Raw genomic sequence first — 72,089 nt, 5'->3', positions numbered from 1 at the left:
TATTGTCAGTATAATCCCATTCCCCTTTGTTCTCCCTTATACATATATGAATATATAGGCAGATATAATATCGGGATATCTAGCAGGCAATATTATTTTATGTTGGTAATTTTGACGACATGAAGAACATTGTATACACACTAGCAGATCTCGATCGGAATCTCATGTTTGCCTAATCTTTACGATATTGAAAATTTCACACCACTATTAATATTATAATATTGAATATACGCAAAACATTTTTCTGCAACACGTAACTTCAAAATTAAATCCAATTTATACATACATATATGGTGTTATATTTTTAAAATTTTTCATGTCACATCCAATACCTTCAGGCAATGTTAGTGTTTCAGATTTTCTGAGAATTAACTCGGATGATTGCTCAAACTGTGGTGAAAACAAAAAAAAGCCTAATCAATATATAAGCTGAATGTATCCTCCGATAAACAAAAAGTACAAAAAAAACGAATGTTTGAAATCCTTTTTCCTAAAGAAAAGGAAAAATCAAAGATAACTTTCCTTATTACGAAGGAAATGCGATGTCTTGCGACCGACGAAATCAAGATCAAAGTCAGTGAGTGCTTTTCTATCGAAAAGAAAAGAGCTGCTTTTGCCTTCATCCACGACGACAACAACTAACTTATCAAGAATTCTCTTTCACAAATGAATTCTATAAATGTAGTGCATCTACATGCATCAAACAACTGAAACGCTTACGCGTATTCCAATTTTCGCAAAATGTTTCCTTACTGCTGGAGAAATTCTTCGACGCTCGACTTTCCCAAAAATTTGCTCATCGACTCTCATCCAAATTAATCACTTACGAAAAAAGCTGTTTTTTCTATCGTACCAGACAGAACTTTGGTTGATACGTATTTCTACGGAATTCTGAAATGTTACCGTCGTTCGGGAAAGTTAGATCATTAGAATAATGACCTCGGACAGCGAGAATGTTTGTGTGAGTAAGAGAAGAGAGAGAACTAAACATTTTCTATATATATTCTGAATTCTTTCATCCTAAATATTGATCTAAGAATGATTATGTGTCGAGTTATATAAAGTGTTTCGAAAAATTATCAAAACCCGCTTTGCTCTCAGTATCGAGATAGAGATAGTTATTTGTTCCAGTTAGTTTGCTATAAACATACAAAAACGCTGCATAGAATGTATCGTTGTAAAAGGATAGGTTAAGAGTGTTTATACATTTTTATGTATTTTTATCTCTCTCATATACTTGGTGAGTTGATCTATCAATATTTGATTTTTTTGGCCAAGCTCAGAGAACTCTATCAACGCTTAACTTAAAAATTATATCAAGTGAAAAATAATCAGTAAAATTGATTTCTATTCAGAGCAGTAGATTATCCACAATACAAAAATTCGAAGTCTTAAATTAATCTCATAACTTAACATATGAAATGAGTACAGATCAAGAAACCCCTAACCTCTTGATTTTTTTCTAGCCCTGCATTGTAAGCTGTGTCATATGTTTCATTCATTTTTCAGAAGTCATTGGTAATTTTTTATAATGTTGAAAAAACTTCGCTGTTATAATATACTATGCTGAAAACTTCAAAGTCAAATATCACCGTTAATAGTAAATTTATGTAAAATTATGTAATTTTTTGTAAATGACTTCTCAGAGCCACATTTACATTCCACTAATTGAAAGTTTTAGCACACACGGTCATATAAAAATTAGTTTTTCTATTTTTTTTTTTTTTTATTTATATGAATCCTTAGGAAATTTAAGATATTTGGAGTAACCGGCCGTCATTTAAAAGCTTTTTGTAATTGAAAGTATGCTTCTAATGTCAACGGTTACAGTGATATCCGCTGTGCAAACAATTTGGAACGCCCTGTATAGTCCTAGAAATGACGCTTGTGACCTATACAATGTAGTAATGTAATCTAATCTAGAAGTTTCCAATGTTTTTGTTACTTGCGGAACCCTTGATTGGTGAGAGATTGCTCCACGGAACCCACACAGAAATGAATATTTCTTTAACCCTTTCACAGACCCTGCATACACAAACAAATGTGGTGGTTGCTTTTGCTCACTGAAGAAATTTTTTTAATCTATGGGAGTTATAAGCCCTTACTTGAAGAATTGTGTAAGTTTTGAGTTAGAAAAATTAAAGTTGAACTTTCAGGGGTTTTTTAAGATGGCTTCCAGAAGAAAATGTCTTCGAAAAAAGTGTGATTTATTACATAAAATTTAGCAATAAAATTCCAGCAAAAAAAATCAATTTTTTTCCAGAATTATATTATTAAATTTTATGTGTATTGTGTATATACTCTGCATCATCTTGGCTGAAAAAATGAACGAAGTGAATTATTTCTTCACAAGAAAAAATTTAGAATTTGAAAAAAAAAAAGATTTACTCTGTTGTTAATGTATTTTTTGAGTACCAAAAAAATACAAAAACATCTTGAAAATTCCAAAAAATCAATGCTCAGGATCGAAAGGGATAATATAGATATTTTTATTGCAACACCAATTTATTCGGCATCCATATTTTTTATGGGCATCTTTTTTAGCCACCTCATTGGAAATTTTGTCTGTTGTGGTCTTTGTATTTGTATTTGTGTAAAATTTCACAGCCCTCGGAAATCGTAAAAAAAGCTTTCCCCAAACATACTTTTAAAAGTTGTTAAGACATTTCAAACACACAGACAACCATATGTAATAAATATATGCTCTAAAAATATGCACTTAAAAATGCCAAAATATGCACTTAAAAATGCCAAAATATGCACTTAAAAATGCCAAAATATGCACTTAAAAATGCCAAAATATGCACTTAAAAAACCCAAAATATACATTAAAAAGTCCTGAAAAGTTAAAAATTCCAAAATACCTACCAAAAATGAGAAAATATGCATAAAAAAAAGCTGATGTGTTTTAAAAATGGATATTTTCCATTTCTTATAGTGCATATTCATTTACAAAAATATATTACCACTTATGTCCACTGTATACACTGAATATAGAGAAACAACTTTTACATATTTTTATTTACGCATTTTTAATTTCTAGTCTGTAGCTGCTCAGTAGCGAAATACCAGTAACAAAAGAATTTCGACACCATTTCTAAAAAGAATTAACACTTTTGACACATCTCTAGGAATAGGGTTATTAATAAAACGGTTGATATTTTTAGAATACAGTATTACAAACATCTCCATTAACTAAGTAAATACCACTTGCGGAAAAAAACCGATGTTATGAAAATATTATGAGCAATATACATTTGAAAAATTATAAGGAAAGTAATTGAGCTTAAAAATAAACCTTCAGATATATGCACTTATGCTGAAAATTCTTTGATTTCGTGCATAATATGCATTAATGCTAAAAACGAATATGCAACTGCATATGCACATATGCATTTGTAGAAAGCAAAAATATCCAACGATGTTCGCTAAAAATATACCAAATTAAACGCCAGACAGCTGTTTCGGGGCTGTCCCATTCGTCGGTGGAAAAAATGAAATGAAATGACCGGTTATAGCGCAGGTGACTCACTTAAATGAAAGCACGTGGTCGTATCAAGGCCGACGCGTGATGTGATGATGGCAGAAGGAAAGATAGAACAAGAGAGAGAAGAGTCACCTGCGCTATAACACATCATTTCATTTTTCCACTAACGAAGGGGCTATAGTAACCCCGAAATATCTATCTGGCGTTCAATTTGGTGCATCGTTGGAGATTTTCGCTTTCTACATTGTGCTAAAAAAGGTAATTCCATTACATATGCATTTACATATATTCTGGGCTCTGATAATAACTTTTTGATTCAAGGAATCGCGAAAAAACAACTATTAGCAGCTAGTTTGGATCCATCATGTTAAAAATTGTTCACAGCTTTCACTCAGGAAAGAGATAAAAGAGACAATCTTACAGATGCATAGACTCGATATATACGCACTTTATCTGATTGTCCACCTTCAAGACAAGACATCCGAATGACAAGCAAGAAAGGATACTTTATTCTTTTTTTTTTTCCAAGTACCACATTCACATTTTTTTTTTTTTTTTTTCGTTCGCCACTACACTCTCTCTGTCTGTTTTAGGAGTAGTACCTTAGCCAATGCTTACAACATCGCTTCTGTCCCAGAGGTAATCTGCTCCGGAAAGCCGTTTCCTTACCTGTCTTATTCTTTTTCCCATGAGAGATACAGGTTTTCGATTTTGTAAGGGAAAATAAAACTCCCCCTTTCCCTTGCTAGAAGAGTTTTCTATGTACGGGGTCGAATATTCAGTGCTCAAGCTTTACTTTAGCTGTTGTTTTACTTAGAGAGAAAACATGCGGAGATGCTAAGGTGAGTCTGCAAAAAATAAAATAAAATAAATAAGCTAAAAAGAATAGGATACTGTAGAATGTAGACATAAGAAATACGAGAAGAGGTTATAGCCTTCATCGGAAATCTCATTCCGTCGAAGAGAAATCAATTTCACTCTCTACAAACATTTCATTTTGTTCAGCATTCATAGCATAAAAATATATCGCGGATGTTCATACGGACGAGATAATGATGAATGTAATCAACTTCCATCAATGTCTGACGTATACAGTATAGTGTACTGCATATATGTTACTGCCAAAGAACGAAGGGCGGCGAATTCGCGACGGGGCCGGCCACTTCTCGAATTGGCCAAGAGTTTTGGCCAAAGTCAGAACTGAAGAAATGATTCGGACTTTAACCGGCCATTTCGCGAAGTTGCCGCAGATCCCTGGCCAGAGCTCGATGTGCTGATGTAAGACGGCCCGCTCGCCAACGTGTGATATATACTTATATAGTAGCTGGATCAGCTCCATGTGACGAGAGAAAGAAAAATGAAATTTGAGAGGAAAAAAATATAAAAGTAATTGTGTAAATATAGTTTTTTCTGCCAAATTTTGGATTACCGCATCGTGACTGCCGTTTGATGAGTTGCCATAACTTCGACATGATTACCACGAAAAAATACGCCAACTTGACTATGATCCCGAATCATGTCTTTTGTTGTCGGACATTGGCCAGGGAGGGATCACCGGCCACTTCGCGAACAGGCCAGCCAATGTCCGGGTCAATATATAACGAAATTGGCCAATTCGCGAAGTGGCCGGCCCCGTCGCGAATTGTTAAATTTCGAGCTTTGGCAGTAACATATATATCAGCGTTTCTCAACCTTTCTCGAACCAAGGACCACTAATATGTCTGAAACAATGAGATGGACCACTTGTGTTCCGTATTTTTGGACATGCCTATAATTTTGTTGTTCCAATTTTCTTAATGCATTTGTCCCGTTTTTTCAATGATACTTATTTGAATTTGTAATATTTACTTAAGTCATGAATACACACACACAGCGTTTTAAAAATATGAATTATATTATGATAATTCTGTCAAAAATTACATGCATCTCACATATTTGTCGGTTTTAACGTTTTGTCCTCGTTTTTTTGGAATTTTAATTACGATTGGTGATTATTCTGGTTTCTGACAAGGTTTTTGATGGAAATCAGTGGTGTCCCGTAGTGTACGATCTCGGTTTATATACACTGAATTTTATTTTTCTCTATGAAATATAGTCATCAGATCATTTGAATTATTTTTCCGTGAAATACATTTTTGTTTACTGCAATTTGTAACAACCCTTTATTTCCACACCCTCCAGTAATTTTAGCAGTAATTAGCAAATTGCATTTAAAACAATAAATTTCAATTTTTGGCTAAGTTTAGTGATATCGCGTAGTTAGGATCGCAATTTCCTGCATCCTCCTCGATGATGTACGGTCAACCTGAGTATGAAGGCATAATATTATTTGAAGTCATATGGATATTACTAATATCAATCACAACGGGGTGAATAATTTTATCAAGTCTGCCTACGGACCACCTATGCCATCGTCCGAGGACCACAGGTTGAGAAACACTGCTGTATATTCTGTAATAGCATACTGTAGGGTTTCATACCGGTGTGTCGTGAGAGGATTGTATATAGGTGTGGCAAGAAAAATTTTTTAAAGAAATTAGCTGAACTGTGTGTTTTCTAAAGAAGTCCAAAAAAATAAGTGTACAAACCAAAATTGAGGTCCTTATACAGTGAAAAGCGGTTTTACATCTACAAAAAAGCTACATCTACTATAAAAGCAGCATCGAAGATTTCGCGAAATTTTTTCGTTATAACCGAGGTGTCAATACAACCAAGGTTGACGTTTACAAGACCTTCAAGTATAAAAAATATAATCAGATGTAATAAAGTAGTGTGCATGAAGTTTTTGTTTTATTTATAATTAGGATGATCATATTTGATCCGGAAAAATACGGTAAATTGAGATCATAAATACGTGACATTACCCCATTCTCGCTAAAATGTTGCCAATTCTCCAGCAAATCGTCAATTTCTTATAACCAATTTCTTTATAACCATTGGCGAGAAATGCATTGCTTCAGCAAGTCTGCAGTGATTTAAAATGTATTTCACAGAAAAAGAAAAGGTAGAACATGGCCGGGTCGTCTTAACGGCATCACAGTCCCACGGTCAAAGTGATTTTTTGGGGGGGTTCCCTACTTGGCTAGAAATATCTACTACCCAATTTACATACTCACTGTCGAAAATTTGACCATATCTCATTTTCACGAGGCTCTTTCTGCAATTAACCCCCCCCCCCCGATTCATCGCCGATTTTAATAAAGGTGATGAATTAAAGTCAGCTTCGTTGAAAAGAAGAGGTCATTTTAATAAAGAAAAGTCAAGAAGTGTGAAATTACGAAATTTTCCGTAAACGTATCATATTATCACCCTAATTATGATAAATAATACGGAATAACGACAAAAAATGTGTCATATCCGAGGTCGTGCGTTTTAATTGACGTTGCAAGCAAGGTTCGTTAACATTTTCATGGGAATTAATCAGAACCACCAAATATTGACGTTATAACCGAAGTGTTGTTATAACCAATTTCAACTGTATAATAACATGCGTGTCATAATAATAAGCTGGTGGTATACTTCAAACGACTTACACTCAGTAATACGTACCAAACAAATATATTTGGGCAAAATATGCAACGAGGTCATCAGAAGTCAAGAAACGAGTATAGCATTTGCTAAAAAAAATAAAACCCACACTAATACAGAATCCATTATTTTTTATATATATATAAAAAATATAAAAATTTTCTATATATATATATATATACGAAATTTTGAAAAATTTGCTCTTTTATAATGAGGATAGTGCTGAGATAATCTCGACGTATTAAATATTTATCTAAAAAAATATAGTATTCCCAGTTATATTTCACTTAACCCTCTGATATACATGACAAAAATACAAGTAAAAAAAATTTTTTTGGTACTTTAGAAATTGCGTCTTAAAGTGTCATTGCAGTTCAAAATACGGCTATGTAAATACAATATATTCTTTTACCTAGAAAAAGGTGATTCTTTGTTGGTATCAATTTTTTGAGAGCTACTGAAATTTTACATGTTCAGAGATTTATAAAATCGCACAAAATTGAGGAGATTCAAAATAAAATTTTCATCGTTAAAAACTATTCACCTTTGCACAAAGCAAGATTTTAGCTGTTTATAAATAACATTAAAATCAAGGCAAACCGTAAATTACTACTATTTAACCCTAGTTAACTACTATTTAACCCTAGTTAACTACTATTTAACCCTAGTTAACTACTATTTTAGCGAATTAAAAAAATTCACTCTAATTAATCAAATTCCTGTGCTGATATATTGCCTCAGGGCGCGGTAGCCCAGGTCGATAAGATACTCTCCTAAAGTACCAAAGGATGTTTAGAGGTGTCGCGAGTTCGATACCCGGTTCGCCCTTGTCCGAAACCTTTCCTGACACAAAACTTTGTCGTCATTGTCACAAAACTTTCCTTGTTTTTAGGCTTTAATTAAAATTGCCTACCAAAAAATTATATGATGATCATTTCATCTTTTCATAACGTGGTAGATGGATGTGTTAGTGATGGGAAAAGTATGGCCCGCTTATAAGTTCTATCCGGCCCATCAAAGATTTCAAAATAATAGTATAGAAAATTTTAATTTCAGTGTCTTCAAAAAATTCATTTAAGATTGTGTTCTTTTTTTTTATATGGAAAATATATGATTGTGATAATTTAAATGAAAGATTAATAGAGGAAGATGAATTTATAAAAACTTTTGCATATGCAAAAATCTGGAACGCATATGCATAAATTAATTAAACATTGATTGAGTTAATTCAATTAATGTTTAAAATTTTCAACGGGATGAACAAAATGGGCCATGAGTTATTAATACATCGTCAATCAACTGCTTCGACAAGGGGACACCAGTATCGATTGGTAAGGAACAATTCTAGCTTGTGGTGGCGCATGGAGTTTTTCCTCTAGCAGGGTTGTTAATAAATGGAACAGCTTACCTGCGGAGGTCGTGAGTTATAACACAATTGACACGTTTAAAAAGAAATACGATAAACATAGTGGGATAAATGGAAAAGCTATCCATACCTAAATGAGACAGCCATAATTTTTTTTGGGCAGTATATTTATATTTTATCATAATTATTGGTTTTAATGCTCTTATTAGGTTGCTGAATTTTTGATATAGTTTAGATATGCATTCGACATCCATATGTTTTATGGAAATCTTTTTTCAGTCACCTCGTTGGACATTTTGTCTATTGTGTGGCCTTTGTATTTATATTTAAAATATACTTTTTTTTTCACAGTTCCAAAGGATAAACCATTGTCTCTCATTTGCAATCGAAACGTGGCAGTCTTCAAAGTATACAACATATTTCTAAGCATAAAAACTCCAATTATGAAAATCAATGTCCGAATATGCCCAGCCCGCCATAATTTTTTCTTTTGGTTTTTTCGCCCGCTCCTAAAAACTTTGAGGTAGAAGAAGGATGTGGTAGATAAAGATATAAACATGTAAGAATTCAGTTGGGTGAATCTACTGATATCGTTGATAAAACTTGATTTTTAACATTCAGCAAAATTGTTTCCAATGATATCGTAAAGCGTTTTCTTATTTTATCATCTAATTCTTAGCAACAACAAAGCGTGACAAGATATTATATATTTCAGTGATAAGACTTCGATTTCGATAACTCGTCTACGATCCGAAGTATTTTTTAAAACAAGCACAATATACTTCTTCCGTTCTTTAAGTTATTTGAATGCAGTTCTTCTGTAATGAACAATATTAAAATAAATACCGGTCACACACACGCGCACAGCTGGGTACTTGAAAAAAAGCTTAAGCGTATGCCTGTCCGAAATTCGACCTTGCACAGAAGTAAACGTTCTAAAAACATGTAAAACTCAGATATCTATCGGACTGAGTTTTGTTTCATCACTTTTAATTCATTTTAAATTACAAATGCAGCAGACTCTGGATTATCCGGCCTGGTGTGGTGGAAGGGCGGGCCGGATTGGCAGAGCTCTATAAATACTCACTTCCTACCCCTCCCCATGCAATCAAACGAATCCTTTTTATACCAAAACCCACTTTTATTCATATTTTCTGACCTCTAAGTACAGGCGAGTACTTAATAAATGGTTGTTATGCACTTCTGAACTGAACTGTTTGAAAAATGTACTACAGAAAAAGGAAGTTTAAGAATAAAAATATTGCACATATTTCAAGATAAACATACTTGATAATGTCTAACTTAATTGCAGGTAACATAAAATCATGTACACTGTATAGCAGTGTTTTTCAACGGATCCCCGTGGAATCATTTTCATTTACCATTATTACATGAAGGACACATTTAGTGCTGTGAAAATGTAATTAATTACTTCAATTTTTTATATGCAAATTATAAAAAACACTACAAATATGGATTTCACGGGGAGGCAGCGTGGAAATTTACATTCGCTACAGGGAACCCGTGGAGCCTTGATCTTCACCAAAGGGAATTCAATACATCAAAAAGGTTGGGAAACACTGCTGTATAGTACAACATGCATACACTCAAAAATGAACAATACATAAACGTAAAACGTAGTCTATATTCTCACAAAACTTATTTAACCTTATTACACTGTTCATTGATAAAAATGATTACACAAATGTGGTAATTCATTAATGCATTATTGTTTCTAACCACTTCACGATCAAAGGACGTAATATTGCGTCCAAACGCCAGTGGAATGAATTCTAACAAGTTCGCTCTATTTTTTTCCTCTCTCCGGATCATCCCGAAGCTTTGTTGCAACCTTACAATTTTAACTTTTTTTTTATTTTTGGCTTTTTGTATACCCTGATAGTGATTTTTTCCCCTCACATATGATGTATCTTTCTTATAAGAGTGAAAGAGAACAGCTAGGGTGAGGGTGGGAAGAAATCGAACTCTCTACTACTTATCACTATCTTTTATACTGTCTTACTCTTTTATTTTTGTGTTTTTTTTCTTCCGTTTTTCTAACGTGCGGTTAGGTTAGGACAAGGTTACTATATTTATTGCCGATTTCGTCAAATAGAGAGCATCCGAATTTCTTGCCTTGTAAGCGAAGGGGTTAAACTAAGCCGGATAGCACGGAGGCTGGATAGTCGAGAGTCTACTGTAGCAATAAATTATTTGCATTTTTTAATAATTAAATAAATCGTTAAAAAGCTACTTTAAAAAAGTAATTTAAGTGTGCCACAAGATAATAATAATAAAAAATTTGAAAAAACTGACATACTGGTATGGTAGACATTTCGTGGATTTGGTACCAGCCGAAAAAAATATAATAAAAAACATTAAACAAACGCATATGAAAATTAGTAAATATAAAATTAATCCATAATAATAAAACTGGTTTTTTTTCCTCTCTTTAAAGAAGCAGATGGAAACAATCGTAATAATAGTCTAAGAAATATCCAAAAAGCTTTCACTTTTTGAATAATTTGGTTCTAAAGCCTTGATATTTTCGAACGCTATCTCAGGGAAAAGCATCAGTGATTTTGGAGTAGAAAAAGCAATGAATATTTAACATCTTCAACTTCTCTCTCTTGACGTGGACGAGTTAGCTCGTATTAATCTAGTTAGGGGTAAAATTCATTGTAGATTCCCTTTTGTTGGTTATCATAGAGTGAAGTTGGGAAAAAATTATTTTTTCATTCGATTCAATAATCATTTTTTCCTTCTTCTAGAATAAAGAGGAAAGATTTTAGAGAGAAAATTGGCTTCAATGTAATTAAATTAGTTAGAAGCGCAAAAGAGAGATAAACCAAAGGATGGTGGATGCTTTTGGGGGGGGGGGGCAATTGCGAAAGAACAATCAATACTACTCCTTTCCCTCACCCCTTTCCAAGATGTAAACGGAAGATACCAGTTTGGGAGATTTATCTCGCTGGAACCTAAAAAATTATACTTCTTCTAAACTTTGTCAAAAATTCATTAGGGAAGGGGGTTAATCCCTTCCCCGACAAGTTTTTTTTCTTTTTCATCTAATTGGGACAATTTATAGTTTTAGTTGCAGCTAAAAAAAGAATAACAGTAGAATCTTTTCTGAAGAAATAGAGAGAGTCGAATGTCTTTTCGTCATGGAACACAACCATCCATCACTCCCTATCAGGGCCGGAACTAGAAGGGGCAGGAGAGCAATTGCCCCGGGCGGAAAAATTTAGTGTGGCGGCAGTTTTAGGTGAGAAAAAAAGAACACCTAAAACTGCCGGTACATCATCCGCTCTTACATTATAAAATTATCGAATTTTAAAGTTGTAAGGGCAGCAAAATCATATTTGCCCCGGGTGGCAAAAATTCTAGTTACGGTCCTGCTCTTTATAGCGTTCGTATTTATTACTAGTATGCAGTACCGTATTAACGCATTGGCCCACCCGGCGGGGGCCTCAAGAGAAGAAGGGGACTCAGAAAAATCACTTGGTCTGGGCCCATGATGTTCTCAAGTCGGCTCTGCTAGTATGACCAGGCTTCCTATTCTCTCGTATGACTGAAATAATTGAGATTAAAAAAACAAAAATCTTTATTTCCCTACTCTAACTGCCATCATCAAATGTTCCGGAAATATACGCATTTTTTCCAACTAGACTAGGAAAAGATACTTCATCTATAACAGTGAAATGGTTAATTTTTTTCTCAATAGTAACCACAAATGCACTGAAGTGCGATCTGATTCAACCGGTCCGATCAATAAATTTATTTCATCTTTAAAATCTAATTCTATCCATCTCTATTTCTAACTTACATCTGCTCCGTGCATTCAAATATTCTGAGTTAGAAACAGATTCACACACACACACATAGTTATAAACTATACAGATTGAATTTTGAATAAAAGCAGCGTCGTAATACTGAAATTGCTCTTGAAAAAATGCAGTCTGTAAACACCAGTTCTACTTTTTCTAAAATGCAGTGGTCACGTTAACACGAATTTGGAGAAGACTTAAAAAGTAGATCAAAAATGGGAAACCAAAGCACGTAAAATTAAATTCGGTAATAAGTTTTTCACCAAGATTGTCTTTGTGTGAGAAAACGGTATATCCTTAGGTGATATTTTTGAATTGCTATGTTGCACTAAAGTTCTTTATTACTTTATCTCGAGAACGTTAGACCGTGGGAAGTCTGACGGGAAACCTTCAATCGCAGATCACAGGATTTCAGAGGAATTTCCAAGAACTTCTGTATTTGTTGATATTAAGTCCGCCTAATCTTTCTTCGTGATATTTGTCAGACAGAGATCGGATTCTGTCTGACTCAACGCCGGCTGTTTAAATCCGCCTTTCGTTCAAAAAAGTAATTTCAAACGGCGAGCAAATTTGTCACCTTGTCAGAGATGTCGCTCACTTAATCCTTTGAGAATTTTTCGTTGTTTTTCTTTGAACTTCTTAAAGCTGTTGATTTTTGTGTTTCTTCTCCTTTCTTTCCTCTTAAAAGAAATATACTACAGTACACAGACAGAAATTCTTACTTTCAGAAAAGAAAGGGAAACTCTCAGTCAAAAGAAAATTTACAAGGGTATAGTTGGATGTATTTTATTTCCCCGTTACTTTATGTGCTACGTACCTTATACTTGAACCAGGAGCAGTGACTTTTCTTTGGAAAAAAACTTAAAATAGTTGGAGTTTCTCAACACATCACTATCTTTCCTCGCTTTGAAACACAAGCTTTAAAACAGTTGCATATACTCGGTATCAAACACTGATGTATCTAGCAGGCAGGTACTTGCTGTACAACTTTCTCGTCTTTGCATAGTAAAAAAAAAATACATAGAAACAAAGATTGTTGGTGCGGATAAAAATACAAGTTGCTTTTCAGAAAATACTGAGACTGCAAGGCAAAGGCAACAGTTTACTACCATGGGAATAAATCATGTTGAAGAAAAAAATATATATATATCTGTACTTTTCTGGAAGTGATGCTGAATAAAAAAAAATGAAATCTTAAGAATAATGCTTTTAAGAAGAAAAATTCTGCCTATCCGTGTGCGTTGCAGTTTTTTCATTGGGTACATTATTTTATGTACTATACATTTTTTTTTTCTTTTTGTGTTCTGTCTTTTTCATATCACACTATCACTATTCATAGATTGATTCAGTGTTTTAATACTAGCACAACAAAAATAGATCTAGAGTAGATGGCGTTCCAAGTTTTGTCAGAAATATTTGCATAAATATATGATTATTGTCTAAAGGAAAATGAATTAACAACTTGGCTGTTTTTTTTTATATTTGGCTTGTTATTGCTTAAATGAAAGGCTTTTTTAAGAAGGCGAAATATCTCGTCAATGCCGGTGAGATGGTTAACGCATGAACTCACTCCGGGGGGGGGGCATGAGTGTATCGGAGCCAGGCGTGGATCCATGTGTCGGGAGGGATGATTTATTGTGCTGATTCATTAGATAGTCCCGTACTTTATGGGGCAGATCAATTTTTCCTATATTATTCGGCTTTTGGGGAAGGCGATCGTCCCTTTCTTGCCCCCCGCCTCTGGATTTGAGCCTGATTGAAAGCGCTATGATAATAATAATTGGCGCTGTAAAACTTCGGATGGGGTAACTTAGTTTATGAGTGCTGCAATACGAGAAGAAATTTTAAGCAAACTTTCACTTGATAAACGAGCAATGTCTTGCACGACGAGCCAAATTTTGAAAGTTTTCAAATAATTTTCATTTGATAAACGAAATATTTCTCGTAATACGAGTGGTACCTATGCATACCAAAGACTTCTAGATGCGCACTACTCTATATGAGGCTTTACGTGTGCGGTTCGTCTGACGAGCGCCACGTGATCACAACTAAAAGACCGACGGTTTACTTTCTTTCACTGCAGGCTCAAGCTTTTTTCGGGGCTCTTTTTAATTACTTTAATGAAAGACTAAATTGAAAAATATTTTGTACTCGTGTGTTTTAACGAAACCCTTCCATAGGCATAGGAACCTGAGGGCTGACGCTGTTTGAGCTCCCCAATAATTAATTTATATACGATACACCGCACCATTTCCCCTCTTACATAAGGGCTTGAGTCCCATATATACGAGACATCTGGCGATTTTCAGCCCCCCTCAATTTTTTCTTCATTTCGGTGCCTCTGAAACCGATCAATTTTTTAAGGATTTTATTTTTAATTCAGCAGTCGTTAAAACGTCACTGACAACGAAAGTGGCATTCATTTCACAAGCCCATGCAGAGCCGAATTACCCATAAAGCAAAATAAGCACGTGTTTAGGACATCAGAAAAAAAATGGGGCACCACATAAAGTTTTCAAAAAAAAAAATGTAGGCACAATTGTTTTCCAGCATCAAGCATCCGGCAAAAATCCTGGAATTTTTTTAGTGATTGTATAGTTGAAGACCTTCACCAAACGAATGGCATAGATGCAGAAAACTAATAATATTGCAAAATAGAGATCACGTTAATGCTGAGTTTTTGGAATGAGATTTCGTGCAGTTTCCATAAAGTAAGCGTGGGGCTTCTTAACATCATCATAGGGCCCTTGGGAAAACTGATTTTTCTGAGGCCTCCCTACCTAGCTAAAAATAGCCGCCTACCAATTTGCATGCTAACACTCGTAAATTGTAAACAGATCTAATTGTGATAAAGTCCTCGGGCTGTGTCCGTGTGAGACCCACGCATCAAGAGTAAGACCGGGATTACACTATAAAAGTTTGATAAAAGTTCTTTTATAGAACTTGAAAAATGCAACCAATAGGCCGATCAGTTAAGTTCGCTCGAATGTAACAGATGTGCGTATTGGTTACATTTTTCAAGTTTTATAAAATAATTTTTATCAAACTTCTACAGTGTAACACCGGCCTAAGCCAAGTTCTACAGAAAAAGGACGTGAAGTTAAAAATGTGCAAATCTTTCTGAGTCAATAGCGGATCAACTGCATGATTTCAAGGAAGATCCGATGAATGAGGTGCGAATGGGCGATGATGAATTCAGGAGCGTTATCTTATCGTTAATTATTATAACCAGTGTGGAACAGTTTCGGCGCCCCTCTATCTTATAAGCCGCACCAGTAAAATAATCCCGAAAACTCGCTGCAGTGTTCCCACCCTGATGAAATACATCAAAAATCACGGTTTTCATTGCGAATCATCGAGCCCAGTGCGCTCATAGTTTAAAATTTTGCAGAACTTTTTTTCCTAATTTTTTTTGCAATGTTTGTAATTATTTTTCTCTTTCACCCCTGATTCGGCGCTCCGTGCGTCCGCATAGGTTACACAGCCTAGAGCCACACTTTTGGGGTTTGATCTAGATTCCCTAGGTTCTAGGTACTCAATGACTGTGGTTCACCAACAAGACCAGAGGTACCTGTGAATACTATAATATCGGACATGTTAAGATTCAATTTGGTTGCTTTTGAAGCCGGTTTACGAAATCCCAACAAGCAGTCAATGGGAGAAAATATCTTAAAATGTTTTCAAAACATTTTGAAAACAAAAAAATCTAAAAATCTAAGGTCTGTCTTTTTCAAAAATATGAAAAAAAAAATCCAAAATCTTCCAAAGATGTTGCAAAAAAATAAAGACTCCAGGGGAGATATTACCAACTACTTTGCAAGTAGGGAAAAAAAGGTGGGGGGGGGTGTTCGATGTCCTACTTAAAAATATTCACATCATAATTCTCCCTTAAATTAATTACTTCTGAAATTTTAAATTTCATTTCTTTTATTTATCGATTCAATATCGAGTAAAATATACTTATAGGGACCAGGGAGAGGGAGAGGCACCAAAACCATTAAGGTGCTTAGGGCCTTCAAACGCCTTAATCCGGCCTTTGCCCATGAAAAACTGACTTTTACTCATCCTGTTGTGGTAACGAGAACGGGGATTCCCAAATGTGAAAGCCCTATTTTCTCTCTTATGTATCTTTCTGGGAATACTCGTACCGCCAATATTAAATAAGTGAAAATACAATTAGTTTAAAAAATCAACTTGAACTACATCATTTGACTTTCCATTACAGTATTTCCTATGGGGAAGTTTGATTCGATAATACGAATGTTTTTTTCTGATTATGAGTACACTCACGGAACGAATTACGCTCGTAAACAGAACCGAGGATTTTTCGAGAATGAGTATGTTAAGGAAATTGGTTGTTGTTGGGTGAAAGAAACCCCTCAGAACATCACTTTGCGTGGGGGGATCATGCAGGGCCGTCTTAAGAGCATCATGGGCCCCCGGGCCAAGTGATATCTGTGAGGCCCTACTAGGCAAATTCTCGAAATTTTCAACCAGATCTAATTTTTGTGAGGCCCCCCTCCCTCTTCTCTTGAGGCCCCCAGGCCGTGCACTTAAGACTGTGGGCCCATGCCTTAACACGGCACTGGGATCATGCCATGGTCCCCATAATGTTCCTGAGACGTCCTTGCATGACTAGACCTGATCTTGTTCTTTCTCCCTTAACGTTTAATTTCATCAGTGGTGGCCCTGGAACTTCCGAGGTACCAGGCTTTTGTTTTTTTATGACGCCCTAAATGATCATTAATAATACTCTAATAATGTCCATGTTGCGCATTTGTTTGAACTCTTCTCGTTGACTGCTCATTTGTAGCGATTTTCGTTGACTATTCCGTCATTAGCTGAGTTCAAATTTGCAGCGTTTCATACCAATTCAACGGGTATGAGGACTCTGATGAACAGATACAACAATCACAAAAAACTCCAACTATGACGCCCATAAAAAGAAAAAAAAGTATTTACGTGGCTTGAAATTGAGAAAGAATTTTTATTAATTACATATCTGACGAAGCATAAGTCGGCGCTTTGTTCACCACAGTACAGGACCATTTCTGGATGTACCCTTTGGCTGCATAAATAGTCGGAGGTATGTTTTTCTCATCTCTGTGAAAGCGAAAAACATTTCACTTTTCTCAGTTTGTATGTGTGAAAGTTAGATGGCGAACAAACTCAGACGTTGTATTGACTGAATCGAAAAAAGGGGTAATACAGTACAAGCAAACCTGTTAGAGAATAGAAAAATAAGAAAGAAAGTGAAAAACCCCCCATTACATATGTTCGTCCACCATCAAAACGTCATTTCAAGAGTTTCGTGTAAAAAAAGCATTTGAAATCCTCGGGGAGGGGGGCGGGCGGGTTGAGCAAGCAAGTAAGGCCATCATCCAAAAGCGATGGGAGCAGTTTAAGGGTTAATTGCGATGCAGCAACATGGTCCCCCACAAGGGTGGGGCTGAAGGGGTTCTAGCCCGGGAGCCCCAGACAATTCTCAATTTTTTTCACACTATAAATTCACTTTACCAGTGAAAAATATGGCATGGGGCCCGCCAAAGATTGCAGTCTACAGGGGCCGCGTTGCAGAATGCGGGGGCCATGTGTAGCGAACAACCAACGAGCACGAAATCAGGCAAAAACGGAGGGGGTATTTACAAGGTAGCTAAACGAATTATAGCCCGGGGGGGGGGCATTTAAGAGGGATAGCAAACATTTTAGTAATTGTTGGTCAAGAACATCAAATTACATTGGGAGAAGGCATTACCTCCTAGAGATACAATCTGGTGCCCCGGATCAAACGGGGTGCTAATTTCACCCTCTGACTTCTTTTTCAACGTTATAAGGGGGCATCAAGTGCACGTTTGCCCCCGGCTGATCAAGCATCCAGTCACGCCCTTGCCGTAGGTGAGAAAAAACCATAAATCCGCCTCTGAGCACAAATACGGTACTCTTGAATAGCTTCAGTTAGCAATGCACGGTACTCGAGAGCACTCTTTTCTGCTTGAAGATGCCCATCCGAACGAATAACCCATTGACTACAATTTTTTTTTTTTCAAACGAAACTATTTATTTTCTCACAATCACAAATTATTCAAAAAAGTATGTTTTAACCTAAAAAACATTTGACAAAAAAACTAGTACAGTATCCTCAAAAAACTCGCTCTTTACCGATGTATATATATATTTTTTAAATGGTGAGGTCGACAGCCGGACTTTTTCGATTGAAACTTGTCTAGGCTGATTCCAGACAAAAATTGGCGAGTAGTGGCTTGTGTCATATACGTAATAAAAATTATTACAAAACGAGAAGAAATAAAAAAAAATTCTAGGTCATTGCTCAAGAAGAAGTCTCTCGTTTCTTTTTTTCTTGTTTTTTTTCTTCTTCTTTATTATTTTATTTCCATTCAAGTGGCCAAAGAAACACGGATGACCTCACGAACACGGCCATCGGTAGGTTTTTTTTTGCTCTTTGTTCTCTATCAAAACATAACAGTTCGTCGTCATCAAATGCCTCCAAGCTATTTTGCTTGGTTGTTACCGGAAGTCTAGTTTCCTTTCCTTTCCGGACTGACGCGAGTAGGCAATTTGATAACCAATAAAAAAACACGTATTAACACACAACTTTAATCTTTATAAATAAAACAGTATGTTTGATTGGTTAAGAGACAAGAAAACAGTAAAATAACTCGCACGCGCGCTAGTCCAAACAGCGATACCGTGATCATCGGTCAGATCAGTACTACATACGGTAGCTAACGTAAGGATGTGAGTGAACCTTGGCTGTTGATGTTTTTATGTAATTTTATTTAAAACATAATAGTAAAGGAAAGTCTCCAAGCGATTTGAGATTCAAAGATTGTACGAAGCAATAAAAGTAAGTATAAACTTTTATTTGAAATTCTCAAAGTCGTTTTTACAGGTAATGTTGATAAGTTCAAAATTCTCACATTCATGTTTATCAATTTCAGATTCAATTTCAAAGCTCTAAAACGTGGTTATGAAGAAAGTTTTGTTTTGTGTATTAGTTTCCAAAATTTTAGACACAGATCTTGAAGAATTAAATTCTAAACCAATCCGAAATTACATATATTCCACCTATGGATGTATTGTAAGGGACTAGAGTGTTTTAAAATTGTGAAAAACTAGTTCTTTCATAATAATTGTTGATTATGATTTATAATTATTATAAATTATCGGGACATGAAATTCTTATTTGGTTACAGATCTCAAATGTGCAAAGTTGTTTGTGTTTTGGCGATTCATATATGTAATGTGTTTGAAAACTAATTTCCACGAGTAGTTGCCCCTTTTTTAATGATTAATCTAATTTTTTAAAATATATATAATTAGGATTCTGTTGAATTGCGGAAACCAATTGCTCATGGATTACTTTCGGATAATGGCCACAATTGGGGGAAGCAGGCTGGTCTGGTGCCCTGGGCATGAGACCAGAGGGGATGTAAATTTCACTCTTTTCCCATTCACAATACAAGGGGGGTGTCAAAATGTTTGCTTGCCCCAGGCTGGCCAAGCTTCTAATTGCTGCCCTGATCATTTGCTATAAATACAGTGAAACCTGGGTATAACGATACTCGGTTGACCAAAAAAATATCGTTGTAGAGCAGCTGTTCTCAACAGGTGCTCCGCAGAGCCCTTGGGGCTCCTTGTGCACTCTCCAGGGGCTCCGTGGCCGCTCGAAGAAAATAAAAAAAAACCAGTAAAATTTAAAAAAAATTATTACAAATATTTTAAATAGTAAAAATCAATCGATAACTTTGATGAATAATTACAAAATTGGCCTACAGGGCTCCGCGAGTTGATAAAGGTTGAGAACCGCTGTTGTAGAGAAATTATCATTATATTGAGGCAGTAATTAAACATTTCCAAACAAGACTTGAAAAAATATTGCTGTTGAGAGATTTATCATTAGATTATCATTGTAGCAAGATTTCACTGTAAATTTTTATTGTATTATCTGGTTTATTGTAATGTGCATAAGCACTGAAATCCTAGGGCTTGAGCTAGCTCCCCAATAATTAATGAATATAAAATACAATGCTCCCTTTTCTTACTCTTGCATATGCGTTTGGGTCCCATATATTCAGGGTAACTATCAACTTTCAGCGCTCTTGATTCTTTCTTTTCATGTTGCGCCTCTGATAGTGTGTAGAATTTTTTAACTTTGGTTGGCAAACATAATGTGTTCTTTAAAATATGCTTGTAATGATAGGCATACACAGATTTTTCTCAAGGGGGGGGGGGGTTTCAATTTCTTCTTCTCGAGAGGGGTTTTTACATTTTTTACTGCAAAATAACACTATAATCTCGGCTTGGGGGGGGGGAATAGAACTTCAACCCCCCTGCGTATGCCAATGCTTGTAATCCAAAACACTCACAAATCAAAGGGAACATAGTATATCTCAGAGTTCTTAGAAATATTTGTTCAAATTAATATTTAATGCAGGGCTCGACAAATCCTGGTTGCCATGATCATTAAAATATCGCTGTTGGCTCCTGAAATTTTCTATGCATGATGGCTAACTTGGAGTTTGAGGATAGCGTACAATTTTCTGGACAAGGTGGCATTTCCACCCCTAAAGCAGAATGTTTTGCGTTCTGCAACAAGGGCTCGGCTGCAGGCCCGTAGCCAGGATCACTTTCATTTTTTGGGGGGGGGGCATAGTTATAGAACGATAGATTTGGCCATTTTCTCATATTTCGGGGGAACCAGACCCCCGGCTACGAACTTGCTCAGTTGACTCAAAATGTTCTGCAGTAAAAATTCCCATAATGTTTTCTACATTTTTCTCAAAATTCTTCCAGATTGTTTTGTGATTTTTGTCACAGATATCGGCATGTTCTGTGTTGGGGGATTTCACCAATGTGTGAAAAGATGCCTGCACGAAGGCCCAGAAAAACATGAAAAAAGTTATTTTAACCATTTTTTTTTTTTCACATAAAAAAAATTTCTTGGCTTCCCTGGGTAATTTGACTGGCGCTTAAATTTTTCTTTGACTTGTCAAGTCCTGATTTAAGGTATTTGTATGTGAAATTAAACTCCAACTTTGTATACTCATTGTTGGTCCTGCCTATTGCGTAACTTTGAAGTATTACCGTATATTAGTCCAATCAGATAAAAAAATAAAGTAGTGGTGGTAGAATAAATATATCTTGTAGTATAAAGCACACAGATATTTTTTTATATTTCAAGCTATTTTGAATACGATTTATTTATTTTTTACTTGTTTGATGTAATGCGAGTTAATAGATATAGCAAGGGTTCTCATATTTTGCTTAAAATTTGTGGTATCCCAGCAATATTTCATAAAAGTATTATTCTAGAATATTTAAATTGACTCCATTAATAAATGTCAGTTGCATGTAGGCTTTTTGATTTTTTATAAATTAAAAATTTCAATAATGTTTTGAACATAGAAGGATTTGTGCTTAATGCCATTGTATGCTAAATGAGACTTTTTAAAGCAAGATTTTTAGATGCTAATATTGCTTATAAGTTAAAATGAGAACTATAACTGTTTTGAAAAGTATTCATTACCCCTAATAAGTTAAACTTGGAATTAAAGATGAGTAAATATTGAGAATTGATTTTGATTAAAATAATGTGATTTTATCAATTCTGGTACCTCGTCAGTTACAAGTTAACACTAGAACGACGGGAACTTTTAAAACTTACATATATTCAGTTTCTTTGTCATATTTATGGGATTAACTTTTTTTTTACTCACCATTTTTTTTAATTCAGGACAAAATGGCTTGTTGTAGTGGAAACACTAATCCTGTGTTTTGACACCTCTACAGGGGTTTTGATTTTAATTCTTTCAGCACCCATGATTTGTTGCTTAATTTTCACTTGAGAGTCTACTGACAAGGTTTGAAGTATAACACTGCCAAAAAATTTGAAGAGATTGCATGTGCCAAATTAAAAATCGTGAATTGCCCTGAAATCCTAGATGTTAAAAAGTACATACTTATAGCAGCTTTTCAATGCTGATCTCACTGTCCACTGAATGAATTAATTTCCTGAAAAAATGGCTGATTCATTAGCTAAGCCAGTGGTTCTCAACCTTTTTTGACTTGCAGAGTCCTTTTCAGTATATAATTTCTATGGCGGATCCCTGTTTGACTAGAGGAGCCCCTTTTTGTGTATAATTTTTATGGAGGACCCCTGTAGACCTTTTTTTTCATCTCAAATTTACTGATTTATTTTATTTTCCTCGAGTCGCGGGAAGCCTCGGGGGAGGCTCTGGGAAGTGCACACGGAGCACCGGTTGAGAACTGCTGAGCTAAGCAATAATTTTTTTTTATGACTTGCAAACGGTTTCCGGGTTATTAGGCCATGGTCTAGGAGATTTTCTTCCTGACGTTTTGCCCACATCTGTGGCAGGCATCATCTGAGGTTAATTCGACGTAAGTCTCCGCGGCAAGCGAGAAAGGCTTCGTACATCTACTGTCATCGACTTGTTCTCTATATGCATTTCTGAGACTTGATCGGCCACAGAAGAACCGCATTGGTTGGCTCACCATTTTTTTTAATTTCCGACAAATGTCTTTTTCCCAGGGCGGGATTTAGACATTTTTCAAGTGTAAGCAAATAATATTTTGGTGCCCCCCACCTCAATGATAATAAATGTGTAGGATATTGTCAATGGATAAATATTCCGCAAAGAATCATAATAATTTAAAAAAAATTTCAATATCTGTAGGTTCCCCAATAATATTAACGGCCAATGGCAAAACTTACTATCGATGAATGTAGAACGAAATTCTAATTTTAATAATTATGTGAAAATTTTTTATTAAATACACACCACTGATAAGGAAGGTCTCCTGACGCTGAATTTAATGGAAATTAATAAGGTGAATGCATAAGGTTAACGCTCCCAGGGGGGCGCAAGAAGCTAAGGGTATAACATAGGATCCTATGGGTTGGATTGCGTTGGGGGGGCGATGGGACAAAAATTGGGAAACTATGATATAGATCTTTGCGTGGTCTTTAAACGGTTACAGCAGTACGGTTTGGTGGTCCATGTGGATGAATTCAAGTGAATTTTTTGTGCAAGTGAACTACCACTTTTTGGGTTATTTGGTTACACCTTCGGGTATATCCCCCTTGTCCGAAAAGATTTCTTCCATTGCTGACTACCAGAGACCGTGAAAGATTTCCGTTGATTTCTCGTGGTGTTAAATTTCTAACATAGATTCATTCCAAATGCAGGAAATCCAGGTACCACTTTATGAATTCATTAAATCTGAAAAGAAAAATGATAAATCTTCAATAGAATGGACAAATAAATCTTGATTCTTTTGATCAATGAAAAAAATGATTGGTGAAAAACACTATTGGTACATCTGGCAGCGGATGCAGAAGTTTCATTAATGGTAGATGCTTCTTCCTTCTCTGTTGGTGCGCTTTTGCAGCAAGCAGTTGTGGATAATTTCCAGCCACTCGCATATTTTTCTTGCAGCTGCAGTTAAAATATAGTGCCTGTGATAGGGAATTGCTTGCTGCTTATTCCGCGGCACGCCACTCCAATATTTTTTGGAAGGCAGGAATTTTGCAATTTTCAGTGACCATAAGCCGCTCTGTTTTGCATTCCACCAAAGACTGGAGAAGGCTTCTCCTTGACGACAAAGGCAGCTTGAATACTTAGCCCAGTTCACCACTAACATACATTACATACTGGGTAACGAAAATGTTGTGGCTGATTCACTTTCTAGGATATCTATATTTTCCTAATAAAATTAGTTATAAAGAATTAGCTAATAAACAAATTGATGATAAAGAACTGGAGTTGTTATGTAGTACAGAATATGTGATCTCAAAATAAAGGATGTGCTTCATCATCCGGAAAATATTTCGGTTGCACATGATGTCTCCACAGGAACGCCAAGACCTTGTGTTCCAGCAGAGCTTCGACATCAAGCATTTGATTTTGTACATGGACTGACACATCCTGTTGTTTGCGCCATGGTGAATCTGATGAAACAGAGTTTGCTTGGAAAGATCTCAAAAAGAACTGTGCAGAGACTCTACGCCATACTCGTGCCTCTTTAGGAAAATTCCCTCCAGCAGATGATTGTTTCCCAATGATATATATTGACATTGTTGGACCACTGCCAACTTCTCAAGGTCGTTGATATTGTCTAACTTGTGTTGACAGATTGACTCGATGGCCAGAGGTGATTCAGATTTGTGCTTCCGCCTGCTCAACTGAGGGGGGAAGTACTGTGGCAGCGCTGTATTCCCTATGCAAAGCAATTGCAATCGTTTCTAGTCATCTATTGCCAGGCCCACATCCACTATATAAGAAAGCTGCACCCTTCAATCAACGCTATAATATTTTACTGCAGTATATTTTAACATTGTTTCGTTAACTAATAATTTTAAGTTTCAATAAATCATGTTAAGTTAAAACGTTCTCCGAGATTGACGTCTTTGGATATGCCTCTCAATCGAACACAAGCGGTCAGGTTGAGACCTTTAAATCAAACCACACTGGAAGCTTTCTTTTAGTGATGTGATAGCTTTGTCAAACACAACATTAAATAACGTTTTTTTGAAAGGTCTTTTCCCAGCCCCAATAAGTTCCTCTTTTTCATAAGGGAATTGCACTTTTATGTTCCTTGAGAGCAGAGGTGCCGACATGAAGAAAACATTGGGGGGCTGAAAGTTTCTGGCCATCGTGTATAATGTTGGACTAAAGTGCATACACAGGAGAAGGAGGGTGCATTGTCTTTCCAGAAGTTATTGGGTGGGAGGCTCAAATTACCTCAGCTCCTAGGTTCCGCGCCTATGCTTGAGCTCACTTTGTCTGCAAGCATTGTTGCATCTGTAATAACACCATTGACCGTGGCCCCCACATCCTAGAGCAGGATCCCTAGGCTGAGATCTTTTGCGGGGGCCCCCAGACCAGACTTTTACGGGCCCCTTTATTAGGCTATGAATTTATAGCGTGAAAAAACGAAAAATGATGAGAATCATCCCAGGCGTGGAGCCCTGTCAGCCCTACCCTTGTGGGGGCCATTCTATTGACTCCATCATCAGACCATGTTTTCAAGAAACCCTTGGATACTTTAAACCATGTTTATTTTAAACAGTATCTCATCCTAGGTGACTAAATAGCAAAGGAACTTGAAACTCTGCAGTTTTCGAGCAATACCCAAAGCAGTGTTTTTGCTAAAAGCATCTATTTTATGATCATGGGAGGCTTCATACACAGCATCATAGATTTGTTCAGAATAGTGAGGCCTGACTGTCTTTCTTCAACTATATTTCTACCTCTTTATTATCGGAAATCTACAGAAGAATTTCTCATATACAGATGTTTCTCTGTCTGTATTGTTTGCTCTTTTGTCAAAAGTGTATTTAGAGTAAGTTTTTAGCCGTTCTATCCATCTTTCTTTCTCTGATCCTTTCAGTCATCCATTGTTTTCTTCCCTGTATTTTCCTGAAAAAAAAACCCCAGTCTAGTCGCCAGGGTTGTTCGGTTTAAACCACTTGGTTTTTTTCAAAAAATCAAATAAAAGTGGCCTAAATATCATTTTTTCCTTGAGAAATATCATATTGGTTCATTATTAGCCAAAATGTTTTATTTTTACCACATTTTATATTCTTGGTGTACATTCTGATGGTATATCTTTAAATGGCATAAGATGGTATAAGTGTTTTTTTTCAAAAAGTCTCATCAAAGTGGCCTGAATATTCTTTTTTTCATAGGAAGTATCTTAGTTATTTAAAGTTATATACAGAAGCCAAAATTTCTCATTCTTACCACATTTTCTAACCTTTGGCTACATTCTGATGCTCTATCTTTAGCAAATTCATGAATAAGGATAGTATCGCACATCTAAATGTAGTGGTGTATTATCTCACAGGGTTTCTTTTTCCCTTCACAAAGAAGCAGCAACAGTAGTGACACCATCATGCTAGGGGCAGGTGGTCCTATAATCCAATAAAGACACCAGCTCTCCTTAAAGGACAAAGACTAGTGTACTAGTAGTTACATTACCTCAGACATTTTCATTTTCTTTCCCATAAGAAGTAGCACATCTCCTACCGTATGTCTTCCCAGTCTTAATATTCAATAGTTTTTTTTATACTTTCATTCTTAAGCCCAGTTAATCAGAGTTCTACTGTATAGTAGTAGTAATAGATTTATGAAAAATAATCAGCTATATGCAGGGTGATTATAAGTAAAGTTTTGATTACAAAACTACAATAAGTACTGGTCAGAATGACTTGAAAATTTGCATGGATACTCCTGAAGCAATGAAAATTTCTTTCGCAAAAGAAAAAAAGTGCAAGTAGTGCGCAAAATGTGCAAGTAGATGATGCTGTACTTGGCCAGCATTATAATCTATTTTGTGCAACCCTATCATTTCGGAACTACCACAGCATCAGTGTGTGGATAGAACAACTTCTATTAAGATGCACATTGCAATACCAGCAAAGCAGCGGCTGAAGACCCATTTTGATAATAACAGGATGCAACTTCTGGCTGTGGGGGTACCTCAAAATGTTATGAACAGTGGTCAGATTGCAAACGTTGGTGAATTGCAATCTCCAGCACATCCCATATATGTTAGAAGTTCCTCAGGAATATTAACATGGGGGCACGTTTGGTTTAATAAAATTGAATTGAAAGTGTATCCACATCATGACCATGGCATACTCTGATCTGTTGTTGAACAAGAATTTTTGTGCTTTCACCTCATAGCCAGAACAGGGTGGACAATATATTTAACATTTCTTGAGTAAGTTGTGGTTGTTCAATTACTTCGTTTTTTTGTGACGTTTCCATGAATTATGTAATCGTGCAATGCTATAATTAAGTTATCATTTTACTATGACTGGCTATCGTTTCCATTGTGCAAGCAAATTTCCCACGTATTGGATGATGTCATTAATTTTAAATTTTTAAGTATTTTTTCCCTTTTACCAAATGAAATTGCATTTTTTCAGGAATATTTGTCAATTTTCAAGTCATTCTGACATTTTTTTTTTAGTGTTTTGAAATCAGAATCTTAGTTATAATCCTCCTGTATATCGTAAATCATTGCTAATTAATCTGCATTATCCATGCTTCATTAAATACATTATATTCACTTAATTTTTATTATAGTTTTTGCAAAATATCTTCCTAATTAAGCATACTGAAAGTAACTGGAGAAAACATCTTTATATTATACGATTAATAATAACATTAAAAGAATTTTCAAACATAAAGTAATCTATTGAGTTAAGCAAAAAGTAATTAAATTGCAAAAGTTGGTTTTTGTTAAAATGTGAGAAATATTTATTGATTAATTAATATAGGAATAGTGTTAATTACATTAATAAACATTTTATTTCAATTACTTATTAGAAGTTTGAATGATTTTCAGAAATTTTATTGTTTTTAATGTTAATACTATTTAGAACAAAAAAAACCGATTTAAAACAAAAAACCTGGTTTTTGGTTTTTTTCACCAACCCTGCTAGGCGCCATAGAAATGTAACACCTCCTGGAGTAACAATACACCCCAAGGATGCAACAATAATCAACGAGTAACCTGCATATGTTCATGAATGTCTGTTTCTTTCAAAGATGACAGCAGTATCAATAGCCTGAAAATGTACCTGGTACGCCTTAAAATAACAAACATCAGAAAATTATTTTCAGTTAAAATAACTGTTCAGCTAGCAATAATTGGCTAGTTTGCTACGGGATCCAGGAGAGGAAACCCTATCGGGAAGGAATTGTGGTCATGGCATTAGTGCCAGTTGATGGATGAGTATTTTTGTGGGAGAAGGGGGTGTTCAATGTTCTACCGCTCTCTGCTCAGTTCACATTTGGCACCAAATGAACCGCCATGCTGCCATTGGCAATTGGCATGCATATGTTAGCGCGCCGATCTTCCAACGTACGACCCCCCTGCAGCAGTTCTAATCCATTCGTTGGTGCACAAGCTTCTTTTGTGTTCATTGAAAAAAAAACTATTTCGGGTGAGTCCAATTAAAACAGCTTAAGAACTGTTCATAACACCATACAAATTACTGAACAACCGATTGTGAATGCTTTCGTGGCATGATTCATGCGCTAATGTATACTCGCCTTTAGATTCGACCTTGTTGTGGTTATTGCTGTATTGTATAGTAATATTTTTTCTAAAAATATCCACCTTTGAAACAAAACCTAAAAAAATTGCCCCACTTCAGTTTGCGCCCCCGCGACAGCGTAGTTCGCAGGATTCAAGATCCTGCCCTGCTTTTCTTGTGATTTAAATGTGTCTGTGCATGGTACTCAAGACCTAGATTTTTTTGCCACCAACTTCCTTCAATGAGATGAGCTTATTACTGTTGTTATTCTGTGGAGGCTGTCTGTGATTTGATAACAAACGTAAATATTCCTTCATCACTGAGGAATTCCATATCAATAGTAATTTTGAATTGTGCTGTAACTTCTAATACGAGATCTGATATGGTTTTAAGAGTAGCAAACAATAATTTCCAAACGTTTTATTCTAGACTTTTTCACCATATACTCAATGAAAGATACGCGTCTTCTAACATGGCAATACTGTGAATCATTTTTGATGTTCTCATCAGTTGTCACGAATCATGTCGACATATTATAATAAAAAACAAAAAATTATACAATTAAATAGTCAAGATGCATTGTCGTTGTGCTGCATATTAACTTTTAATTTAATTTCTTGAACTCACACATGTTACGTTTATGATTCAATATTGTATTCACTTATATATATAACCAAAGAATAATAAAATAACTTCATCACTCACACCTACTTTCCCTTCGTTATGCAGTCACTATCATTGACTCAGATTCGCCCACAAATTAATTAAAAGCATTTCATTGAGCCCACCAGCATTGCCCTTTGTAGAAAATCTTGAAGCACCTCAGCATTTTCCACTATATTTACTGGAGCATGTTCACCAGGAGAGTATCTGTGTTCTCTCCTTTATAAAAAGGATGAGATACTTTTGGTTTTTGTTTTGTTTGGCTTCCTACACCTGATTGGTTGAGGCAGGCACCTGATTTTAATGTGACTTTACAATTGGTCCAAAAGTTAAAAACAAACAAAGGGTGTTTCGGATCCAAATGTGAGAATGTCTAGATTTTGGCGGCAGCGATTGAATAAAGTTTAAATGTCTGTCTTATTGATGGCAGAGATATTTTGAAAAACAAGGCATGTTATGGCATGGCGATTTTATGTCATGTAAGCGAGGGTTGAGACCACATAGAATTCATAGTATGAGAAAGTATATGTTTGAAGTGACTATATGATCAGTGTTTTACTTTCAATATACTTGTATTAAATATTTTAAAGTGGGAATTGCGATCTTGACACGATTGAACTGATGATTTTCAAAAAAGAGGGTATTACCTTGGGAATGAGTATTTTATTCCTCACTGGTGAGAATAATGTTGCAACTCAAAAATTCACTAATTTGAGTTAATTCCATATTAAAAACTTTTTTTTTCCATAAGCCAGTAATATTGACATTAAAAATAATGTCAATATTACTGACAGCAAAAGTTTCATTCTAGCAAACAACCTTTTGTATTAAAAAAGTTTATTTCATTTTTCTGTAATTTCAGGTTTTTGAGTTGTGACGTTATTCTTTCCGGTGTGCAATATGTATTATTTGCTTATTCAGTTAAAAGTATATGTAGTAATTTCATAGCTCCATACATCCCACAGCATGGCTCTTCTCCTAGGCTAGGACCTTTTTTAACCTGGGGAAAGCCCTCTATAGTGAATTTATATTTTGAAACAAAAAATAATAAAATCATTCTGTACCTGTGGTTGAAGCCATGGGTAAAATCTTGAGAAATGAAGATGTCTATCTTCATGCAATGTTGCTCCAGCAAATTCGATACAGTAACAAACGTCAAGATCCATAAAAATGCTAAATGAATCAAATGTTCAACAATGAGTTTCTTCAAAAGTGTAACCTCTGAATGGTACAAAAATGGGTTCCAGAAAAAAGTAAACACCATGATAGAACATGTGTTCTTTCACTATTTATGTTCACATAAGAAAAAAATTTACATTTCAGGAAGTTTTGTAACCATATTAATGCAATATCTCTATTGCGGTTAAAATGACTGCTATGTCATTCTAGGTAGAACTTTGTTTTATCTCTAAACTAAAAAACCTAAGAAGTTTATATTCTAGGAGTTTAAATGCCTCAACAAGATGAGAGGTCCTGAAATTTCAATAACCTGAGATTAACTGGTTAGGAGTAATCGCATGTGAAAGTAGCTTTGCGGTCAAAATGACTGCATCCATTGTTCTAGTGTTAAATAATAGTTTTAATGTAGCCAAATAGTTTGCTCAAGTTTGTATTTATGAAATGTCTCAAAGTTAGAAATGATTTTATTTTTGTTCTAGTTTTTACCAATCAAATTTTGTGATGAAGCAGTGAAAATGCCTTGGAACAACCACTTGAATATGCAAAACTTTTTTGAGTTTGGCGAAGGGCCAGGTGGAGAAGACCGCTTCAACAATCAAAGTCCGCTATTGAACATGCGTGAAAGGCTGTTTTTGTCATTATTTGAGAGAATTTCATCTGCTTATTCTGCTGCGGTTCCTCAAGAATGTAGGAAAAGTATCGAAATGATATTTTTATCATTCGTAAGTAGTTTTATTCTTACACAGTAAATTAAATTTTTTTACAAAGATCTTTGTTTCTTCCAGTTAAAAAAAATCTTTAAAAATCACAACTGATAAAACTTTGGGAATAGTTAAGCAAGTAGAATTTTTTATTCAGCCCTGAAACTTAGATCTTGTGTAAAATTTACTTTGACTCAAGTAATGATGAAATTCATAATTGTCAAATAACATTCATGTTTATGTCACTTAAATTTCTGAATGTCTTGGTGCCAGAACCCAGGGCTTTTTTTAAAAATACATGTGTGAGCATTACCTCAATCATGAACATCCAAATTTAGGACAAAAAAAATTATGACAACCTTGTAAAATCGTAGATAGATATGACTTAGCTAAAATGGTTTGAATCTACTGGAGAAAGCGTGATGATCTGTCATGTCACATTTAGATAAATGAAATTTTTGTCAAATTTATTGGCATCAGCAAATTTATTCACATTTTTAAGATAGGATTATTCTGGGGGTCTGCGAACTGTAAGAATTTAAAATATAGGAGACAGTTCACTCCATCTTTATTGTGCTTTGCTGAATTCATGTGGCAGGTGTATAACTGACGTCAGTACAAATAGTTCAGTGATAGCATGCTCAGCTACCACCACAAAGGCAAGCATTATGTTTGCCGGTCCAAATCCAGAGATTGATGAAAAAAATCTTTTCTTGGTCCTGAAGCAGTCACCGTTGGATAGTTGTCTTCACAATATATTATTTTCCAAGTCCTCTCCTCAAAGAAAGGATGAAAGTACCCCAGTCCAAATTGAATGGGCTAAAAACATTCTAATACTAAGGTTCCTATACTCTAGAAGTACTTCCTCTAGAGTGAAAGAATTCAGACCCCCCCCCCTCCCAATTCAATCAGTATTTGCTCTACTATTCCATGACCTGAGCTGGTGTACGGTATGAAAAGAACTTTATTTCCCACATCAGCCAGCATGCCAGGAAATTTGAGTCACAGATTCCTGAAAATTAATAAATATTTGGACTCAAAGAATCAATTAAATTAACCAATTTCCACCTTGTCTGCTCTCTGCATTTTAGGATTCTTTCTGTTGTACGAAACACATTGGAGAGAGTTTGATTATTTTGTGGAACCAATTAATCATGTAAAGCAAGGGATACCTGTATACAGTCAACACTCGATTTTATGAACACACTCTTTTTTACAAACTGGTCTTTTGTCCTGAACAGTATGTCGTAGAAATAATGTGAACCCTTAACTGGCGTTGTGAAAATTCTGCGCATAACCGGCATAGTGGTACCATTTTGACCTCGGCAAGTATTAATACATTTAAAAAATCAACGAAAACGAAATTTTTCAATTTTCTTTGATTATTTCCTGAAAATGATTTTTTATTAAGATGCACATTCAAAAAAAGTAGAGGGATACATGACTTGTATTTTTTAAATTATATATTAAATTTTATTAACACAATTTTCATGATTAAAAATGAACAGGTATGATTAAAAATACTCAGAAAATGAAATTTACAAATTCAAATATTATTTAGCATATTTTCACAATAACCAAATTTAGTCTTGTGTTAATGTTCCATGATTAATTTGAAACCTGTAACATATCACCCTTTAGGCACATGTTTCATTCATTGCCTTTGTCATGTCACTACTAACCCCCTAGTAACTAAACACTAGTTAATTGCCCGGGCGAAAACGTGGTTGTGTTATAGGATTTATGAGCACATATTTTAATTAATTTAGGTATAATGATATATTATATTTAAATACCTTGTCTCATGGGCAGAGAGCATCCGCAGACTGTTAATATCCCCATGATTTCAAATTACAATAATCTTGTGCCTGGCAGTTGTAAAATCTGCCGCCTGGCAGTGGAGTGGTTAGGGAACTAGCTTCTCACTGTGCAGGTCTGGGTTTGAATCCTGGTTCAGGCATGGATGTTTACTAACGCTAACAAATTCCCTGGACGGATCATGCTGATCCCTTGGGAATACGTGTGGATCACGTTATTATTATTATTATTATTGTTTTTGACATCATGGCGAAGCCTCATCAACTTCCTTCATCTTGTCTAGATTGTTGCCACCCACAAATACAATAGTTTCAAAATATTCAATGCTACATATCTATATGCAAAATACAAATACATTGATGGTGTCATAAGTTTCTTCATGCGCAGGAGGTCAACCATGTGCTGATTGGTGCGAGATCGAACCAGTTGTCAGCTTCTATAAATATTCCGGGAAGGCAACAATTATCGCATTCATTTGTCTTCCTGCTCATTCTACTGGTGTTGGCAGCTTCATGTGTTGAGTGGTAGATGCTCTTCACTTAACGTACTAACAAGTTGTGATTCTTTAACTATGTGATATTAATTTCAACTACATAAAATCCAAGAGTCACTACTCCAGCTGGTCCAGGGAGTTTCTTCTTAGTAATAATGTTTTCAGTGATCAATTCATCAATGTTCTCATGAATATTCTAGTTAAGGAAAAGTGGTGCAACCTGGATAAGTGACAATCCTATAGAAATGAATTACCTTTTGGGTGAGACAATACTAGGGAAAGATCAATGTGTGTAGACCCAAAATTGCAAAAAGGAAGCCACTGCTAACAACAGCGAGTAACACCCGCTATAAGGAGTATTTTCACTATTCTTTCTTTGCTACTGATGAAGGAACTTGATATAGTTCCAGAACGCACTTAGCCATGGTTCCTTTTTGCAATTTTGGGTCTACACACACTAAACTAGTCTTTCCCTATACTAGCATAATCCTATGTCCAGGAATACAGGAATATGTCTAGCTGTTGATAAGTTGGTCTTCCACGACTCTCATTGGATCTGATTACGAGTAACAATGACCATCAGCTGGCGAGATCTTTCAGAATGATCTAATATGAATTCATCTTGTTGGATTACTAATTCTTCATTGCCTGTGTCTCCAACATAGTGTTGCTGGACTGATCCGGTATATGTGAACATGAATTCTCATCTTCCAGAATGATGATTCTTCTATCGTCTTCAGGTCGTCCCGCAGTAAAGTTACTGCGACTTGTTAGCGGATTGTCATTGTCGTAATTGGGTGAGATTGTTCTTTGAAACATATTGAGATCATGGCTAACATGCTTTAATGTTAAAATTAAGTTAATAAAAATTAATATAAACTTATTACTTGTAATTAATAACTGAATAAAATGACTTGATATGAAACCATTTTCATTGAAATTTCCTGAGAATTTACTAGATGAATGTAAGAATCACGGAAAGAATAAGGAAAGTAGCTGAGTAGTATGCTACAAACTGTTATCAAGAAGATGTTCTGAGACGCCATTTCGATCTGAACACTCCGGCCATCAGACAAAAAAGGCCTTGCACAAAAGGTAGTGGTGGGGTCATTTTGACTCCACAGAAACTTTGATCAGTAATATAGACCTAGAGGGAGGAAAAAGTAGAACATGATAAATTTTTGTCAAGCACGTGTAAACAACCATCTTGAAAGGTACTACTACTATACCAAACACTAACTCTGGCCATATCGCTATATTTCAATTTACTGCCATTAGTGAGATGGGCTGGAAGCGAAGGTGCTGTCTATCGGTGGTCGCCTTGAGTTCGTTAGGGAAAATATCTTTTCGATATCCTCCCTTGGGTTCGAACCCGGGACCCTGACAACAACCTTCACGATGGTAGATGAGCATTTCTTTCTCAAGAGGTGTCAACATGTACAATGCGTGGGGTCAAGATGACCCCACCATGCCAGTTAAGGGTTAAGATCCGCTCTATTTTATGAACTATGAGTTCACAAAATAGAGTTAATGGAAATTATTCTTCTATTTTTTTTTCTGTTATTTTATTCTTCCAGCCATCTCTGAGTTTGTTGTAATCAAAAGCAAAATTCAATTCAGATGTTCCACATGTCTTGAGGGAAAACAGAGAAAGGTGGGAGGTATAGAGTCCACCAATTTGTCATCAACATGAAAATCTACATTCGATTGTTGGCGGAGTTAACTATGAAGTGAAGATGCATTGACACCGTAATTCGCCCTTTGTATATTATGATTTGATAAACTGGTAATTTGAGAAATGGTATGATGCATTAGTTATTGAAAAGGCAATTTCTGAGTCTGGAATTGATTGTACTCCACTTTGACTAACTTCTGTTCGTCTACTTTTCACTTTGCAATTTCAACAAAACTGAAAAGATTTTGTTTGACTGTAGATGAAAAAAATATTTTAAAAGAAATTAATGTGTGAACTCTTAGTAAGACAAATTGTCAAAACATGGGGTTTTCCAAAAAGTGTGAGTACTCCAAACATCAGTGCTGATCTTTGAAACAATCTCAAAATATCATTTCTGCAACAAGTGGATCCAGGAGCTTTCTACCATCTCAAAATTTCAAAACAATTGACATTTCTGGAGCTCGAAAAGGCACTTGTGTGTGTTACTTGGCTCGGGAAAATAAGAGGTAAAAATTCCAATAGATGGAAACTTTTTGGCACAACAAGCAAAATTATTTGCCTCAAAGTTAAACTTGTGGGATTTCAAAGAATCAGCTGGGTGGCTGCAGAAATTCAAGACATAGCCTGACTTTTTGGATACTATACTGAGAAAATGCAGCTATGGATACAACTGTCACCAGTGAATGGAAAGAAGGGAAGCTAAATTCATTGATTACTCAAATCACTGCAAAATGTTACGATGAAACAAACAAAAGTATGTTGTTTTTTAAAAAAAAGTAAAATAATAGATAGTGACCAACTAATTTTTTATTTGTCTCATTTTTTCATTGTCTCTCCCATTTATGAACTTTTGATTTCACAAAGTAATTATCAAGCCCATAAAGGTTTATAAAAATGAGCATCAACTGTATTACTGTATACATATCAACGTATATTGTATTTTTAGATCATGTGTTTAAGATTTGAAGAAGCAGAGCAAAAACTTGAAGGATTGCACTGCAAAGCACAATATTATTATAGAAAAGCGACAAAATATTTATTCAATCTTCGAACATGCAGAACACAGTATCTGCATTTCGTATCAGGCTGGCTATAATTAGGTTACAGCGATAAGTAAATTCGTGATTTTCAGTATTGTTGTCAAATTCGTGTACAAAACATGTTTGCTACAGTGAAAACTCTTATATTTCAATTCGTACGCACGTTTGTTCTACTCTTAATATATATCGATATCGTCTTTCAAATGTACCATGTGATCCTCATTGAACCTCGCTTCTCCCGGCAGGCTGGGAATGGACCAGCACAAGACTCCAACATGCAGAAAGCTGGTTTCTCCCGATTTTTATGGTATGCTATAGTATATTGGGACTATAGTATATTGGACATGATAAAATGCTTTTGATCAGGACTTGACAATTTCTAAACGCCAGGTTACCTTGGTGAACAAAAAATTGGAACTGGCGCCTAAATATTTTCTATGTGTTATCATTAAATTTATATGTCTGAGGACAACATAAAATTTTTGGAATTTATTTCGGCATATCTCCCAACATAGAAAGGGACACCAAGTCCTAGAAAAGTTGAAAAAATATATGTTAGACAGTTTTGCTTGGGGGGAAAAATATTCTTGACGTTTCTATAAAATTTTGACTGGTGACTTTTTTCAATGAATTTGAATCACAGTACTTTTCTAAGTAACATCTGAAATCACTCATTGCTATGCAGTTGATTTATGTTGCATTTCATGTAGATGTTCTTACTTATAGATATTTAGAATAAAATATATGCTTGTAAGTCTGGGAGTGGTAGTAAAAAAAAAAGAATTAATAAAATTAAAACTAGTTGTTTTTGGCCTTCAAATTGTTTTAGTTTGAAAGTTAGCTCAGCTTTTTGTTTAATTTTATTGTTTTTCTTCACAGGCTGTTGTTCCACTTTTTGTTTTAATTTACATCCATATCAACTTCATCCAAACACCTGTGAATTGCCTTGCTCATATTTCAAATCGTTGGCCTCAAGATGGTGTACTTAGAATTGAACTTGATTTCAAAGAACAAACTTATCCAGATAGCTCACTTTTTCCTTGTGAACAGAATAGCTGGTCATCAAATGATAAGAACAATGATAAACGTTCTGCTTCTGAGATCCATAACGAAAGCTATTTTAATAAAACTGGAGTTGGATGTGATGTTTCGCAAAACGATTCAAATCTTTCATTTTATTTAAACCAAGTGGCTACCAAGGCTGATTATTCACCTGTAGGCAGCTCTCAATTATCATTACCAGCTCTGCCAAGTTATTTAAAACTTAGAAGTCACTCAGATATAGATGTTTCAACTAATGTTGGTGAGTTATGTGTGATTATCTTACTTTTCAATCTAAATTGTTTGTTTCTCTGAATTAAACTTTTATATGTACAATCAATATTCCCTCTAAGCAGGGCTTGAACTAGGAGTGCAAGGTGTATATATCTTTTGGGTGACAAATTTTAAAAATAAAAAGTGAGAAAAATCATTTTTACTTGAAAAACATAACTTGTAAAATTTTATAAAGTGATTTTTGCATTATTGACTTTTACAGGGAAAGACTGCAAAATCTAATTTTCCCCTTTATGATAAAAATTTTGGGATTAATTATCACATTGCTTTCAAGCTGTGTGGCCACACACAGCAAAAATGCTTCAGCACCTATAAGATCATTGAATGCACCATTGGTGTATATGTTACGATAAATGTGATAAGTCAGGTAAATATACATAATCGCCTATCGTTTTTATGAGTTAGTCACACTTCAGTCTAAGACAATCAATTCAATCTGTAATGTTTGCATATGTTGATACATATGAAGAAAGCCAACATTGACAAGACTAAAATTTTAAAAAAAGTGATTAAAAATTTATTTTCTATCTCTTTTTTTAGTTTAGGTTTTGTAGAAAAATATGTGTATTACATACATCGTGTACAGGCAAAACTGGATTTCATTTAAATGACATTTCCCATATGATTTTCTTCAATGTTTATCAAACTTGCAACTTCATTTGGAAATTATGCATAATCACCAATAGAAGTAAGGAATGCAATGAAATTATCACTCAAACTTACCAAGATAATTGGTGATTATACATAATAACTGTTGATTATGTATAATTACTGATTTATCATATTTACTGTAACATATACCATTCTTCAACTTGACCTCAACTCTATTGCCGACTGGTGCTCCTCATGGCATATGCCTCTCAGCACATCAAAAACAGTTCTTATGAGAGTTACTCGCAAAAAGTCCCCCATAGAATCATCCTATTTTATCAATAACTTAAATATAACCCAAGTTATACAATATGAATATCTGTCTCATCTCTGCTGAAACCTTTGTCAATTACATCTTCGATAAATGTCTGAAAGCTATTTTTTCCTATGCTGTAATCACAAACATTTAACTCGCGATGTCCGACTCTTCTGTTACCAAACTTACATCCTTCCCATACTCTCTTTTTCATCAGAAAACTGGGACCTCCTACACTTCCTCTAATACAGATAAATTAGAATCTATCCAAAATAAATCTACTCATGTCATCTACGACTGTTGGTCCTCATCCGCTTCTATTTCTGCACTTCAATGCCAACTTGACCTTCAACCCCTCTCTATTCATCGACTAGTTAAGTTTCACCTTCCATGAAATAGCCTAAAAATAGGTAAATCAGTTATGCAATAAAATATTTCTTTGATATTAGTGTAATTTTTAAAACATGTTAAATTCAATCAAAATTGAATTTGCATTGATTTGATACAGGATGTGATTTTTACCTTGTTACTATATAGAATTTCTCAAATTTGTTACTCTTTTTTTTTTTTTTTTTTAGTTTGGCCTCCGCAGCAATATATTATTGAATACACACTTGAGTATGGTTTCTTAAAGTTGTCTGAAGCTAGTCGAAAGAAGTTGAAAGTGCCTGTTCTTGTTGTTTCATTAGGTTGGTATTTGTTTTTCATGATTTTGAGGTATACATTTTAGAATAACATTAATCATTACTAAAACTTATTTTACTTAATGAAAGTTATTCTTTTTTATTAGATTTTCTGAGCATGAAATGTATTTTACAAATATAGCACTAAGTTATATAAACCCTTTAATGCATTAATTTTTACCTAATTTGAAATTTACCATGGTAAGTTGCCTATTTTTTTACTACATTTTTATAATTTATCATTTTTTATACAAACTAAAACACATGAAAATAACTTACTTTGTCAGTTTCATTGGTTTTTTGATTATAGATTGTATTTTATCAGCTACACAACTCATCGAAGAGTTAGGTAATGTTTAATAATTTCAGGTGTTTACAGAAAAGAGTAACAAAACTTTCCCTATAAAACAAAGATATGTTTTGAAATAAAATTTAAAAGATAAACTAACTAGTAGCAAATTTTGATATTTTTTCTCAATTTTAACTGATATTGTTTTGATGAGCTCTAACCATTCATAGCTTTAGGAATTTTCAATTTCACACATGCATATATAGTTGGACTTGGATGTAAAATCAAAAAGTGGTGATCCTGGTTGATTCTGGCTATTTGACAGAAGCTGAAAGCCACAAGTAAGTCATAGCACCCTTACCATAACCATCACTTACCTGTGGCTCTCTTATCCTGGTGATCTTTTACCTGCAGCTTCTCAACTGTGGTCATCACTTGCCTATGGTTCCCTTGCCCTAGTAATAATTTTTCTGCAGCTCCCTAACCCTGTAACTATCATGCCTGTACAGCTTTCGTGGCAGTAAATGTTTTACATAGAGAACTAAAAAAGGGAGTTATAACAGTTATAATGCTAAAACATATGCTTATTGAATTGCCATTCTAAAATTTATAAATTGTTCACTAGTTTGAATTTTTGCCTTAATAATAAAATATTAATCTTTTTAAAATTCTAATCAAAATTTACAGATGTTTTCAAAGAAAACTTTTCCCCATGTTTCAGATCCATATGACGAAAAATGTTTTGGAAATTCTTTTAGCCAGTTCTTGCTAAGATATGTAGTAGGATATTCTGATGTGCTGATGAGTAGCCTAAAACATTTGGTTGATAAAGATGAAACTAAAGGTGAGTCAGCATAATATCTGAAAAGGTTTAAAAGCATCAATTATTATGCACCATGAATTTATCACCTCAATCATATTTTTTTTTAAATTTCGTATGAAAAATAATTGCATGACGCCAACAAATTCTACCACATAAATATTAAAATACAGTAGTATGAACAAAGCACTTGATTGCCATAATTTCATATATATATTTAATACAGTAGTGTGTGTGTGTGTGCGCACGCACATAATTAAAATACAGTAAAACCTGCTAAAGTTGATCGCCTCCAAATTAAACTATTTTCAAGGAACCTATAATAGCTTATGTACACTGATGGATTAAAAGGGGGGGGGGCAGAAAACCTTCAGGTTTCGCCAATTGGCAGTGACATTAAATTTTTAGAGCATAAAAATACTAGCCTTTCAAGGACACTGAAGAAATTCAGTTTTTGAATATGGGGGGAAGAAATGTTCTGTACAGATGAAACTATATTGTTTCGCAAACTATGCGATACTAAAGTTGCTGCAGAAAAAAATCAGCATTGGCACATCAAAACCGAAAAGCAAACAAGGTCTTCAATGACTATAGGACAAGAAAAAATCTTTTTTTTAATCCTGTTTTTACATTAAGAACTTTTTGTGTCTGTCTGGTACATTAACTGTAAAAAAAGATATAAAAAATTGAAAGCTGTGTTATTGATTCACTAATACTCCTAGTGGTAAGTAAAATATAAATTTTTTGTTCATATAATAAGTAATGGTTTAAAATAGTTTAGACTGTGCATCGACACTTCTCATTATCATATTATTTTGCTGAAACTAATGTCATCTATAGTGGGAATAAAAAAATTTTTAGAACATATTTTTCGGCATATTTACAGTTTTTTAATGGCATATATGTATTTTCTATGGATCTTTTTTAGAAGTTTTTAGGGCATAAAAATCCTAGCCCTGCTGATCACCTTACATATGCTTTACTTTATTCTATATTCATAAGGTTTTACTTTTCTCGGCAGGTTTTGTTAGAAATGTAATTTCTGGTGATCAGTACAGATTTGTCAATAAAACTTTGACATGGACATCATATGTGATAGCTGGTTTGACCATGGTTGCATTTGTAAGTTTTAATTCTAACATGCAAATGCTAGTAAGAATTGTATGATTTACAAATTTTTAGTGAACATGGTAATTTTCTTTCTCTTTGTTCAAATTCTCAATCAATTTATGAGAACTAAAAAATGGTTGTCTGCAATATCAATGTAAATACTTAATTCAACATCAAGTCTTGACAATAAAGGCAAAGAAAAATTTGATATCATTTGAGTTTTAAAGTACCTTCAAGACATATCTTGTTAGAATTTTTTTGTTTTGTGTTTAATGTCTATACGTTTCCTGATTGGTTTTTCTTTTTCATCGCATAAGCCAAATCGCTTTCTAAAACTGTGAACACACATTTTGCTAGCTTGAAACTTGCAGAATTGGTCACTTCACTAGCCTTTTTCCCTTTAATGATTTAATTTTAACCCTTCAGCCATTGGCAATGCAAATATTGTGTTTCCTGTATTCGATAAAATTCCACAGTATGTTATTATCACATTGTATGTAGATAATGGATAAAAATACCCATCGGTTTTATAAAAAGAATTCTAAATCTGCCTGTTGCTGGAGGATTAATAGTAGGAAAACAAATAAAATTAGTGAATGCTAGACCTGAACTGTATATACTTGTAAATTATATATGAGGATCTAAAGCATGGGGGTATAAGTGCACTACTAAGAATGTGTTGTATACCCCTGATATGTCATACTTTAAAAAAAAGCCCATACAACAGTTAAAATCTAAGCATCTGCAAGCTGATTTCTCCCTCACCCCACTTTTAGTGCTTTGTATAACTATATAAGTGGCTATATTTATGAATATAAGTATACGAATATTCAAAACAAAAATTTAAGAAACAGTGACTCCGCAAGAATGCCAAATTATGTAAAGTGATGTCAGAACCTATACTTATAGCCCATCAGATGTAGATGTAAGTACCTATACGTAAGTAGCATTTTATCAAAAGGGTGGAGCAAACAAAGTGGGGTTTCATGCAATTTTTGTTTATCTGTATTCTCTCTGCTTATAATAAGAAAGTAATGAAATTTTATTTACAAGATGCTTTTTTTTATAGACTCTGTCAATATCGATGCTGTTACGATATTCACATTATCAGATCTTTCTGTTTATTGGTGAGTTCTGTTATTTGTATATTACCTAATCATAAGTTGCATTTTTTGCTTTATGCTGTGAAAAAAAGGTGTATTTATATGTGAGAAAACTCATTAAAATTTGAAATTGGTAATTTTTGTCACCATAATAAATAAAATATGTGGGACAAAAATGTGTCACACATTTTCTACACACAGGACTAACTACGTGTGGACCTTTGGTTTATAGCCAATTCTGAACAGCTGTGTTTGTCCATTTTTTGAAATTAATTGGGGTGGCGGACACTTCCTGCAGCAAAAATGTATTTTTTTATAGTCATCTTCTCACAGTTTTTGTTATATCCATGTCAATTCAATCATTTGAACTAGGTCTGAGCATGTATTAAACTCACAACACTTCTGAACATCTTTTATACTATAGGTGAGTGTCTTAAACCTGGGCTACTGCACCCCCTCGTGTTCACTGATGCTTTTTCTATGTTAGTTTCATTTTGAATGGTTGAGATTCATGCATTTTACGAGTTTCATGATTATAGTATTCTATCAAGTAGTTCATCAATATACGAAATTTAATATTGCATTTTATATACAATGAAACCTAAGGCACTGTATGAGATGGAAACCTGTCTTGAACAGAATCAAAAGATAGTTCCATCAATGTTAGTGCTTACATATGTACCTTTATGAAACAAAAACTGTTTAAAGTGGAATAATATTTCAGCATCTCAATGTTCTGTTTCATACAGGTTTCACTATATAGATATGCGTGCAAATAATAGAGTTTATACTTAACTCTTAAATGTGTTGTTTTGCACATGTACAAAGGGTTTTTAAATATTCATTACTGCAGTCAGTTTGAAGATAAAAATTCAGAATCACCTTTGCACATAAAGTGGTCATATTTTTTCCGTCTTTCATTTTTAATTTGCTGGTAGGTGTCCCAATTAACGACAACAACTCTTTGTTGCAGAGCATGTGGGGCTGTAATTTTGCTTATTTGTTAAAATGTTTGTATTCTTTTTTTTACCTTAAAATTTGCAATCCGAATTTTTTCCTTATTATAGTTTTTTTTTAATCGCATAGATACAATGGATTTTTTAAATGATTTTCCCAGCTTTCAAAACATGTTATTAACTGTGAAAAATATTATCAGCTCAAAACTAATTGAACATTTAAGGGTTAAAACTGTTTTTAAAAATTCACTGAAAATGAGACAAACAGTGACATGGAACAAGTTTGTCTTAAAATATGCTGTTCTTTTATTTTCAGCTATTTTTAAATTCAATGTCTCAACTAATATTGCCCTTGGAAACCTGGAACTTTTTCTTTTTGTTGGGCTCAGGAAAGATGGAACAAACAGTTTTCTAATTGAAAGTTGGTGGTCAGGAAGACAATACAAAAAGCTGAATTTTGTAATTCAGTACATATGCGGTCCTTAGTAAAATAAATATCTGATATGGGCATTTTATTTGAATACTTTTTATAATTGAAAGTATATTTTTCTATAACCAACAGTCCGCGACTTCTTTACAATGTCTCCATACTAGAGATGTGAGGTGAGAATATTTTCCTGGATGTAAAAATTGGAGAATAATCAAGAATATTTATTTTTCTTTTAAATAATTTAAATTTTTTTACTAATTTTGTTTATATTGTGAAATATAAATCAGTTTTCATAGCCTGAAACATTTACAACAAAACAATTTTTGGTATAATCACCCCCAATGACAACTTTTAGTTCGAGAATTCTCCAGGTCATGATGAGAGGTTTTAAAAGTATGGTTATAAAGATTTTAGAAACCTTTAGATTAAAACCTTAAAAAGTTATTTTAAAATTAGATAAATTTTCGGAAATAAGTTCACAACAAAAGAAATTAAACCAATGTTGATTATAGTACATGTTATTACATATATTCTTGATAATACTCTCTGGAAAGATTTCGGTAACTGAAGTCGAATATTCAAGAATATTCTCTGGAAGGACTAGTATTAATAACTTCAGAATAATTCTTATTATTTTCTATAAGAATATTCCCCAGTAATTTATGAAAGTAGTCCTTCCAGAGAATATTCTCAAGGATATTATATGTAACTATATCAAATAACAGGAGAATATTCTCATCAAGAACTTATAAGAATATTCTCAAGTTATATTTATAATAGTAGTCCTACCAGAGAATATTCTCCTTGATGAGAATTTTACATCTCTACTCCATACAATGAAGTGCTTCATTCTATCAAAGTATTCATTACAGAGAAATTTCAGTGTAGTGAAAATTAAAAAAAAATGTGAATGCTTCAGCAAAAGTTTTTTTATGTAAAGAAAAAGCTGTTATATAGAATTATGTGGAACCTCTAATGACTTTGTGAAAATAAATTTTTCAACTACAGTAAAAATCATTGCTGCAGTCTTTAACCAGTCATCTGGCTATGATGGCATAATATGGCATGCCAATTTTTGGTCTGATTATTTCAATTTTTGAAAACAAATTAGTAATTATTTCAATTGTTATAATTTTTTTGTTGATGATTTAAAAGCACAGTTAAGAACATGATGGAGTCAGTTTCAATGTATTCATAAAAAAATTTTAATCAGGAAAATATATTTTATTAGCTTTAAGGTTTCAAGAAAAGAAGAAATTAATTGGCCAGATGACTAGTTAATCGGCAAGCATTGAAATATCCAGAGAAATTTTTTTGAGTTATATTAAGCAAATGAGGTACTCTGAATGCTATTGCATGGCAGAAAAAAAATTGTCTATATTTTAAAAAACATTGGATGTTGCATTTCTGGGAACACTATATTTATGATTTACATAGATTTGAGTAGTATAAAAATGTCATTTATTTTTTGCCAACTTAATTTTCTGTCATTGATGAAGAATCAGCAATGTCTCCTCCACATGTGCCATTTCTTTCCAAAATGCAAGAGTTAAAAATTGTTTTTGCTTGGCTTGCCAAAAAATAAGAAACCTGTACCTTTGAGCCATTCTGCTGGTAATTATAGAAACTTTGTGAACAGCTCACAAGTAAAAATTGAATGTTTAGGAGTTGCTTAGAAGCATCAAATGCCGAAACGAGCTAAAAATATGCAATGACTTTATTTGAAAAATATAAGAAATTGACCAAATTTTTCCATTTGACCTTGACGGTTAAATTATTTTTCTATTAATTATGAAAGTTCTTTATTTTTTTATCCTTTCGATGAAGTATAACATTTTAAAAAAAATTGTTCTATTTTTCTGAAATGCTGATTCAATTAATACATTTTAAAAATTTAAAAAGATATTTGTAACATATGAGAAGGAACATTGTGTGTATTCAAAAATATAAATTATCTTTCCTTTTTTTTCTTGTAACAATTTTTTCCCATGTCCAATCCAGTTGAAAAGACCTTTTATGTCTAAATTATAAAACAGGACTTTTGTTTTCATAATTTCATTGTGATTATAAATTTTTCACTGCAAGCATATTGAATTTTCTTTTTATCATTAAATATTAATATTAATTGAGGTGCTGACATTGAAAAGGGTGCAAGTCCCCAAAAATTGAAAAACCATTTTTTTTTGCTTGAAAGAATCAAGGTTCCTAAGCCAATAGCGCTGAAAAGAGAGTAAGTTCATAGACAATGTAGTTTAGTTCCAGTTGATGTCAAGAGATGGGGGCAGGTGGTAACTTGACTGGCTTTGGCTTTGAAAAGGTTTTTGCTTCTACTGTAAAATTTGGTTTTTGGGACTTACACCCCTTTTCAATGTCAGCACCTCAATTAATATTCTGTTATACAAAATAATACTAATGTTTGTAGTAGTCATGATTGTAAAAGACTAGCATTGCAACAACTTATAAATGCTTATTCTTATTTTAGTCCAAGTACTTCATGTTCTAGAATTCAACTTTAATGCAAGTTTTTCTGCTGCATCTATACTGACAGTTGTTTTTGCATTAGTAGGTATGTATATACATTTGTTGCTTTTGGTCAGTTTACTCAATTTTTTCATGTTATTTTTTTCTTCTAAAAATAATTAAGCAAGAAAATTTGTTTATTATATTTTAATTATTTTTAATTTTTGTTTAAAATAATTAAATTTCCCGACCGTATGATAAATTTCATTATTACTTTAAGCAGGGGTCTTTCCAGACTTTTTTGTAGGATCCTGTTTTTATGAAAATTTTCCTTATTTTTGTGAAAAGAGTCAATTTTTTGAAAAATATGTAATTTTGTGGGATTCAAAATAATCTAGTTAATTAATCACAAAAGAAATGAAAGGCCAAATTTTTATTATTTCATTAATTTGTATTTTGTGAAGGGTCCATTTTATGGATCTGGAAATTTTTTGAAGGTTCCAGAAAACGGACCCGAATTTCAGCTGGACAGACCCTGCTTTAAGACACTCCACAATCTATAATAATGTAACATCTCGTATTCATCTTGTATTGTATTCATCATTTTAAAGTTTAATTCAACCATAAAATTTTATGTTCAAGTCCATGATGCTTTCATATTAGCACAGAAGACAGCAAGTAATTAAATTGAACTCTTTACAATTTGTGACTAAATTTTTATAAAAACAGGTACTATACATATATTTCAAATGTTTTTTATAAATTGTTTCAGGAATGGAAGCCATAATGTCAGAATTCTTTAATGATAGCACAACAGCATTATACATCATATTGATTGTTTGGATTGCAGATCAGTTTGATACAGTTTGTTCACGTAATGTTGTGACGAAGCGTCATTGGTTGAAGTAAGTTGTTCCATTATACAAAATTTTATTATATATATATTAATATTGAATATGTCAAATAATACACATGCACACTACTAGGGCTTGAGAAATCCTCTGCTCCAGGTTGTGGTGGCAAACTAAAAAAATTAGCATTGGTGCTTAAAACTTTCTATATGGAATTGCTGAATTGGAGTCCGCGAAGATAACACAAAAATGTTGGAAATTATGTCAGTCCATCTCAGAGGCAGGACACTGAAACACATTAGCAGGGGTGGGAACTCTGCGCCAAAACTAATATCTTGCGCCATACTGCTCCAATAGCGTATTTTTGCATTTTTCTGCGCCAAATAGCAAATTTCGCTTCAGTATGCCTGGAATTTCGGAAAGGACGCCAAAACATTTTTGTTCCTGCTAGCCACGAAATGTTTCTTTACGAGAAAGAGCGTGTTTTATTCCACTATACTTAAACTATCGGCCCCTGATCGGGCTTTCCATCGCGAAACCCCGATATTGTCCGTGATCGTTTAACTGAAGATGGTTTGCAATGCCTTTCAGCTTTAAAGTGCAAATTCGAGTGTTTCCGTTTAAAAAAAGAAAAGTCGTCACTGGAAGCAGCAGAAATTACTGTAGTCGATTGTCATGTGTTAAATCTCGATGTTTCGTGCAAAACATTTCCATTCCAGGAGTAAAAAGCGCATGTCCGCCGAATTACGAATGTTAGTTTAGAAACTTTGCCGAATAACGAGCGTTAAATCGCCAATGTTGCCGAATAACGAGCGTTAAATCGTCAATATCGCCAAATAATGAGAGTTAAATCGACAATATCGCCAAATAATGAGAGTTAAATCGACAATATCGCCAAATAATAAGAGTTAAATAGTCAATCTCACCAAATAGCGAGTGTCAGATCGCCAATCTTGCCCGATTATGAGTGCTGAATCGCCAAACATCGAGTTGATTCTTCCGAAATTCTTTCCCATTTTGCAACAATTTCTTTCCAAGTATAAAAAAATTAAAAACTTATAAAAAAAATTTTTAGCTCATTTGAAGTGCCGCTGTTCAAGGCAGCAAATAGTGCCCTCAGTAAGCAAAAATCATCTTAAATAGACGGGTGAAAAACATTTTATGACAGCCGCTCTTTCAGACAAGGTGTAAAAAGCCTAAAACACCAAAAACAAAAATTAAGCTGGCGAAAAGATGTTTGATAACAAAAGATAGTGCAGTTTTATTTTGAAAAGGGTTGAGGGTTAACGAAAATATTTTTGTTAATTTCACTGCTCCAATTTATAAATATCTGCTCCGAATCCCATATTTTGCTGCTCCAAAGCTGCTCCGAAATGGACTTTGTCACTTCCCACCCCTGCATTAGATATGCATTACTAGAAATATATATCCTTAAGGACAGATTTTAAAAAAATAACTATAAAATATACATGAAAAATGACAGATGCGAAAAAAAAATTGGATGTTTGAGTGTATAATATTATGGTTATTTTTCGAAAAGAAAAGAATTGTTGGGCAGTGCACCTATATATGTACAGTACATAGTGATTTTGGTCACATAAAAATACGCACACTCTTGAGCTCTTTTCTTTTCATTTATCCCTGCAGGATATTTTGAGGGGAAGATAGCCGTCTTTCTCTTTTGCTGTGCTGTAAAAAATGAAGGAATCTCCCTCTGTTACCTAATTTTTCAGTTAACAAGAGCAATAATGTTTTCCTGTGTTGTAGAGAACATTACAGAAATTGATGGTGCTTTTTTATGTGGGAAAGTTTTTGAATCAGAGACCTTTCATGCCTCTTTTTTCCCCATTTGTATTAAAAATGCAAATCGAATCACCAACACAGTACAGTATTTCAAAAATTATATATTTTATTCAATATATTGAATAAATATTTTAAAAATGAACGAATTAAAACCGATGATTTGCTGACCATTTTAAATAGGGATCCTGCACTTGGGCCTTGTTTCTAACTTTCACATGAGGAGAAACAAAAATGTGCTCCCTCACATGGAAAACCCATGCACTTTGGCACCCCAATCACTGGTCCATCTCCCGATTCGCCAGACTTTTCTGATTGACCAGGTGCAGCTCGGTAACTCTGAGTGTGCTCTAGAAGGGCATCAAATTCAAAGTGAAAGGGTGAAAAAAAATTAGGAAATATTATTTGTGCCCACTGTAGGAAGGGCACCAAGTCTGAGATAGAAAGGACAAAAAAGTTAAGGGAAATGATTTCTGCCCTCTCTAGTAGGAGTGTCAAATCTGACGTAAAAGGGCAAAAGAAATTACAGAAAATGATTTCTGCCTTCTTTAAGAGGGGTGTCGTATCCGAAGTAGAAACGTAAAAAAAAAATTAGGAAAACGTATTTGTGCCTGCTCTAGGAGGGGCGGCAACTCCGAGATAAAAGGGTGAAAAAATGGGAAAATGATTTCTTCCCGCTCTAAGAGGAGTGCCAAATCCAAGTTAAAATAGCAAAAACAATTATACAAATGTTATGACATAAAATATCACTGTTCCTTTGAATGCATCAAAACAAAGCGATTGAAACAAAAGGTTTTTTAAATTGGGAGAGGTCAAGGGCACAAAAATGGGTCCCGCTTGAGTAGAAGTTTTAAAAAAAAAATCAAATTAAATTTTCAACATAAGTTCATTAGTTTCTTGAAAGGGAAAGATGTCTTTTTAGAGTCCCATAGTGGCCACACTTTACCAAGGCTTCCTAGATAGAGATACTGTCTAGGAGCATCATAGGAGGCTTTACCATTACTCACCGGGTATCTGGAACAAAATGAAAGTCTGAAAAGATGTTCAGTTGTGTATGTATGGTTTGTTCAATTTTTGAGTCCACACACATACGTTGTACTCAGGGGCAGCATGCAGCATGAGCCAAAAAAACTGGTACACCTGCCTAATATCGTGTAGGGCCTCTGCGAGCCCGCAGAAGTGCCGCACCACGACATTGCATGGGCTCGACTAATGTCTGAAGTAGTGCTGGAGGTAATTGACACCATGAATCCTGCAGGGCTGTCCATAACTCCGTAGGAGTAAGAGGGGGTGGAGATCTCTTCTGAACAGCACGTTGCAAGGCATCCTAGATATGTTCAATAATGTTCATGTCTGGGGATGTAGGTGGCCAGCGGAAGTGTCTAAAGTCAGAAGAGTGTTCCTGGAGCCACTTTGTAGCAATTCTGGACGTGTGGGGTGTCGCATTGTCCTGCTGAAATTGTCCAAGTCCGTCGGAATGCACAATGGACATGAATGGGTGCAGGTGATCAGACAGGATGCTTATGTACCTGTCACCTTTCAGAGTCGTATCTAGACGTATCAGGGGTCCCATATCACGCCAACTGCACACGCCCCATACCATCACAGAGCCACCAGCTTGAACAGTCATTTGTTGACATGTAGGGTCTAGGGATTCATGAGGTTGTCTCCATACCCGTACACGTCCATCAGCTCGAAGCAATTGGAACCGAGACTCGTCAGACCAGGCAACGTGTTTCCAGTCCTCAACAGTCCAATGTCGGGGTTGTCGGGCCCAGGCGAGGCGTACAGCTTTGTGTCGTGCAGTCATCAAGGGTACACGAGTGGGCCTTCGGCTCTGAAAGCCTATATCAATGATGTTTCGTTGAATGGTTCGCACGCTGACACTTGTTGATGGCCCAGCATTGAAATCTGCAGCAATTTGTGGAAGGGTTGCACGTCTGTCACGTTTAATGATTCTCGTCAGTCCCGTTCTTGCATGATCTTTTTCCGGCCGCAGCGATGTCGTAGATTTAATTTTTACTGGATTCCCTATATTCACGGTACACTCGTGAAATGGTCATACGTGAAAATCCAAATTTCATCGCTACCTCGGAGATGCTATGTCCCATCTCTCGTGCGCCGACTATAACACCACGTTTCAAATTCACTTAAATCTCGATAACCTGCCATTGTAGCAGCAGTAACCGATCTAACAACTATGCCAGACACTTGTTGTGTTATATAGGCGTTGCCGACCGCAGTGCCGTACTCTGATTGGTTCCATATCTCTTTATTTGCATACGCATGCCTGCACCAGTTTTTTTGGCTCTTCGGTTTATATATATAGTATATACTTATCGCAAGAGACTGTTGACACTTCAAATTCGTCAATGGGGGGGGGGGTAATAGCACTTTTGAGGGGATATTTTGGTGACAGCCCTGCTTTAGAGTGGTCGGTCAGCCAATGAAGGATGCACGAAGGTTGTAATCACAAATCAGTGTCGAGATTGCTTGACAAGATATGCCAACCGACTTTCAAGAAGGGCCAAAAACCTAAATATAAATTTGATCAAAATGAAAATCTGGTGATCCTAGTAAAATTTTCTATTTCAATTTTTGTTGTGTTAGTTTTATTCCTATAAGTTATAAGAATTTTAAACATCTTAAAGAAAGTCATTTTGAAGGTAAGTCCTTTCTTTTTGTTTTTCTCTGTCCTTGGTGTGAATCTTGAATAAGAATTAAATGAAACCTTTTGAATTTTCCTGCTTATAATCCATAGATGTAAACTTCACTAGTTTGAGGGGAAAAAAAGGCATTATATAGTCTGCAGTAGTATATAACCCGCATGAGAAAATTTCTCTCAAGGAGGAGGGGGATTGTTTAACACTGTTTTTTTTGTTTTTTTGTGGAGAAAATGTCAGTTTTTGTATTGGCATCTATCCCATCTACATACCTGCCAACTGTTACGATTTTATAATATTTAGTACAATTTTAGCAAGTTAATACAATTATACACTTTTGCTTCAAAAAATATATTTTTTTTACCGAATTGGTAATATATTGTTTTCCTGCTTATGTTGCAATCTGGTTGGCATTAGAATTATTGATAGTCTGTTGGTCGACATCACTCTGTGGAACCCAGCCAAGAATTCCCACACTGTGAGAAACAGTGAAACACTGCTGGGAGTTTTCCTGCAGTTTTACTGATGCGGCTTATGTGCCGAAATGATGTCTCAAGCTGCCTCTGTATTAGACAGTATACTGAGTGATGCACCAATCCTTAGCATCCATTTGATGGATCAATATTTTTCAGAAATTTGCATGCAATCCTAACCCTTTATGGTTTCATTTTATTTAACCCATTTTATTTTTTTAATTCAGGCCGAATTTTCTAAATGAACGTGTGCGAAAAATTGAGTTTATAACTCACTCATTTGTGACAGATTTACAATAATAAACCATTATTTTCTCAATATTTGAATATCTTCGAAATTTCACCATGTCTGAAATATTGAATTATTTTATGCAGAAGAATAGGGTAGGTTAATTGGGATTTCCATGGAAATAAAGTATCTCACATATCCAAAACAGAGAGGGCCACAGTGGCAAATCCATTTTAAATAAGGCTGGGATTACACTGTAAAAGTTTTGTAAAAGTGCTTTTATATATAAAACTTGAAAAATAGAACCAATAAGCTGTTTGATTACATTCGAGCAAATGCAACCGATCTGTTTATTGGTTGTATTTTTCAAATTTTATAAAAAGCACATTTACAAAACTTTTATAGTGTAATCCCGGGCTAAGAGAAATTTTCGATATGTATCTTTGTATATTTGAAATGAGGTTTTTGGAAGCTGATGAAATATAGAATTAAATGTGTGTTATGATAAACGTGTTGAATCGATAAAGCATATTGGTAATGCAACCAATCATCTGGGTAAGTTTGATAAATTTCACAACATTTATCACTTTTACCGATGAATATGCATAATCCTCTTAGACCCTGTATGAAGGACCATCTTAAGAGCATCATAGGCCCCCGGGCCAAGTGGCTTTTCTGAGGCCTTATCTAGTAAATTCTAGAAAATTTCAACCAGATTTCATTTTGAGGTGCCCGGGTAGGCCCATGTGTTAAGACGGCACTGCCTGTATGCACAAATGTGTGGGTTGTTTCTTTTCACTTTGGATATTTTTTTCTTAATCTCAGGAATGTTCAGTCCAAACTTCAAGAATTGTGTTATCATTAAAATTAAAGCCGAAGGTTAAAAAAATAATAATCTACAGATAAAAAACAACTCCTTTCCTAGTGCCATAGCATACTTTCTCTGAGCAGACTTTTCTTGGGGTCTTCTTGAAATGGTTATGCTCATAAAAAGGAGAAGTTACAATGGTCCCATTTGGCTCGGGGCCCTACAAGGTTGGGGCTGACAGGGCTCCAGGCCTGGGACAAATACCATTATTTTTTTTGTTTTTTCATGCTATAAATTTACTATAGAAGGTCCATGAAAAGGGTGTCTTGTGGGCCTGCCAAAGATTCCAACATAGAGGCCCTGCCCAAGTTGCCCTGGCCTAGTCATGGGCCTGCCCCTTCCATTTCTTGGGATGGGGTCTGAAATAGATAATTTCAAATGAAGTTCATAAGTTTTGTAAATATGAAAGAAATCGTACAGAAATATTACTTTAATTTAACCACTTTTATTCTCAGTTTAGTCTGTATGTAATGCATGCATTACACATATTTTACCATGAAAATTCAATTAAAATAAGTGTGAAGAAGATAGATAGTTTGTGATGAGTATCCTGCATAAATCTCTTGATTAAATCAAACAAGTTGGTTTTTTATGCTTGTTAGCAAGTTAAATAGCAGTAATTCCATTCTAGGAAGAAAGCTTTTCCAACTTCTTTGTCCCTTTATATCCAATCAGGAGGGGGACAGGTGCAAGGGCAATTGGGACAATCACCCCACCAAGAGCTGGATAATATGAGAGAATGAATTTGTACCATATTTTTTTTTATGGGACAGTAATGACCAGCAAAAAATCGCTTACTCTGACACATCACTCTGGATCCATGCAGGGAGAGGGGAGGCGACTACTGTTCTTACACAGCACACCACTAGGTCTAAGAATGGCCCTGGTCTATCTGCCAACATGGGAGAAAGAGTCAAAGAGTCAGCAATTTTTTTCAGTTTTTCTAAAAAGAAAATGATTCTTTTCTTAAATAATTCAGCTGGTGCCTAAATGTTTTTTTTGTAAAGCTGTAGAGTACAGTAGCTCATATAATGGAAATAAGAGATTTTAATTCATCAAGACCTTTAGAACAATTGTCAATTCATCCATTACAAGATTGAAGCTGGTAACAGTGTCCACTTTGGAAATGGATTTCAGAATCTCTGACCTGTTTTGTTCTTTTAGAACCAATGAATTCCGTCATTCTACTTTTATTTATTCATCATATTTAAATACATTCATTTATTGAACTGGTGCTTCTATGAAATTTACTTTTTATCAAGGCTCTTCAAGTAAATGAGAATTCATTCAGTTCATATCAACATCAAGAATGGTTCAAGTCATCAAAAAGAATAGAAACTTTTTTTAAATATTTGTTCCCTGCTAAATCGTGTTCTGGCCTGAGGGTTTTTTTTCACCTACATTGTTAAAAAAGGCATATTAATTACATTAGTAACCATCAACTTGATTTTTTTTTTTAATAATGCAATCCTCGTGCAATTCAGTCATCATTGCTCTCATAATGTAAAAAAAATTTTTGCAACTTTTTCTTTTAAAATTTTTTCTTATTTCTCACTTGGCCAAGTTGTTTTGACTATAGTGAGAAATGCAATCTATATATATAGTAGTAAAACCTTGATAAGTTGTCACCTCACGTTACAGAAAAATCATGATGGCTTTAGTGGAGTGACGACTTAAGCTAAGTGCCGTCAGTCCCAGTGTGTAATATTGTGAAAATTGTAATAAATTTTAAATAATACAATATTTATTAAAATATAAATCAAAATTACAATATTAAATTTATAGATTGCAAAAAAAAAAAAAAATAGAAAATTTTTCCTTTTTTGATCTCTTATTACTTGAATTACTGTGGTAAAATGTATAGGTACACTTTGATTTGTTCTAGAAATTTTTAATTTAGACTAATCATAGCAACTGTTAGAATACTTAGCTTTTCTTCACAGCAACTATTGCACATTAATTTTACATAGACATGAAATTTAATTTTAGTGTTTTAATTCTTCGTCAGTAGTTCATGATACAACTGCATGGTAATCTCAAACACTGAATACACTTTTGTCTTGGGGGGGGGGGGGGCTGGGCAGGGAAAAATAAGCATCAGAAAACCTTAGCTTTAGAAAGAATGTCTGGTTTTTCAACAAAGATATTTTGTTTAAATTTGATGCCCATGCACACAGAAATAAGATCTAGCTCGAACAGTCCTTACGTTTCAAAAACCTTGGTCAGCAAATGAATTTCCCCAGCGTAACTTTTGTTACTTAAACTGTTCTGCTTTGGTACATATGCTTTTATGGTGACTTTTAAGCATATGACAATGCTGTTAACAAACTCTTTTTTTAATGGGAGCCATGAAAATGATCTGTTCCTTTCTCTCAAACTTTCATAGTGACTACTTAGCCGAAATTAGCGACGTGTAAACGAGGGTTTAATAATATTGTTGTCTATGAAAGCTAGAAGGACCTGAAGGAACGCGACGACTTAATGAGGTTTTACTGTATATATATAATACATAGCTACAACAGGCAAAATGCCCACCTTGAGGAAAAAATGCCCAGAAATATGAATGTCATATATTTCTCAAATACAGAACTGCCAATTAAAAATGCAATTATAAAACTTAAGGACTATATATATATATATATACATGATACATATAAAATATTATACAATGCCCATAAAAATTATTTGTGGTTATCTTATTCAAAGTATGGATAGCTTCTCCAACTACCCCAACATGTTTATTGTATTTCAAATGTGTCATATTCTTTTTAAATGTGTCAATTTTGTTAGAATTTACTACCCTCTGGGGTAAGCTATTCCATTTATTAACAACCCTATTAGAGAAACAAAAAAGCTCTGTCAAGTCCTTCCCAAGAGTAGAATGAAACTCAGCTGAAATGCAAGACATTTCAAGACAACGTCTTGTAACAAAGTTATTTTATGTTAAGTTGGCATATACAGTGAAGTCTCTATATAGCAATTTTTGAGCGATTAGAGGAAATTATCGTTATAAGGGATTTATTTTAATGTACATCGTCTCTGTGGAAAACAGAATAATATCATTATATGCAAGACTATTGTTAGATTGATTGTGTAGAAGTTTCACTATAAGGTAACTTTTATTAAATTTAATCATTCAAATTTTCAGGTTTTTCTACCTGTACCACTTTGCCTTCTATGCATATGACTATAGATTCAATGGGCAATACAGTTCTTTAGCCCTCTTTATATCATGGATGTTTATTCAGGTGAATAAAATTTATTTTTATCCTTTTTTTTTTCAATATCTTAGTGTTATCTATGTGAAAATTGACTTTTAAAAAAACGTACTGTTTGCACTGATCACATAGCCTCATTTTTATTTTTTGTTCATTTGTTTAATGTTTTTTTTAGCATTCAATGATCTATTTTTTTCATCGGTTTGAGTTAATTGGTGCAGAACAACATATAGAACTGGAAACAAATGATGAAACACCAAATTCTGGGTCGTCTGTTGAGCCTCACCGAGTAACTACTATGAATTATGAATCGTCATTGACTAGTGAAGGTACCCAAGATATAGTTAATGCTGAAAATTCTGAAACAACCAGCAATTCTCAGTTTTCAAATGACAATTCTAGTGCTATAACACCAAATGAATATATACAGGTGCCATCTGAACTTCAGAAAAATCAGTCTGACTCCATAAATGAAAACTTCCATAGCTCTTCCATTGCAGATAATAATGATCTTCCTGTAACAAATCAAGTTCAATTTGCTCAAAGTAGTGATATAACATAATTATCTATGCCAGAAATTAATGCTATAGGCTGTTGCATCGGGATTAGCTATATCTCAGTTTCTAAGTCACTAAGTTATATTTTCATTCATTATATATATATTTGTGTTTTTTGTTTTAAATGGAAATGTTTGAAGTTTTTCCAAGTTTTGAAGCTTTTGTGAATGAATGATTGATTCTGATTTCTGTATTGCTTTGAATCAGCTTGAAATGGAGAGTTTCGCTACTGTGGTTACATTATTTGATATGTAAAATATCATTTTTGGGCAAAAAGGAATTCTTTTCATAAGTAATATTTTTACTATTGAGTGTTTTTAAATTTTTTGTGGTTATTCAAAATTTTATTGTTTTATTGGGTGTCTTTAGTTATAAACTGGGCAGTTTTCCCATTGAATAATTTTCATTTTGTATCGTCTGTTCTAAATTGTGTTTTTGTTTAGTTTTTATGTTTTTTTTTAATACTTCAGTGTTATAATTAGTCTTTCATGTCAAAAAATGCTTAGTTTCTTTTATGGCTACTGCATGTAAATTGTACCTCTGTTTGTAAGCCTATTAACCAGTCATCTGGCCAATTAATTTCCCTTTATGCTACCATGATGTGTTATTCTGTCATGGCCAAATGACTGGTCAACTATATTGTTCATTGCTTAGTCGTTGAGTTCCATTCAGGTTTTTATGTTAGTTCTTCAAGTTTCTACGCTGTCATTTTGATTTATCATGAGAGTGAGATTTTGCATGATATATCCAAGGAATGAATTTTTATTTTTCATTGTTTTTTAGTGATTTAAAGTATTTTTTCACATCTTTGTAGGTCAAAAATATATTGTCTTTGTGATATAAGGGAATATGTCAATAGGTGTTTTCTTTTTTTTATGTATTGTTGGGTGTTTCTTTTGTTTTCATATCACCCTTTGGTTTTTTTCAATAAAATCAAACCAGGTACACTTCATAAAAAATTTTCATTAAATATTTTTTGGTGCCAAATTAGTGGGATCACTGGATTTTAATAGGTGTTAAGTTGGCACATTTGTTTCTTGGATGATTTTCAGATTATAATTAAAATATTCTCATTTTATTTTTTTGTCTCATCTCAAGTCTTTTGATTGTTTTCTTTGCTTATGAGCATTCTTATTACATAATAGAAAAATTAAATACTAAGTGGAAGGCTTTGATCTACTTTAACTGCAAAACTATGCCTTAAATGCTGAAATTATGAATGCAATTACAGATGGTAGAGCCCTTACGTATGTGTGTATATTTTAGTTTCTTAGGCACCTTTAAATATAGTAAAAAGAAAATCAAAACTTATCAAGATATTTTCTTTCACTATTATTCATACATTGTTTTCTTGAAATTTACTTTGATTGAAAATGGATCATAGTTTTATTAGTTTAAATCAGTTACCCAAACTTTTTGTTTCATCACCCCCCCCCCCTCCCACCCCCAAGTCAACTCGACCTCCCTGGATCTTTCTATCGCTCTCCAGGAAGCAATATTGCTCATTTCAGGAAACACTTGTTTAAATCTTTTTTCTTTTTTAAATTTTATCGAATTTTTGATATTCCATGTAAGAAATAGAATATACAAGGTGATTTCACAATTCCCCTTTGTCACATTTTACTGGCAAACCATTGATCTTAGAGCAGGGGTTCTACTTTTTTGTAAAATGTCCTACTTTCTAGATATTTTTTTTTACCATATCTTTCAACAAAATTTGAGTAACGTTTTTTAAATGAAAAGGGAATGTATTGCTAAAAAGAAATATCACCAAATAATACAAATGTAGGGAATTCCAATTAATGGTTCTGCCAAAGCAGTTGCATCATTTTTTAGGTTATTTGGGAGTGTGTGTGAACAATTTCGTTTATTAATTTTTCTTTTGCTTGCTTTGACGGTTCAAAAACGTATTTTGTGTCAATGTTTTGAGTAGTCATTAAAAAATTCTATCTGGATAAGAAAAAGTATTTTGTATTTGCTACTTCATTGGTCTTGGACTATTAATTAATTGTTACACTTGGACTACATTAATTAATTCATCTTTCAAAATTACGGTGCACATTTTGTGTACAGGTGAAACAACAGTTTGCATAACAAAGCTGTTGGATATATGGGCCTATTCTAGGTTTTTATGACTTTGATACTCCCAAATAGCATTATTATCTTGTGTGTTTTTGGGATATTCAGACACGTTTATAAAGTTCTGCAAAAAGCTAGAAATGAAAGTGCTTCATTTGTCAAAAACGATCTTGCTGGCATTGCACAGTAAAATGTAAACAAATCCCTTTAAAAAAGATGGTTAGCACATAATTTACATTGGACCTTGTAATTTAGAAATTTCACACCGTACTTTTGAAAGTTGTCTCATTTTTAAAAAACTTGAATGTCTTCATAATTTGCTGTGCAAGAGTTAACAGACTGGACTTTGAAAGACTCCTCTCAAAAAGAAAGAATGTAATATACATGGTGGTAACTATCGACCGCCCAATAATTACACACGATTCCTTGTGAAAAACATACGGAAAAGTTTTCAGTTTTTTGATTTAACCCATAATTTAATGAGTTATAATGCTTTAAAAATTTATGACATCACATCAAAATCCTGTTAAATTCACCAAATGTACACCAAACGTTTAACTTGATGTTTTTTAACTGAACAATGATATAACCTTGAGAAATTGAGAAAGTAAACTACACTGCTCAAAACAAGTAGGGGAGCAAGCAAAAAAGTGAAGAAAACCGTGCGAGACAGCCACGTATTGGCATACAATGGATAGTACACGTGTATCAATGCGCAATACAGAAAAAAGACGTAAAAAAATTTGGAATTAAGCTTTAATTCTTCAAAAATATGGAAAAAACATGAAAAGATGATTTAGGGCAACAATTTGGTTACATGTAAACGATAAAAAAAAGTACTGTTTAGACATGATGCATGAGTTTTAATAGGGCGTGTGGTCTCCTCTAACAGCTAAGACTGCTGCACACCTGTTTGCCATGGATGCGATGAGGTTATCGATCAGACTTTGGGGAATACTGTTCCACTCCTCAAGAAGTGCAATCTGCAAGTCTCGGACAGTAACAGGCGGCCTTGGTCGCGCAGCAATGCGTCGTCCGAGCATGTCCCAAACATGCTCGATTGGATTCAAGTCAGGAGAGCACGCTGGCCATTCCATACGCTGTATTGTTTCAGCTTCAAGCATGTTCTCCACCAGACGAGCTCTATGCGGTCGGGCATTATCATCCTGGAAAACAAAGGAATCTCCAATGGCTCCAGCGTAAGGGATGACATGAGGTCGCAGTATCTCGTCTGCATACCTTCGGGCCGTCAAAAAGCCATTCCGAATAATATGCAGGTCCGTACGTCTGCCTATGCTGATTCCACCCCATACCATCCAACCAGCTCGTCTGTATTGTGACCTTTCACGAACGAATGCAGGGTTATTTCGAGTGCCCCTATCCTTCCATACCAGAACACGTCGGGTGTCACACTCCAGACTGAATTGGGACTCGTCTGTAAACAGCACTTGGCTCCAATCATGTTGCTCCCAATCTCGATGTTCAGCAGCCCATCTTCTTCGGGCCACACGGTGGCGTGGGGTCAACGGAATGCAGACCATTGGCCTACGTGCATAGAGCCCTCCCTCATGAAGCCGATTACGTACTGTTTGGCTGGACACCCTTCGTCCTGTTGCCAAGAGCAACCGTCTTTGCAGCTGCGTAGCATTCTCTGTTCTGTTTTGACAGGCTGTTAACCGTACATACCGGTCATCAGTTGCTGTGGTGGCGCGTGGCCGACCTTGCCCTGGTCGACGTCTAACATTTCCTGTTTCTTGGAATCGATTCCACAGCCTTGCAACAACACTTCTGGCGACTCCAACAGTGTCCGCGACACTACGTTGTGTTTTCCCGGATTCCAGTCTGCCTGTAACACGCCATGCCATGGATTCCGGTAAATCACGTTGTTGAGACATCCTCAAGTCACCTTGTCTCAAAAAAAATACTGCGCAATCGAATTTCACAGTTACGGCAGTAAAACAGACGTTTCTGCAACATCCCGATTTCTGCCCTTATCTCCTTTTTCTGGTTTTTGACGTCATGAACTTTGATTTGCATATGAAGTTTTCTTCTTCCGTTTCCTGCTAGGCTTTAAATTATGGATGATTCATTTTATGTTACTTATCGGTATACATCTTGGCGTAATTTTGTTAAAACCATGTGCTTCCCCTAATTGTTTTGAGCAGTGTAGTTTTTTTCCCTCTTTTATTGTATGTGTGTCCGCGCACTTCTACAATTTTTATGCGGTTGTTAATTATGATTTTCTAAGGTTGCAAAGAATTTTTGAGTTCATCTATAAGATTAAGCAAAAAACTACTACCGCCCCTAAAATTCTGAAATTTTGTTCAAATATGTTACTTGCCACGTGTTAGTAAAATGAATCTGAGATTTAGAAGTTGACTCAAGTATTTTTTAAAACACATTGAATTCTCAGATTTTTAAAATTTATACATTTTTCCAATCTTTAAAATTCATAAAATTCTAATGGATGGTCAGATATAAAAGTTTGAGATTCATCTTACTAAAACATGCGTATAAATATTTCTACAAAATTTAAGAATTTTTTGGTGTAGTAGGTTTTTTTATATCTTAAATGGATGAACTCAAAAACTGCAATTTGTGAAAATCGCATTGTTTTTTTCTTATTCACATTTACGCTATAATTCATTCATTTTTAATTTGATTTATTTGTTTATTCAATATTGCTTGGCCGAGGCCTATACAAGAGAATGCGGTGGCGAAGTTTGACAGAGATGATTGATGTTACAAAGGAAATCGGAAACTGTTGTACAATCAATAATGTTTGACAGGAGGTTGTTCCAGTTGGTTATTGTTCGAGGAAAGAAACTAAGTTTGAAACAATCTATGGATGCAAAGACTGGTTTCAATTTTTGTGAATGGTGAATTCTTTTTGCAAAGTATGAAGCTGGAGTTAGAAAATTTGAAGTGTCGATATGAAAATGGCCATAAAGGATTATGGAAAGGAAAGATAATCGAGAGAGATATCTATACGGTTAAAAAGCGGTTGCATATTAAGTTGGCGCTTGAGTGCAGTGACGGAGGCAGACGATGACCAACAGTTAAGAATGAAACAGGCGGATTTATATTTTGAATAGATTTCTAATTTGTGTATGTTAGAGAGTATGGGGGGTCCCAGATTTCACAGCCATGTAAGACTACAGGAAGGATGTAGGTTTGGAAGCAGAGATGCCTGAAGTGACAGGTGGAGTTGTTGAGGTGCCGACGATGAAATTTTTTTTCAAATTGAAAGAAATTTTAAATTGAAAAAGATAAATAAAAAAAATAAATTTCAAAGTAGTCCAAATCAATCTTGTGAAAGGGTAAAGTAAAAATTTATTAATATTTCAGCGTGATAAAAGTCAATTGTAGTCAAAAGGAAATGGAAAAATTGTTGCAACATGCAGAAATCTGTATGAAAATTCAACTCAATGAATAATCAATAGAAAATAAACGAAACCACTAATTATTTTGAATATCTCCATTCATAAAATGACTAATTTTATTGAAAGTTTCGGATAGAATCGTCGTTATTTTTTACTGTTTTGCAAGTCACCATCAAGCTACCATTTTTGCAATCTTGGAAGTTTTTTACGCATGACTGTTTAGATGAAATTTTAAAATAACTCAAAAATATTGCCCTGCTTCATTGATCAATATGTAATCTGATTAAAATGACAGCCTAAAAAAACGATTGCGTAGCAAACACAACACACTGTGTGCACCTTTCCTTGAAAAATTTGACTTAATTAGAAGACAAATTACCACATTTTAGCAAAAAAGTGTTGATTTGGTTTGAAACAATTTTAAGTAGATCTCATTTGGCTAAATTTACAAATCTGGTGATAAATTTGCCACTATAGTAGATGAAACTAACATGTAATTGCATGTAACAACAAGGTTATACTATCACACTGCATTCAGAGGAAAAAGCGCCAATCGTGAAAGAAGGCAGCCAAATTTGGCTTCTAATGGGATTTGATATTTCAGTTCATTTTCAAAAAGTGCTGCTGGTGGAAAAATTTACTTTCGTTGGGTGTCTGGCACGTAACTGACCGTTAAAAAAATGACACGTCACAAAAATTCAAAGCATCATAAGTCATTCAATATTCGTTGGATCTTAAAAACTGAAAACATTTTTACTTTATTAGTTTTTCACAAGGAATCGAGTGTTTGTCAAAATTTCTGTCATTTTTCTTTGGCTCGAGAGAGTCAGTCAGTCTTATAGGATACTGAAATAGTGCTATGGATTATATATGATATTTTTTTTAGTTTTTCTTTAATAAGGCAACGATTAAGTTGTGATGGGGGTACCTCCCCCCCATCCTACTTTTTCAAATTTTTTAAGTGGGAGCCCTGCTAGAGGCATCTGGGTCTGCCTCATGATCGTATACTTGTAATACCAATTTCTGGTAATCAATTATTCAAACATTACTTCCTCAAGTCGGAGTAAAAGATTGTTTATTTATCTATAACAAATAATGGATATATGAGGATATTTTTAAATTCCACACTTATATATATATAAATTAGTAGATATATTTTATGCTACTACTCCTTGAGCGAGAGAGGAATGGAGGAAGCAATAGGTCAAGACACCCCAAGCTTTAGTCATCTTCCGCTCCTCCCCCTGTCACCCCCCCCCCAAATGACTGACCTGTGGAAGTATGCCTCTAGGATCAACGGTTCTCCAGTAAAATGCGGCAAGGGAAATTATGGAATCGCTAATTTGGTGATGGCTGTAATGTCAAAGCCTAAATTTTAATGACTTCAACTAACAAAAACTAAAGAGAGTCATAGAATCATCTGTTCCTCTTACAAACTTTTTTATTATGACGAGTAGCCGTGGGTTTAACCCCTTTACGATCAGGGACTTAATATTGCGTTCAAACGCCAGTGGGATAAATTCAATCAGGCTGACTCTTTCTTCATATTTTTTTTCTGATCGCGAAGATTTATTGTAACCCCCTGTTCTCCCACTACCAAAGTGAAATCTCAACTGAGATAACGCTGGTTCGGTTCTCCTCAACTCGTCCACCCCCACACACATAATGGATCTTTCTCAGAACTAATGCTTCTTGTATATGCTGTACATAAAAGTGAGAAAGAGAACACACAAGTAAAAACACTACAAAGCAAGTTTGTAGGTGAGGGCGAAAAAAAGCAAGGCACTGTACTAATATTCTCTTATACAATATCTCTCTCTACTGTTCCTCCCCACTCTTATTTTTTTCTTTCCCATTTCTTCCTTTTTTTAATGTGGAACAAGGCTTCCACATTTATCGCCTACACGTCTAATGCAGGTTATTCAAATTTATCTCCAATAGCTTGTAATCGAAGGGGTTAATAATATTGTTATCTATGTACGGGACCGAAGAAAAATTACGACTTACCGAGGCTGTACTGTATTTAAATTTAGAACATTAGTTGATTATTGAGAAGGTGAACATTTAGTGATGAATTGAAAACTCCCATTAGGATTGTTGTCTGTTTTTTTAAATTCAAACTGCCAAAAATCCAAATCACTGTTTTATTAACTATTTGTTTAAATAAGCAAATATTTTCCCCTTTTTTAGATTTCTGTTACAATAGGGCGCATTAGTGATGCCGTCACGACCGGCAGTGCTGATTTAGAAAAGGAAATGCGCTAAAAGCTATTACACAGCCCTGAACAAAGAAACTTTAATCAGATACTTCTATTCACACCTTATACCTTTTGATGCGCTACTTCCCTATCGCCGATTAAACTCGTGCAGTAGTAACACGTAGCTTTTCTTGAGCTCATTCCGAAAGGGTCAATAGTAGTACAATAGGGCGCATTAATGTGACGTCACGACCGGCAGCGCTGATCCCAAACAAACATGAGCTGGGCGAGATAAGGAAGAAAAACGCCATAGGACGTGTATATATACAGGGTGATTATAAATAAACTATCCCGACATATGGGCCCCTAACTATCATACCATTCACAGAAACTGAATGAAATTTTGGCATAAGGTATTTTAAGGTATGCGCTCAAGAATGATATGGAAAACAACAGTGTCACCCTAACAGTTACGGTTACAGTGAGAAAATTTCGAAAATATCAAATGGCAACACCAAGTTTTTTGTATTGGAATGTGATCTCCATTGTGAAAAACCCTAAATAGCGTTCGAACGGCAACTGTAGCATGAAAATCACCGGCGATAGATAGGCTAAAAGTGAGGACAACCAATAAGGACAGAGAAGCAGCATAAAATAAAGCATTTTATTGTGTTTCACAAATTTTCCACATGACCTTGTGGAGGACTAATTAGGCTGGGATCTCAGCCGAAGAAACGGTGTGACGAATGAAACGAACATTAATGCTCTGGGGCACGGCAAAGTCCTTTTTACTTTTTCCTTGCCTAGCTCCGGGGATTTTCGTGCTACAGGTGCTATTCCAACGCTATTTAGTGTTTTTCAGTATGGAGATCGCATTCCACTACAAAAAACTTGGTGTTGCCATTTGATATTTTCGAAATTTTCTCACTGTAACCGTAACTGTTAGAGTGACACTGTTGTTTTCCATATCATTCTTGAGCGCATACCTCAAAATACCTTATGCCAAAATTTCATTCAGTTTCTGTGAATGGTATGATAGTTAGGGGCCCATATGTCGGGATAGTTTTTTTATAATCACCCCGTATATATGTATGTGAGTCTCTGTTTTTAAATTATCTTTCTAAAAAAATATGATCAAATAAGACTTGTGAGCTCTTGAAACGGGAACCTCAAACTTGTGAACATGCGATGTATGTTAAAAATATAATAATAGTTTGTCTCTAATTAGCTATGAAAGCTTTTTTATTTCTCGCATGCTATCCGTTCACGTGCGTTTGACCTAATTGCTCTGAATATATTTATATCATTAGATTTGAATTTTTACTTATTTTCAAATAACTTCCTTTCATTAATTAATTAACTCTTTTTGGTCAATTACTGTATTTCGTTTATTAAATCTGAAATTTGTCCCGATGGATTCTGAAATTACTTTTTCCATTAACTTTAAATTTTTATCAATCATGAACTCATTTCTTTCAAAAACTCTTTTTTTCATAAATTATTACTTTTAACGATTACGAAATTATTCTGGCTAATTGCAAAATTATTCTCAATAATTCTGACTTCTATCAGTAGTTCTGCAATTATTGCTTTCAGTAATTCAGTGACTATTTTTCATTGATTCTAAAATGATTTTTTCATTGATTCTAAAATGATTTTTTCATTGATTCTAAAATGATTTTTTCATTGATTGTAAAATGATTTTTTCATTGATTGTAAAATGATTTTTTCATTGATTGTAAAATGATTTTTTCATTGATTCTAAAATGATTTTTTCTTTGATTCTAAAATTATTTTTTTCAATAAATCTAAAATTATTTTTCATTAAGGCGTTTTTTAGCATTTCTGTAAATTCATTATTTATGTATACTTTTTAGATGTCGAGTTTGGCCTCTCGAAATATGTAGCCTATATGAAATCATATTGTCACCCGACGGCCTTTTAAATGCATCAAACTCACAGCATTACTATTGATTCTGGAAAGTATCTCACAGTTCTAAATGCAGCAATACAGATTTTCAGTGGCCAGAACTCTTTTTTAACAGCTTTTTTTTTTTTGGGGGGGGGGGAATTCAATCATTTTTCTATGTAAAGTAGCTATTTTCTAAAAATGGTCGGCGGGTCACTGCAAAAATCTCGGAGGGCCACGGGTTGAAGACTCCTGGCCTAAGTGAAGTTGCGATTTGTTTTCATTTTTTTTTTGTTTTCAGGTTTCTTCTCAAATATGGCTCGAAAAAATGTGATAAAGTTTCATCATTTACTTGACTTCATCAAAGAACCTAAACTGATAGAAAGAGGAGAAAATGTGCAGTATAGAATCGCATGTCAAATCCATTCACTATGATAGAGATGATGAAATTATCTCGGGTATTGTGGAAGTGTTTACAATCAGGCACAAAACACATCACAATTTTTTATAGAGGAAAAAAAAAAAGACTGAAAATAATTTGTACGATTCGACTTCCAAGTGATTCATGGATTCAATGCAGGAATCAAAAGCATGGCTACTAGGAGAAATGCGAATAAATAGATAGCATGCGAGAAATAAAAAGCTTTCATAGTTAATTAGAGATAAACTATTATTATATTTTTAACATTGTATGTTCACAAGAGTTTGAGGTTCCCATTTCAAGAGTTGATCATAGTTTTTTTAGAAAAATAATTTAAACAGTTTTCATAGCTTAGAATAGATGGTAGAGCATTCGTCCGGCAAGCGAGAGACCGGGGTTCGAGTCCCCGTGGGGGCAGTGATGAATTTTCTTCCTTGTAATCAACGTCTCCACAAATAACCAGTCTTTCAATGAATCTTGTATTGACAAGTGGAGAGGACATTTCTATATACAGCTTATGTTTGTTTGGAATCAGCGCTGTCGGTCGTGACGTCACACTAATGCGCCTTATTGTACTACTATTGACCCTTTCGGAATGAGCTCAAGAAAAGCTACGTGTTACTATACGGCACGAGTTTAATCGGCGATTTGAAACATTAAGGGAAGCTGCGCATCAAAAGATACAAGGTGTAAATGGAAGTATCTGATTAAAGTTTCTTTGTTCACAGGGCCCTGTCTATAGCTTTTAACGCAATTTCTTTCCTCCATCTTGGAGGAACTTTCACTTTCAACCGCACTTTCCTCCATCTTGGAACGGCAAAATCAGTTTTTGTTGAGACGTCTAATCGTTTAAAAAAAGGATGGATAGGGAACACAGCGATTGGCTATAGCGATAATACTGACGTCGTACTTATTAACCCTAGATAACTAAAATCGGTGTTACTCAGTTACTTATGGGTTAGGTAGTCTATTGGACGAATGTTTAGTTATCTTGGGTTAATTAGAATGGCGTTGTATTACAAGAACGTGCTCTGTTGATGGAAATCTTTCACGAATACCGATTCCAAAAAAAAGAGCCATGCGGAGATTTCAAGTGTGCTATGTCGAGCTGGAATCGACATCAGAACAAAACAGCATTTCGTTATTATAACAGCCCCTGTGGATTCGGCTTCTTAGTAAAACTGATAAGCTATTCAAAAAACGCAAAAGCTAGCATACAGGGGCCGTTCTGATTGCGGAAGGGGTCGCTACAAAGTACGAACTGTATCAAAGAAGTGCCAAAAATATACCTCTGGACCGCGACAGGTTGGAAAAAAGGGGGGGGGGACTTCGAAAATTCTCTTCATTCCTTCATTAACCCTTACAGTAGCAATCTCCAGATATCTCGTCAACTTGATCTGCTTTATTTCGGTCACCTCGAAATATCTCGGGTTCTTAATACGCTTTTATTTCCAATGTGTCCGCATTATAACAGTCGGATCAGGAAAATTTTTAAAACCTTTCAAAGGGTTAAAAGTTTCGTAATATTTGATGAATCGGCTGTAGACAACTCAGAACAAAGCCGTAATTCGTCTGACCGTGGTACCGCGGTGCCCTTGTGGCACATCATTACTCTGCCGATTATTTTTGTAGTTGTGCAGAAATTGCCATGATATGGGTGTAAAAAAGATATTTTTTGCAATAGATTAATATTGCTGAGTGCCATCTGGTGCCGAGTTTAGATGTAAAAAAGTTGATAGGAAAGGAGCCGGCCTATATCTTGGAGGGGACGTATCCAGTTTCACCTCGTGAGGGATGTGACCCAAGAATGTACCTTTAAAGGGCCAGCCTGATCATAGTGCATGTGATGCAATAACATGTTAAAGGGGAGAGGGTGAACGATGAGCCTCTTATCTATAATGATGATGATTCCCTGCACCGTTATGATAATGAATTATGATGAATAAGGATATGAAAAACTTAATACCTCCACCGAAAATGATAAATGGAGAGAAGATGGTATTCGAGGATGACGTCACTCTCCGCTATCCATACGAAGGTTTTTAACAGCTAGCTGATGCGAAGACGAATCTAGGAAAGACAAAATTTCTTCAGCACACACGAACTCTAAGGAAAGATTGAGAATCGTTGTCTTTGTAGTCTAGTGGCCTAGGGTGCTCACCCGGAAAGTGAGAGGACGTGGGTTTGATTTCTCGCAAGGGCACTTGAATTTTCTCTTTCTTATATATTCATTTTAGCATCAGCCAGCTGTTAAGAGGGTATTATTTGCAAAATATTTACAGCCTTTTTATGTCCAGTCTGACCTTTAAAATACATTCTTAGGTCTGGGAAACACGGAAATTCTTCAGGACTATATGGGGGAAATTTCCCTCAAATGGTCGAAATGCGAGCTGTCCATCCTGCCATAGAACATTTCGCTAAGCTCTTGACGTATTCATATTTGTATATCGTGAGGATCTTTGTTTCCGCTTTGATGCTAACGTTACGCAGGCACTCACTTGCTGACTCGTCTTAGGTATTTATTTTGTTGATGCTCGAGTGCTATGAATTTGTATCTTTTTTTGTACATCCACACAGGTGACGCATGGGTGTGGGGCGATCAGCATTTTATAGAGTATTAATTTATTGATAGAGAGTGTAGATCTGACACTGAAGAGGCGGCTCGCGAAGGAGGCTTAGGCGTGCGCCCCTGAAAATTACGTCATTAATTTAATTCTTTAAATGGATTTGATACCAACTTAATACCATTGGATTTTTTTTAAATGAATTTAATAAATTAGACAAAAATTTTTTTTGGAGGCATTGATAAAAAAAAAAAAAAGTCCCGTAAAATACGGGTCATATAGTCAAGGTTCGGCAGCGCTTTCCATAGAGAAAGCTCTACATTCTTCTTTCTTCTTTGGCCGCTTTCCGTCGCGCGCCATATGAGATACATTTTGGTAGTATGAAAACCAGAGGATGGAAAATTTTTGGGCGCGCAAAGAAAGCGCTGCGGATACTTATGCTGCCATCTACTTTCTTTTAAATCTGTTGTATCTTCTAAATTGCAATATATTTGTGAATAAAATATATATATATATATATATATATATATATATTATACTTTATCATAGAAATTTATACAACTTTTAAATTAGAGTATAATATTCGGTCCAGATCTTTTTTGTAGAGTCCAGTTTTTGTGAAAATTTCCCTTATTTTTGTGAAAAGGATCAGTAATTTTGCAGGAAGCGAAGTAATCTACTAGTTAATCTACACAAAAGAAATTAAATTCCAAATTTATGGATTCATTAATTTTTATTTTGTGAAGGTCCGTTTTTCAGGTCCAGAATCTTCTGAAGGTTCCGTTTTTCAGATCCGAAATTTTGGAAAGGGTCCGTTTTTTAGATCCGGAATTTTGTGAAGTGTCCGGAAAACGGGTCCAAATTTTGGGCGCAGACCCCTGATATTTGAAGAGTATGAATTTTCACAATTGGCAAAAACCATTGCCGATGGCAACTGCTAAACTTAAACGATGATTTTCAACGTTGATAAGACATTGCTTAAGCTCACTAGCTTAAGCGAACTATTTACGTAAATGTTGCGTTAATAGAGCATTATTATTTTTGTACTGCATAGGTATACACAGTGCCGTCTTAAGGCATGGGCCCACCCGGGCACCTCACAAAAATGAGATCTGGTTGAAATTTTCGAGTATTTGTTTGGTAAGGGCCTCAGAAAAATCAATTGGCCCGGGGGCCCATGATACTCTTGAGACGGCCCTGGGTATACAGATAATGTGAAAAATAATTTGATAAATAGTACATGTAGCCTACTCAGGACCGGAACTACAGGGGGGCAGAGAGGGCAATTGCCCCTGGCAGAAAAATTTCGGGGGTGGCAAGTTTTAGGGGGAAACAAAGAACACCATTATATAAAATTATCGAATTTTAAATTGGTGGGGGTGGCAAAATCATGTTTGCCCTGGGCGGAAAAAATCCTAGTTACGGCCCTGCATGTACTTGACAACATATCATCACCGATAGATGCGGGTATATTTTTGGAAATCTGCGCCCCCCCCCCCCAAAAAAATATCCGAACACGCGAACAAAGCCTCCTAGATACTACTTCTAATAGTATATCTAGGAGGCTTTGGTGCAAACCACTCGCCTGCTGTGAGCCTACTCTCACCTGTAAAACGGCCTTTGCTGCACGAAGGAATTTCGTGAGGAGAAGCTAAATGTCAGGGCCGTAGTGTGTCTTTCGGGGCAACGGGACTGACTTTTCCTTGGCGCCGTTCTTGAAAGAGTCGTTATCATGCAAAATAAGTGTAAATTTTTTAGGGACCCCCTATTCAGCTCCGGGGTCCTGGGCAGTGCCCCTGTTGCCTCACCCTAGTTACGGCCCTGTCAAATGTTTATTTTGGATATGTTACCAGCGCGATCCGGGAATTTCGCCTCTGAGACGATTCGTCCAGGGTACATTTCTACGCCGGAAATTTCGCCGATGACATTTCACCTGCCTTGACCATATGAATGACTGATTAAGTGAAGTGACCAAATGAGTGACCAAGTGAGTGATTGTGTGAGTGACCAAGTGAGTGACTGGATGAGCGAGTGTGAGTGAATGACCATATAAATGATCAAGTGACCGTATGAGAACCTAGTGAGTGGGTAACTGACTGTATAAGTGACGAAGTGAGAGAAATGTATGGGTCGAAATGTCCCATTCACTCGATCACTCATACGGTCACTCACCCACTCACTTGGTCACTCACCCACTCACTTGGTCACTCATACAGACATTCACCCATTCGGACATTCATATGAAACACAAAAACAAAACAGAATCACATATTTATATGGTATACATAATCACATATTTATACATAATCACATATGTATTACTGGAAACCCCAACCTGATTAGCTACTACTTCACCAAACACCAACTCTGGCCTTATCGCTATATTGCAATTTACTGCTATTAGTGAGATGGGTTGGAAGTGAAGGTCTATCGGTGGTCGCCTCGAGTTCGTTAAGGAAAATATCTTATCTATATTTTCCCTTGGGTTCGAACCCGGGACCCTGACAACAACCTTCACGATGGTAGACGAGCATCTTACCACCATGCCACTCGGTAATAACCTGATTAGCTGGAAGCGTTTGCGCCTCAATGGATTGTGCGGGATGGACCCGTCCCATAGCCACCACGATCACCCGATTTATCTAGCCTGGATTTCTTCTTGTTGGGGACCCTGAAAGCCATAGTTTACGAGACGACCGTTGATTCTGACACTGACCTCGTCGCAGCTGCAAACGTCCGCGAAATGCTGGCTATTTTTCAAAGGGTTCGACAATCAATGCGTCGCCGTTGTGAAGCGCGCATAACTATGGATGGTGAGAACTTTGAGCACTTGTTGTGAAACTTAACGTGTACACATACTGTCCTCGTGTAAAGTATCGCTGAATAAAAGAGTTTTTACACCCATTATTGGCTTGT

At 35.0% G+C, this 72,089-nt stretch overlaps 1 protein-coding gene across 1 annotated transcript; it reads left to right on the top strand.

Moving 5' to 3' along the window:
- Positions 1-18,685: 18,685 nt before the first annotated feature.
- On the top strand, positions 18,686-57,697 carry LOC149065616 (membralin-like). Its single transcript, XM_089254091.1, has 11 exons — positions 18,686-19,073; positions 30,620-30,862; positions 36,747-37,170; positions 38,688-38,798; positions 39,803-39,925; positions 40,923-41,023; positions 42,081-42,138; positions 45,983-46,066; positions 46,733-46,865; positions 55,993-56,092; positions 56,238-57,697. Exons 2-11 carry the CDS (start codon positions 30,656-30,658, stop codon positions 56,622-56,624), a joined length of 1,728 nt encoding a protein of 575 aa, XP_089110217.1. The 5' UTR covers positions 18,686-19,073; positions 30,620-30,655; the 3' UTR covers positions 56,625-57,697.
- The last annotated feature ends 14,392 nt before the right edge of the window (positions 57,698-72,089 follow it).

Source organism: Pholcus phalangioides, unplaced genomic scaffold (genome assembly GCF_987345545.1).
Source record: "Pholcus phalangioides strain wild (caught in Gottingen) unplaced genomic scaffold, Ppha-v1.0 ptg000039l_1, whole genome shotgun sequence".
Taxonomy (NCBI): domain Eukaryota; kingdom Metazoa; phylum Arthropoda; class Arachnida; order Araneae; family Pholcidae; genus Pholcus; species Pholcus phalangioides.
This window is presented reverse-complemented; position numbering and strand designations above follow the sequence as displayed.

Excerpts from the sequence above, each read along its gene's own strand:
- LOC149065616 (XM_089254091.1), top strand. The coding sequence starts at position 30,656 with ATGCCTTGGAACAACCACTTGAATATGCAAAACTTTTTTGAGTTTGGC. Across the intron at positions 37,171-38,687 it reads AGATGTTTCAACTAATGTTG|TTTGGCCTCCGCAGCAATAT; the intron begins GTGAGTTATGTG and ends TTTTTTTTTTAG. Across the intron at positions 42,139-45,982 it reads TCAGATCTTTCTGTTTATTG|TCCAAGTACTTCATGTTCTA; the intron begins GTGAGTTCTGTT and ends TTCTTATTTTAG.